At 37.4% G+C, this 60,948-nt stretch overlaps 1 protein-coding gene across 1 annotated transcript; it reads left to right on the top strand.

Moving 5' to 3' along the window:
• The first annotated feature begins 1,347 nt into the window (after window positions 1–1,347).
• ICA1 (islet cell autoantigen 1) lies at window positions 1,348–55,433 on the top strand. Its single transcript, XM_062495218.1, has 12 exons — window positions 1,348–1,364; window positions 3,442–3,613; window positions 5,518–5,590; window positions 7,296–7,419; window positions 9,614–9,812; window positions 32,404–32,529; window positions 32,712–32,810; window positions 38,925–39,019; window positions 41,100–41,149; window positions 44,802–44,843; window positions 48,626–48,901; window positions 55,312–55,433. The coding sequence occupies exons 1-12, from the start codon at window positions 1,348–1,350 to the stop codon at window positions 55,431–55,433; spliced, it is 1,395 nt and encodes a 464-aa protein (XP_062351202.1).
• The last annotated feature ends 5,515 nt before the right edge of the window (window positions 55,434–60,948 follow it).

The following is a 60,948-nucleotide window of genomic DNA, read 5'->3' as shown; positions in this document are numbered from 1 at the left end:
CATGGTGTCTCCTGCAGTGCTTAAGAATATTTCACAAAAATTCCAATTCAGGCAAAATTCCTGCTCTGAGATCATGTTGCAGTATCTCCTGGAACTTCACCAGGAAGTTTCACAGGTACTGACAGTAGAGAGGTTAGGCTCAGAAATCTGAGATTTGGCTCCATTCAGCTCCAAATGGAAGTGCATGTGCTTCACACTTGCAGGAAGCATTCAGGTTGTTTGCATTCCCTTGTTTGGGTTCCTGCAATCTGTTCCCTTTGCCTCTCCAGTACTAACCACACTGTCTGTATGCAGCACCATGCTAGATACGTTTCCAACATCATGACTCCCCTCTCTAGCCCCTTTTCTTTCTTACTTGGATTAGTGCCAAAGTTCAGTTTCAGCTCGTTACTTCCCTAGCTGCTTTTTCCATTACTGTTTTCTCAGTCAGTCAGCTTCATACCTTGGTGAAGCCTGTTGATGGGTTTATTCTGTGCCTCTACCTGCTGAAGTCCATTCCCCAGCAGCACCATCCATCTCACCAGCTTCATTGTGGTCTCATCCAGATCCTGCTGCAGTGCCTCCATTCCCATGTTAACCATGAGCTAAAGAACAGTCCTCTCTGAAAGCAGCAGAGGGGAAACTGGGTGCTTGTTGTTTCTGGGTATCTGTCTTGGCTGTTAAAATGGGTGTGGAAGGAGTATGCTCAGGTACTGGTGGGAAGTGATGTGATACCATCTGGCCAGCTCAAAGTATAGTGGGAAACTTGAGTATCCAAGCTGGAGATAGTAACTTGTAAAATCTAAAGTTCTCATGCATACAGATCATATTCTATCCTCAGGAACTGTGGCGTCCCTCATAGAAAAACCATCTGGTCATTAAATTTCACATCTCTGGCTCAAGATGTGATGTAACTAGTGTTTTAAAATAATAGATCAACAGGATATAGGGGGAAAGAAAGGTAAACAGTAATTGAATTCTGTTGTGGCTAAAACTTGGAGGAAAAAACTTGACTGATGGTGATGCCTAGCATGGACAATTTTGGAGTGCCTCATCAGAAGTCACTGATTTTATACCTGATAAATTTGCTTTTGCTTGAAAAACTTGCTAACATAGAAGGATTGGCATCACTGATGGCAGCACTTAAATCCATTTGTAGTGGTTTCTCACGGGAATTGTGTGTAACACAAGGAAGGCATTTGGCTCACATATTGAAAAATTTTCTTTTGTAATATGGTGAACAAGATGCTCCAGCATAGGAATTTTCAGAGGGAAAAGAAACAGGATTGGTAGTGTTTAACTTAAAAATTACAGGTACTTGTATTAACTGGTAATTTCTTATTTAGGTGTCTGAAGAAAACAAGAATCATGGAAGGTCATAAATAGTAAGTATCTGGATTTTGGTATTTTTATTCTGAAGAGCTAATAGTGTTTGGTATGTTGATTTGTTCAGTTGGTTTATCAGTCTCATAAATTAGGAATCTGTATTAATCCCAGCATTTTTTTCTAATCTTTTTGTGACCTTATATTAGTAGCTGATTTTTAGTCCTGGCACCTTTCCTCCCAGAGTAACTGATAACTTCAGATGGGGTGGCTCTCAAGTCTGGTTAACATGGGAGGAATTGCAGTGTTTTCTTCACTTGACTACTGAAATGAGATCTCAGTTATTTTCACAGCTGTAGCAGGAGTCAAAGCACACAACTAGCCAGGCAGCTAAGGTCTTTATAATACTTTGTGAGAAGTTTGATGTGTGTTTTCAATTATTATTAAAGTAATACTATTTTTATTAAACTCTCATATTATGTTTTCTTATAATGCAGGAGGATTATTTTATTCATTAAAGGTTGTAAATTTTATACTTTAAAGGTGCAGGATGTATCAGAATATGATCTTCACCCAACTTGATAGGCTGTCTGTTGTCTGTGTGTGTAATGTAAAATGTGGTATGTTTCGTACATGCTTTTTATTTCCTGCTGTAGCACCAGAATATCTTTAATTTTAATTGATAAATTAAACTCTTGGAACTAATATTTGTGTAGAATTTAATGGGCAGACATCTTTGCTTTTCAAGTTTGGTGAAGAAGCCATGAAGTGCTCTGTATAAGTGTTTTTTAAAATTATGTCCCTGCTCACTTCCAGTTTAATTTCTTACCATCTCTTTGGTGATTAAGGCACTGTCACCTAACTCACTGAATAAAAGTAACTAAAGCAAGCAATATAACCCTGTGAAAAAAATTTTCAGGTTGAACTGTGTCACTAGTAACTGTAGGGTGGGTGTGCTACCCTTCTGGGGAACACGTGTACCAACGGCTTGTTTTTTCAGAAAGGCTGCATTACTTCACAGCAAATATGTAGATATAGATACATGTAATCAGAGGATCATAGGATGGTTGGAAGGGATCTTACAGATGATCTGGTTCTAAGGGACACATGTCTCAGTACATGACTTGATGTGTATGTTGGGTCTGAAGACCTCTTGGTGTAACATCTCTGAGCAGTCTGTGTGTTGTGAACAGAACTAGGGTCAATATCTCACTAATGAACCACAGTCACATCACCGGTGGAAGGTACCTTATCAAAATAAACTCAACCTATTTAAGTTTCATGGAGTATTCAATGTAGCAATTTTAGCAACCACAGGGTTCTAGAAAGCTGAAAGAGTACCACAGCTTTTTATATATGCACGTAGGGGAAAATGCATGTACTTTTGCACAAATTAATAATGGAATGACACTTCCTGAAAGACACCAAGATTTCATTGTAAGGTTATATTTTCTATTAAGCTGTCTGAGTATGGCGTAAATGTTGTGGAATATATATATTGCACTTTTTATTGTCTGCTACAGGAATGCAGAATTATTTGTCAGTGAAAACTAATTCTCGAAAGAGAAGGTTACTGTTATGCACCCACAGTTGTCATGTAGTCAGTTAAATAAAGAGAAATGTGAGAGATCAGTCTTTCACATAGCATGCTCAAAAGAGTGTTTTTCTAATTCTTTTCTTATTCAATTACAAAAAAGGACGGCAAGAAGCAGTCTAATTCCATTCATAAAATGAGCTATGTCAAATCCCAACAGTGCTGAAATAGCATGAAAATTGCTACCTGCTTAAACAACTCTGCTAGTTCACTTGAAAATCTCCTATTAATTATACAAAACAAAAAGTTAATTCCATGGGCTATAAATCATTTCATAATGCATTGGGAAGAATTCTTTGAAGCTGTTTATTAGGCAGTCCTGCATGGTTAAGATATTCAAGTTGAAATCAGTGTATTATTTTTCAGAGTAGGATGGGAAATACAGTAATTTAGTTGCTTTGTTATTAATGCAAAATGAGGAACTGCATGTTAGAATATATGTGTCAGGATGCAAATGCAATGTTCTTAATTGAGATGTATTAATTGTTTTAGACTTATTTTTAAAGCATCCAATTGAAATTTTAAATTGTTTGTTAATATTCTAGCAACTATCCAAGAGAATTTTATGATCAATATGCTCAAAGCCAAGAAAAATCTGTGGTCAATAAAATGCAGCAGAAATATTGGAAAACAAAACAAACCCTTATAAAAGTTACAGGAAAAAAGGAAGATGAACATGTTGTGGCTTCAGATGCAGATCTGGATGCAAAACTAGAGGTTTGTAATGTTTACATAATGTGTGTTCTCTGTTTGTTAATTTTTAAAGTGTTATAATTTCCACCAAGCCTTTAGTATGTCTTCACACAGGATATAACAACATACATACATTTTTATAATTTTTGTGTAATATCTCTTCCAAATTCTGATGAAAGCATCTATGTAAATTCAGGGAATATAGGGGAATTTTGTAACACAAAGCCCCATGTCCCTCTAACTTTATTTGGAACTTAATATATCTCAGATTTATTTTCATGTTTTAGGAACAGATTTTCTCCTTTTATTAGGGGGAGTCAGGCGGTCATCCTTATCCTTTGCCTATGTCAGTGTAAGGTGATTTGTTTTGGGTTTTTTTCCTGGTAGTATTTGAGTGTACAAATTACATTTTTTATACAAGCATAAAATACCACGTATACCAGAAATACATGCAATATGCCCAGGAGCAAGGTGCATATTGCAGTCTACTCTGTGGGTTTCAAGCAGATTAATGGGTTCTGACATGGCAAAAGAAGCTTCTGAAAGTCTATAAAATAAAACCAAGAGAAGGAATCCTGCTGTGTGACAAAGAGAGTCCTACTGATAGTATCCTCAACCCCACTGAGGGGAAAGAAAAAGTTAAAGTTCTACAAAATGAAGATGTAGAATGTCTTTGAGACTAAGCAAAACACTGAGGATATACTAGTGTAATAATGCAGTTAATGTCCATGTAAGTTTTGTTTGTGTTGTTTTCTTATGTGAGGGTAAATGTTTTGCTTTACTGGCTTTCCTGCAGTTTCTTAAAAAAATACTTACTTAGGATTCTCAGTTTATTTAGATTTTAGCTGAAATACAGGAGGTAGTAGTACAACAAACACAAGAACAGCAATAACTTATCACCTGGTGGTTCTGCCTATGGAGTCTTCACAATGGGTTGTAAATCAAGAGTATTGATGTAAAACAAGCTGGAAGTATGCAAGAATATTTTATGAATACATATCTGAGTTTTTACCATGTCTGCTATGTTGGAGACTTATCAGGAAGGATGCTTTGTTAGTTCAGGTGGGATTGGAAATAGGGAAACTTGTGTTCCCACAAGTGAAATAAGCATGTTTTGGACAAGTTCTCACCTGCAAGTCATACTCCCAGTTGAAAAGACAAGACCTGTGTAAATTTGTAGTGAAGCAGCATTGAAAGAAGGCACTAAGTGTGCCAGTTTTGTGCCATTTTACTTCTAGCTGTGTAATGCGTCATATGGTAGAGTTTAGGTTTAAGTTGCAGGCTGAAGGTTTTAGATGGACAGACAGAGTAGTAATTCCTAGAAACAATCTCCAAATACATTAATGACTGACATTTTTTCTACCTCTACTTCCTTTGGGAGCTGCTGCTTTAGAAATTTTCTTATGCATTTTATGAAATAAAAACTTAAAGTTAAAATCAGCAACTTTCTGTGGTGCCCATACCTATGCAAGTTTGTTCCACTAGGCTTCACAGTATCCGTGACAAATTCAGTATGCATTTTCCCACATGTGAGAAAGATTGATTGATTGATAGATATTTTGATAAGTGTGCTCAACCACAAGGTTTTTAGAGACAGATTTGTAACTCTTCATACCTATACAAAAATAGCACCTTAAAAAATAAAAACAACACAAATAGTTTAATTTTTAACTGTTTATTATGTTGTTAGAGTTATTTTTTCTTTATTTTCCTTCTGTAAAGTTATGATTGGTCAGTCTTTAGTTTCAGTGGATAACTTAATTGAAGGAAGAGCACAATAGATGAGAGAAATAGCAGAAATGTTGCTCATTGTTCAAGAAGAAAAGAATGTTCTCTAATAATTTCTGCAAAGACTTTTCTTGTATTTTATTCCTGAGTGTTTCTTGCATGCACTTGACAAATTTTTGTGTGTTTTGTTTCAATATCAGCTGTTCCATTCTATTCAGAGAACATGTATGGAGTTGCTGAAAGCAATTGAGCTGTATCAAAAAAGGATTTGTTGTAAGTATGATCAAACACAGTAGTTAAAATAAGAAGGTCTGCATTACGGATTCATTGAACAAGTGAAAAGGTAAAAGTGAAAGTGGGGAACTACTAGTTTCATCCTATTCAACAGTAAAGAAAATGTTCCTTGCAGACAGCTGAATGCAGATTTGCTTATTTGTTTGAAGATTTCCCATCTCTGAAGTTTTATATATTGATACAGTGCAGTGATAGCAATAATGACTTGAGAAAGTTTTTTTAAATTTTTTTCTTGTGACTTGGTTGGCTTATTTGAATTCAGAAGCATCTTGTCTAGGAATCATAACTCCATTCTAAACTGTTTTAATGCTTCAGGGTTTTTGTAAAATCAGGATTTCTGATGAAGAACTTTTGGCTTATTACAATTTTATAACTAAGTAATCTATGCTAGTATGATGAATTTGATAAAGCTGACTTGATTATAAAAACAGTACTAATAATTACTAATAGTAATTGGTGACAATCATTAGTGAGAGATGGCCACCTAATTTGGGAAGTTTCAAACAGCAAGTTGTATTAAATGTCCTCTAAAGGTTCTCTGCAGTCCCTGTTGTTTAATTTCTGGCCTGAAAGAGAGACTCCAGCTATGAAATCATCTTCCAATTTACTGCCTTTTGTTAAATGTTACCCATGTTTTCTCAAGCCTTTCATTTTGATTTATCCCAAGAAAGTCAGATAATGTTTCAGAATCAGGAGGTAAAATTGAAATGCAGAATAGTAGTGTATCAAGTTAAAGAAGTGGCAGGTGAAATCTGATGGAAAGATTTGCATGAGATGCAGATGTGCATCTTCTACCAAAGAGTGCTGAGTCTGCGTTGGAGTTGACTGTTGCCATTTTGGAAAATGGCAAGAGGACTTCAAGAGATCTTTCATTGTTTTAGAACATTCTCCCTCTTGACAGTTGATTGACATTGGTGCTCTAGGACATCACCACTTTAACAGGCAAAGAGATGAGGGGATAATGAAATGTTTTTGTAAGGTTCTTGGAGGTCTGTGGTCCCAGTTTAGAAGCAGTCAACAAATACAGTGTAAAACCACTTCATCTAAAAAATGGTCTACCTCTACTTTGAGGTAGATGTGTTTCAGATAGTTGAAATACAATGTTTGAATTACAGAATGTTAAAGTTGTCAAGTAATCTTGCCAAGTAATTTGAAAGTAAATGTTCTTTAAAATGAAGTATTGGATTTTTCACGTGAAATTTTGTCGTTGAGCATGAAACATGGTGAGCAAGAGAAAAGCCAAGTGAATGAATTTTGGTTAGTAGAACTTGGACTTAGTTTCCATAAAAGTATGCTCTCAGCTGAGACAGTCCAAGTGGTAAAAAAGGACTGAAAACCAACCTATTAAACCAGACAGAACCCAAAAAAACCCAACATTGAAAGTTACTGCAATCAAGATGGCCCATTTTGTAATATAACTAAGCTTTTTCTTTTTAAGAAAGAAATAGCACATTTTTCCTGTTGTCTTTGGGTGCTGATGGAATTTTGTGATTCTTGTTAAGTATATCAGCAAGTGTCTCAAATGAATCAGGTCTTCTGTTTAGTAAATGCAGGAATTATGTGAAATTATTTATTTTTCTTTGCTGCTTGGACCTAAAGTGACTTAAACTGATATTAGGCCAGTTTTAAAGCTGTTAGGAGCCAATTAAATAACATATTTGACAACTCATTTATTTTTTGTTAGTTCTGTCTCAGGAAGAAAATGAATTGGGAAAATTTCTTCGATCACAGGGTTCTCAGGATAAAACAAGAGCAGGAAAAATGATGCAAGCTACAGGAAAGGCCCTCTGCTTTTCTTCTCAGCAAAGGTATGAGTCAACATTGCTGTGTGGTGAATCAGCTACCATTATCACAAGTACAATGTAAATCAATGTCATAATTCATTTGGCCGTTTGAAATGTTTGAGGAACCAATTGATAGGAAAATTATTGACAAAATCTGCTGTAGTATTGGCAGTATTAGTGGCTTCTTGAATTTTGCCTGATGCTGCCTTTTGTCTTATGGACCTGCTATCTCTGTATCTTCGGATCCCCTTCCTGTGCCTGTTCAGCTCAGTAGTTCTAAAGCTGTACTGAAGCATCTCCATGGCCTTTCCAGCAGTAGGGTTGTAAAGGAGCTGGTGTCAAGTCCCTCTCCTATTTGGTGGCAGTTCTCACTCTGCAGAGAAATGCTACAGAAGGCTCACTATGGAGGTGTCTAGATCCTGTGAGGGAGGAAATGAGTAAGGGAATATTTTTTTCTGGGCCATTGAGTCTCATACCTCGACTAGACAGAGGAGAAAGGAGGAGTCTGAATGCCAGCTTCTGCTTGAACTTCCCTGAGAGAAGATCCTAGATCCCTACAAAGCTCGCATAGGTTGTGTGGACAAGTGTGTAGGGGCAAGTAAAAGGTAAGGAATCCAGATGGACGCACAAGCACACTAACCCCTGCTGTTAACCAGAGTCCTTGATGTCTCACTGACCCAGTGTTTGCTCTAGAAATTTCAAAGTAACATTGCCTGGTGGCATTATAAGTATTGTGATGCTCTTTTTCATACCATTAGAACTATGAAAGTATGAAATTCACCATCGCTCACAAAGGAAAACTCCATACCATTATGTTTTACAGGATCTTGGGAGGGCTTTTAACTACTGTAATACTTTCTGTCTCTATCTTAACAGTGCAGTTGTTTGGCTCAAAATAAAGCATAGCATACAGAGCACTGAGAATTTAATATGTTTACCTTGGGCTGGAGTTTGGTTGTTAGCACCTCCAGTAACAGTCATGATTGGGATCTTTAAGACACATGAAAGGCATCTTTGAGAAAAAAGTGCTGATGGCTTGGTTCTTTATGAAGCTTAACTGTTAATAGAAATCTCAGTGCATATCTACATAAACTAAACTTGTGGATAGCCGGGTAAGGATTTGTGGAATGAGAAAACGTAGTAGAAAGAAAACAAGTCACAATAAATTCACATATTCTTATAGTTCTTGCTCAGTACATTTTTAAGGTATCCTTTAAAATAAATTCACATAAAAACAAAACTATTTGTCTGTCTTCTTTTGAGCTATCCTCGAACTCTTCTTGAAGTTGGGACAGTTTTTTATTTATGTTTCATGCTCACAGCTAACTCAGTAGCTGGGGATCAAGATGACATTTCTTGGGCTACTGAAGCCAAAATTGGAAATTCTCATATGCCAAGGGACTTCCTAGCATATAAAACTATCTCTCTGCTGGTGGGCAACTGATTGAAGCCATTCCAGTGAGGTGCTGCTGGAAGCCAAGAGGAAAGCAGAAGCTGCAGGAGGAAGCAAAGCAAGAGGAGTAATCCTGTCTAGTGTTGAGATCCCATTAGGGGCTGAATGGTGGCATAGGGAGTGTCCCCTACTGCCTTTTCAAAGTGTGTTTGCCCAAAGAAACATTTAGACAAATGTCTAAATCTTCCAGAAGGCAAATGTCCTTCAAAAGAATTGTTCCAATTACTTAAAACAAACAAAAAACCAAACAAAAAAACCACCAAAGAAAAAACTCAGATAATTCTCTACCTGGCAGATGACTTATTTATTTCCATTTACATTTGAAGACTGAAAGGCTAAGGGAAGTGCTTTTTGTGATGTTTAGCATGACATTCCTGATACATCTGTGATACTTTTCCAGTAATAAGTTAACCTTGGGTGTACTTTTATAGTTGTTAAATGAAACTTGTGAGGAGGAATGGTAATTAATAACATACAAATGGCTTGTCAAACTAAAGTACATAGGCACAGTGGAAGAAATTTCTTTTTTGCTCATGTGTAATTGCAAAGTTGCTATTTGAACAAAAGGGTTGCAAACACAATACTAATTCGAAATTATTCTGTTTCGTGTGTACCTCCAGCCAGGTGGAACATATACAAGCACTTGAGTGAACTGTGTGGGCTGAATATGTTTATTTTGAGTGCTAGTAAACTGTCAGGAGTTGTGTTAATCCTTTGTAGAACAACATATTTAACATGTTCCTTTCTTTCCTTCATGCCTTCTAGATTAGCACTCCGTACTCCTCTTAGTAGATTGTATCAAGAAGTGGAGACTTTCAGATACAGGGCCATCTCAGACACGTGGCTGACAGTGAACAGAATGGAGCAGTATCGGACTGAATACAGAGGCGCTCTACTCTGGATGAAAGATGTGTCTCAGGAGCTGGATCCAGATCTTTATAAGCAGATGGAAAAGTTCAGGAAGGTATAAAGTTTCCTCTAGCTTCCTAGAATGTTGGATTATCTGTGGTTATTAATAGTATATATACACTATATATACAGCAATCACGGGATGGGGCTGCAGGTACGATGGTCTTAGAGCTTTTATTTCATCGGCGTCATCATCTTCAGCATTCTTGCATTCTTCCATTCTGAGATTTGCTTTCAAACAGCTTTTGAGAGTTTTCTACCTTTTCTATTTCCCACACTAGAAGGGATTGCCTAATGAATGACAATGAAGCATGGTTTTGGTTCTTCTGAGGAGGGCATAATTGAGAAGCAGTAAGGATGCCATTTATCCTAGCTAATCTCTTTGTGGTCTGTAAGGGAAGGCATTTTTTAGTAGTTTATTCAACTTCAGCATACGTCTTTATAATTTAAATAATATATATTTTTGAAAAAGGTTATCTGATTTTGAATACTTAGCAGTGATGCTTGAATGAGTAATAGAAGAAGATAACGTCTGCTGTCAGTGGGGGAAGGGAATATTGATTTTTGCTACTAAAAATAACAGAAGAGTGCTCCACTGTCTGCTGCTAGATTTTGAGGGCAGTTAAAGACCGACATTTTCAACATTTGCTATTGTTGGGTTTTGGGGAGGAGTTGCAAATCTGGAACTTATTTTTAGGTTCTTTATGCAGTTGAGCTTGATTCTTTGGCAACTGCTGAACACTAAAACTGCTAAGGAGGCACTCCATAAATAGTCTTCATTCAGTGTCACTCAAGTTTGCTGAACTCCTCCCCTCCCAAAAGACTTGCAAAATCACAAGTCCTAGGTGGTAGGCTGCAATTTTATTAGCAGGTGAGAGTATAGAATTTATTTAGGCTGATCTTGTCACAGTTCAGGAATGCACATGAGACCTTCACATCTTCTAGTGCCCTAGAGCTGAGTTTGTTAAAAGTCTATAATGTTCACAGTTGGCTGTTTACAGATGCTGGCTATCAGAAAGACTTAGGATCTTAGGTATAACCAAGCGACTCATGCTTTGAATAAAGGCAGTAAAAAAATTCAAGGAAATTGTGTCATAATTGAAAGCAGAGGTCTAATAACAGAAATTGTATTAAAGTGTACATGTATATATGTATATGGCTTAGAGATAGGTAATGTATAAAAAAGAAAACCCTGTTAACTGATGGCCTAAGCAGTCTGTAACTGAAAATGAAGATGAAAGGTATATAATTGGAGATTCTAAAAGCTTGAATAAACCATCCTAACAGGAAAGGACTAGCATGCATCTAACTATGCCATTTTTTGTAAACCAAAGTGGTGACAATAGCAATTAAGAAAGGGATGGGACAATTAGTACCCCAGTTAGTCATCTAATCTTTATTTAATGCTTCAGTACAGGGTATTCCTGTAAGCCTTGTGGTACCAGACATGTATTTTATTATGCCCCATGGGAAATGTTTGTAATGGAAAGTTCTTGCAGGTAAAATAATTGGTATGGTCTTGGCCTCAGCTGATTGCTTAGTGTAATGTTTGATTTATTAGGAAAACACTTGGAAATAGAATGTTAGAATGAATAAAGCAATACTGGTAATGGTCACAGAAAACTGATTTAGAACTTTCTTGCAAAACAAATGCTGTGGAAAGCATAAATTATATGAATGGCAAAGTAATTAATATATATGGTATGTGCAGTGAGCTGCTGTAGATAAAAACTTAGATGTGAAATTTCAGACTTTGGTTGTTGTGCTTCAAGGTCAGCAAAAAAATATTTTTAAAGTTCTTACAAAACTTAGTAGCAAAAATGTGGAAATACTAAGTATTTTTAAGTATTTCTAGGTCTGAAATAAATTACATTCTGACATAAAATAAAAGTAGATTCTCAGATTCTGTAGCATGATCTCAAATAGTTAAAAAAAGACCAAAGTTGAAAATCTTTTGAACATTTCTCTGACTGGCTGTCAACTGAAAACCTTTCTGTTCACATTGTAATGCAGAGAACAAAAAAGCTCTACATTTTGTAACCAACAAAGTAAAGAAATGCCCCTGGTATCTGCTTCCCCACATATCCCATCTGTGCAACAGGCATATCAAACTAGTCTTTGAAGATTTAATACTTGCAGAAAGTTAACTTTTTTTAATTGGGGAAAAAAATGCTGAAATAAAATCCTCAAGCATAATGTTCCTAGGTAGCTGTTGCTGAGCAAGGTCTAAGTTTGTTTTTAGGGGTTTACAGAAGATAATGGTGGATACAGTAGTCCTAAATAATTAAAGTAGAGGAGTTTTTGTTCTTTTTTTTCTATTTTTGCTTGCAGATCTTAATTGTGCCATAGTGTGGCAGTGTAATGCTGAAGTTCTAGGGGTTATTTTGGATCTGTAACAATTTAAGAAGTCATGCTAGTTTTGTGTTGCAAAAGATGTTATAATTACTTGTGTAATGTTTTTGGTTCTTAAATATACCATTGCCAGATATAAGCACTTTGAGCTGGAGTTGCATATTGAGTGATATACCACCAAGTAGTTCACAAAGCTGATCCTGTCTGAGCTCTTGAGAGTTTTCTTCAGACTTCTGGTTGTAAAAATCCCAAGTATTCAGTAAACTTTTTTAATTTCCAGTAAACAGTGCTGGTTTAATGATCTTTAATGCACCTAATGCATCAGCAGTATTTATATCATGTAGTTAAAGGACTGTTTTTCAAGTATGTAGCCTTTTACAGTGTAATCCTTAATGTATCATTATGTATACAGATATGGTACTTGTTTTCAGAGACCAAAGCTAAATCAATCCAGATGGGTTTTTCATACCTTCCTTCAGAATAGCTCAGGCTAAAAGATCAATAGTTGAGTCAGTATTTTCAGAGCTGATAAAATCTGAGTTAAAACACTGACATTTTTGTAGCTCTCTTTCAAAACAATGAGGTACTTGAAAGAATTTTCTAATGCTGTTCTTAAGGCGTCAGTCTAAGTATGCAAGACCCAGCAACACTACCCCCTTTGAGTGTCTCAAAACACTGCAGAGCAGCCTTTTTACATTGTTGTTTGAAGATATCTATGTAATTGTAGCTACTTGAGTCAAACTAAGGAAATAGGTATTTACTTTTCCCTGCAGAGTTCTATAAATGCTGTGCAACTTTTTTTTTCTATCAGCAGCTTTTATGAACAGTCCAGTGCTGTTCTGGTTATAGAGGTTTGCCATCCCAAGTTCAGAGTTTGAAGTCTTCCTTGAGAGTATTTAAAAACTGTTGTGATATATATAAGAATTTAAATGAGCTAATATCCTTTTACCAAATTCTCCACACTGACCAGGTTTTTAAAGTTTTTTAATCTGGTCTCTTTTTATCTGTCTGGATACTGTACACTATAACATGAACTGTGCTGTGATGTAAAAATACACACCAAATGGCCCAAGTGCTGGTGTCCTTCTTCCAGTTCTGAAAAGGTTAAGTTTTTCCATGCATTTTCTGAGCAGGAATGGGACAGTGTGTAGTGGTAAATTATGACACCAGGCAACAGCCTTCCATGTGCAGCCTACAGGAACACAGGAGGATGTGCTGTTCAGTTTTACTTGGCTGTGCAATTGGCTTGGCCGTTTTACTTGGCTCAGATGCATGTACAATTATTGAATTGTACATAGACTGTCTCATCAAACCTGTACATTTCAGTGTCTTCCCTAAGAAGTAAAAAGTGAGAGATGTAAAAAATTCTCATGCTGACTTTAGGCTATGAGAAAATTGCATCTGTGGCATGATAGGTTGTTTATCATGCTGCATTGATAAAGCAGATTAATCCTTTCTGTATTTGTTTTTTGCTTCCATCATTCTTGTACTCTTCTGTCTTCCCTTCATTCTGAGGGTTGAATCAAAGCTGGAGTATCTTTGTAAATACCCAGTGGCCATGCTGGGCTCCCTGAGACAAGCTGCACTGCACCTTAGTGCCCAGCTCTTGGTTTGCATGCAGATGTTGAGAACTTGCAAGCTTGCAGCTGAGTTGTTTGGATACAGTTTATCTCCAGTTCTTGTTGTAGCCCTTTATATGCTTGAAAGGAATGCCTTAAAATGTCATTTTAAAGATAAATCTGTCAGGTGGAAAGTGATAAGAAGGAAAGTTCAACAAGAGGTCCTTATAACAATAGCTTAAACTGCTGTTGTTATAAATGTACCAATACAGGGAGTGGCTGATCTCTGCAAGCTTCCCTTGAATATCTTTTATTTCTTAAAAGTTAAAGCTTCTGTGGGTAGATGGGGAAATAATGAAGATATAAATAAATCTATTGATTAGAAAGTCAGAAGGGAAACACTGATTGTATGTATTCATTGTAAAGGTCTCAGCAAGTATGGCTAAGCTACATCTGCTGCAGCCTGTCAGGAAAGCTCAGGACCTACAACACTGTTCCCCTGCTGTCCCCTTGCCTGTTATCACTGCTAGGCACGAGGGTATTCTGGCTTTGTATGATGGTAAAGGTGCTGTACCATGTCACAGCATCATCTGCTCTTCCCCTATACATTAACATCAGCTGCAAACAGCTCAGCAAACCTAAAGGCACTGTGGACATGTGCTGGGGTATTGTTTTAATTTTTTTTTTTAATTCTCTGCTACTTTTGAAAACCCTCCAAGAGCTGAGAAAATGCAAAAAGCCTAAAAAAGGAGAAAAAACAAATATGAAGCTGATCTTTGAAGTAAGAACAGACTTGGCAGTTGCCATCCTTGGAAACTAAATTTCAGTTTCTGGTAAAAATAAAGTGAGAAGGAAATCTGTAGGCATTTAGAAGCTAGCAAACTGAAGAGCGAGTAAAAACACAGGTTTATAAATAAGATTATGTGTTGGATTTTCTTATATTTTTGCATTTTTTGTCAAATTGTTCTTTTATTGGAAAACAAATTGCAAATCTGTATTGTTGCAGTTCCTTATGAGTGATTGCTGGAAAAGTGCATTTAACTTTCCTAGAAAAATAAGAGCTCTCAGGAGCTGAGAGTTGAAAATATTGGCCGAGGAACGCTAAATGAAGTTTCAGAGAATCATAGAATTTAAAGATGGAAAACAGCTTAAAGATCTACGAAATTCTATTTCTGCCAGGACAAAACCTGTACATCTGTAATATATTTTCCAAGTGTTTTTCTATATCTAATAAAACAACTCATTTGAGGGCGACCCTCTTAGAAGCTTTGTGGTGCTGTTTGTTGGTCTTGTTCTACTTCAATTATTAAAAGCCAACCAAAGAAAATATGTTAATGCTGTTTGCATCTGCAGATGATATTAAGCTGGAAACTCGTTTGCTTTTCCAACAGCAAAGTACACCAGCATCTTAAAGAAAAATGTCTTTGGCCATGGCAGTCACAATGGTGTAAAAAAAAGACTAAGTTGTCATATTAACAAATAGCAGTGTAATGATGGATATTTAGAACCAGCTAGGGTAGTTACTGTTGACCAACCTTGACTTTTAAAAATTAACAAAAACAATTAAAAATATTTAGACAGTAGTTGTCTCTGTTTGATATTAGGTGATACTTTCCCATTAAATTTCGACTTCATTTTAAAGCATGTTTATCTTGAGGTGACAATAATATATGCTTTTGCACATTCAGAGGCCTATGTTGGTGTTTGTGCTCTGGAGGTGTCAGAAAGATCTGAGTTGCTTTACACTGGATATGAGAAGTGTGACACTATAGTATAAAAAAAGAATCATTGCTTTCATAATAACTGCTAGGAATTTGGGACAGTAAAGTCTATCACATTGGTAGATATGATTTTTATCAGTCTTGATTCAGAATTTTCCTTTAAAAAAAGCCCCCACCTATTCTCTTTGGTGATTTGGATTGCTGCTGCTTGCTGGAAGAATAGGTGAAGTTCCAGGAGATTCAGTAATACTCTCTGCAAGGTAGCAGTGTCTCCTCTAAAATTAGTAAGGTGGTGTCAAACTGCACTCTGAGATCCACGTCTCAGTGTAGCAATGTGGTAGCAGAGATAGAGATAACAGCCCGCTCTTACAATGTGGTGATAAGCAACACCTACACACATCACTTCTTGTGACATGCCTCTGCCATCAGGAGTAGGTTTGGTTTCATTCTGGTAGGGAATAGCAGTTAGAGCGTGGGTTTTGAAGTCAGTTTTTTTAATATGAAAGTATATGGCATTGGGAATGCTAAATTTAGGGATTTACCTAAAAATTAGGGTAGTGACAAACAAAGCACATTAAAAAGTGCTTTTCAATCAAAATTGTAGTTGTTGCTTTGTGATTATTGCCTCTCCCTGCTAAAGCAAATGGAGTTCCAGTGCTGACCATGTTTTCTTTGAGGAGTTTCTGCTATAATGTTCTTTCCAGCTTCTCCAATATCATATTTAGTAACATTAAGTGGAGAAACCAAAACATTACTAGCTCTCACATACAAAATGCTCAGGCATTTTAAGGCGCTAAGGAATGATGTATGTCTTTTGAAAACATAACCTTTAGGAGAAATGTTCTTCACAGTAAAAGCATTTTATAGTCTTATAACTTTAATTTACCGTTTCAAGTACCATTTGTAAGACTCAGAGTACATAATGATACAAAATCAATTATTTTCTGAAGCCATTTGGTGTATATTAAATATCATTGATGATTGTTACTGAGTTAAAAGCAAAGCAATAATATGTGATGGAGATGCCCTTTTAAAAACATAATAAGAGTATGCCACTTAAAAATAGAAACAGACTTCTTGGAACAGATTACATCATCTTTAGAGGTATCGCTTGTAGAATGTGGTTGCTTCCAGAGATTAATGCTTGCCCTTGAGAAGTGGTTCATCATCTGTTCAGTTATTTTTAAGAAAGAACAGTTTGAGGTGAGACTCTGAAAAATGGCTTTAAAGTAGAATAAAATTAAGTGCTAGACTACAGCTACAATATAGTTTTTTAACAACTTTGTTTCATGTAACCTTGCTGAAATCAAAAAGGATAGATTTGGGTTACTTCTACATTTTCAGAGTTGTATTTATTTTGAGAAAAGGTAGGCAGATGCAGCAGACACATCATAAAAATTTTTGTTCACCTAAATAGCAGAATATAAAATGTTTCAGAGTACAGCAAATATTCTAAAAAAAAAAAAAAAAAAATCAGTGATTTAAATCAATGATCTTAGCTTTTATGTAACAATTGGTTTTGGTCCCAGTATTAAAAAGACTCTCTCAAGCATGTTGTAATAAAAATTAGGCTCCAGCAATTTTCTGATGTCTAGTAATTATAGAAATGTGTAAATATTAAATTTAATATTAGATTAAAAATATATAGGAATAACTGAACACTATTCTCTGAAATATTATTCTGAAAATGGGAAAGAAAAGATGATTGCTTAGACTGTTTCTGTTGCTCACATGAAAGCTCAAACCCTGCAAGCTGGTCTATGTGGGCAAAGCCTGTTACCCATGTGGATCATTTTGTGAATTCAGAACCTAAATGAAGTGTAAAAAATATGACCAGAGTAGGCTGTGAAAAGAGAAAGAGATTTGGAAAATTCCCTCAGCCTTAATAATCTGAAAAGGCTAGAAGGATAGCTAAAGAAATATTTTCAAAAAATAAATGAAATACAGATGTGACTGAACTGAGAGAATTCTGCAGAAGTGAAGAATAAACAGGAAGGGGAATACAGCTGTTGGGGAAAACACTGTTTACACAAGAGAACCAAGTTTTTCTATGGTCACCCCTGCCCAGGAATTCTTATACTTTCCTAAAATGCTTGGGTACATGCATAATGTAGTCCATCTGCTTTTACTTCATAAGGCCTTTGCTGTTCAGTTGTATGTTGCATAGGCTCTGAATGATTAAATAGATCCAATGTTTGATTTTTCTCCTTTACAAAATGAAACCAAATTAGATAGGATTGAAAACACCCCAACAAATAAAAGGTACTGTTCTAACCAAAAAATGGTAAATATACCACCATCTTTGATTCAGGGTTCTGCCTGAACCCTACTTGGACTTCAAATGTTGTTTTGTCTGTAATAGCACACTGGGAAGTCTGAAGAGCACCACAGATTTAGGTCTTTTTTATCAATTTGTACTCCTTCGTTTGAGTTTGTATCTTGACAAAATGTAATTAAATTGTTTTGATGGAAACAAGCCATGCTTATTGATATATTAATTGCCAACCAAGAATAGCAGTAACAATGAATGGGGTTATTTACTACAGACTTTGTATTACAAATGAATCATGATTACTAGTGGGTACCATTTTACATTTTGTGCTGGAAGGTTAAATAGGAAATGAAACACAAAACCTCGACTTACAGGACTTATACTCCTGCATTAGTACTGTAAACAGAGTGGCTTTGCACTCAGGACAGTGAGAGCATCTGGGGACTGAATAGTAAAGGCCATTGGTAATCATGTTGATTTTGTTAAAGGTATTTTTTTTAATGTTGGTGTCACATCTAGCTAGGATTTGCAACGTGTCAGTGCCATTCCCTGGCAGTTTGTACATCTGTTCCTGCTGCTGCCCTTTGCAATGGCTAAGGGGATCATACAGGCCAGCTCACTGTTTTACAGTGAGCTTTCAATGGGGATATTGTTACTGCACCTGAATTTGAGCTTTTCAAGTCCCTTTGCCTAATTCCAGCTTACTCACTCCTCCCATCTGCCTTCTCAGAGGAAACCCACATTCACGTAACAATCTTGCTCAGGCCTTGAATACTTTAATTTGGATGCAAAGAAAAAAAAATAATATTTTTCCCTTTGAGGACACAAACTAAAGGAGTCAAGAGGACATCCAAATTATCTGCACTATTTCAGATAAAATGAACTGTATAATTACTATAAGAATACAGTCATGGGCATAGTAGACATGTTAGTTTTATGCTATATTCTTTATATTGCCACTGGTCTTCAGTGTTCAAAAGCAGTAATTACCTGTCTCAGTTTTCTGCAGGGGCTGACTGTTTAATTGCTCTCCATGTGCCAGCATTCCCCACTGTACCATGTGTGGCAACCATCCTTTGCTCTCAGGTTGTTTAATATGATAAACACAATTAAGTTATGATAAACTCAGTAATTCTCAGCACTTCCAACACTTAGTCCAGGTTATGCATGCTTTAGAGCTGTATGTGATCTTCAAACCTGAAAGATCACATTATTCATTTTTTCCATTTGTCTTGATTGGCCTGCTTCTTGCTACAAATCTTTGCAATAATATTTAGCAACTCATAGACTTGGATTATACTAATAAAACATGACTCTTTATTTTCAGACTGTATATAGTTATTTGCACCTATGCAAAGAACTATTTGGTTTATATCAACTCCCTTATAGTTATTTCAGGAGAGAAGAGTTCAGTAGTTCTACGTTTCTAGGACCATATTTTTCCCCAAAGAGGTTGAGTGTCCGTGCATGAAAATATGCACCTGTTTGCAGATTGGTTGAGTGCATCCAAGCACCCTGTGGTGGTAATGACTTCTGTCTGCAGACTGACAGATGTATGTTCCCTACTGGAACTACATTTGGGCCTCGTAATGCAAAAGTCTATCCCCAAACTCTGAAATAATGCTGTTTAGATGAATATCATACTGTATGCAATTTAAGAATCTGCTGATCATGAATATTTTCTTTGTATGCCCTTCTTCAAGGTCCCTGTTAGTATCAACAAGTGTTTTTTGGTCTTTCTTGCTTTCAGCCTAGTAAAGCACACATTCTGGGCTGGAGCAGGACTGAAACTTGTCACCAGCACAAAGCTGAAGCACATATTTAAAAGGCTTCTTAAAGTAGAAAAAACCCAGATGTTTTAACAGGGCTAGAAGTTATGTATTTATTCCCTTCCTTTCATTTAAATTGTCATTTCATGTTTGTTCCCTTTTCAAAATAATTGGCATATTGTTCCAAGCTGTAAAAATGAACAGAGTGGCTGTGAGGAAGCCATCCATACTAATAGTTTCAGGAGCATGAGGTGTTGTCTGCTCTCTGATGTGCTGAGAGGAGCTAGGAGGTATAAGCTCTGAGAGGTGGAGCTGCTTTCATACACAGTTTATGCCTGTAATGACCCTGTGTGAATGAGCTGGGAGGAGAGGCCATGTGCACTCCAGCTCTCAGTTGTCACATATCTCATGACATTAAAACCCTCTCCTTTGATGCAGTTTGAAGTTAAACATACTGACCATAAGTAATTTGTCTTTATACTGGATAAAATAGGAGAGGCCTCATGCAGCCAGTAGTAGTGTCAGCTGGGATGCTGCTGCTGGCTGTATCCCTTCATATCCCATGAGCCCTTCTTGGGAACACAAGCTACAGCTTTTTGGATCAAAGCTGCTGAGGCCAGCTTCTATGCTGCATGAAGTGTGGATACATTTATTTGGAGTTGATTTATTCCTGCACAGGCAGGAGATAGAGAAGTTGCTTGGCAACATGTAAGGAGTATGGGGATATGTTTTTGAAGAGTAGGGGAAGATTTTTGGAAAGATGAAGACAGGAGTACGTATGACCTGTTTTCTGGGGAAGGTGTATGGCTATGCAGAGATGCTGCTTTTCTGAAAGGTGATGCCTAGATGATGCTGAACTGGTGCAGAACTCTGTGTAAACACTCACTGTGTTTTGAGCTTAGCATCTCTCTATTTAGCTTAAAAATGTATTTTCCCAAACTTAAATTCAAGTAAATCACTCCTAATTTGAAATGAGTCTTGTGTGAACATGCTTAGCATCTGTTTAATTATTTATTTTTTTTTGTTAAAACAGCTTAGCTAACCTGCAGAAAAGTAACATATCTCCATTTCTTGGGCTGTGAGGTCAAAAGCTCTTGAATCTTTTAAAATGGGGTGACTCAGGAATTTTTTTTTTTTGCTTTGCCTGAATTTTTATGTTGTGATGTGATCATAATTTCTATAATGACTCTGAGTGCAGTTCTGAAAAACTGAAGACTGTTGTTACTTTCATCTTCTTAAAGTTAACAGACTTTCCTTCATTTTATGGTAAATAGTGGTTGGAATTACAGAAGCAGTCCATATTATGTGTTTGAGAATCAGTTGCATGCTGTATTTGATAGAATTTTTTTAAGCTGTTGTATTTCCTGTGAATATTTCTTTGAGTATTTTGTTGTAATTCTTTTATTTTAAGCTATTGGATTCACATTCTGGGTCTGCACTGCGTGTTCTGTTTGTGAAAAGCTGTTGTGAGTGTTTAAGCTAAAAACTTTGAGTTTTGGCTGGAGGAACTTTCTGGACTGTGGATGTAATTTTGATCAGGGCTGTGTCCAGCTGCTGGATAAGTGGAAAGGATTCTGTAGAGGCGTTGCTCTCCCCAAATGACACACTGTGTCTGCCTCCACTGGGCCACGCTAGAGGGGTAAAAATCAGGAAGGAGGAAAATACCACCTTAATTCTCGGTAATTCCTTAGGAAAAAACTTAAGAGGTTTTCTGTTGCTATTGGGCTGTACCTTTCAACTTGTGGTGTTTGGGGTTTTTTTTTGCCCTATGAAGGGAGACTAAACTACTTTTTAATAGTAAAGAAAGAAGTATGTTTCTGTTGCTTCAAGGCAGCTGTTCAGAATGTTGTTATTTAGTACAGAGCTCTGTATTGCTTGCCACAAATAGTTTTCATGTCTCAGAGAAATTTAATTTGAATGTAACAAAACTTTGCTGTTGCTAAGAGGTGTTTGGACCCATGTCTTTGTGCTGCTATAGTGCTGACAGTAGGGAAGAAAATATGTCAAATGTGCATCAAAAAACATTGAAACAGGCAAGGAAAAAAACATTCTCTTGAGACATCTAAAACTGGAACATCTTGTTGATTGAATAGCAGAATAACTTCTCATGTGAATTTAGAGTACATGTAGTTGATGGGCCTGTTCTGATGAAATGCCTAATCCAGAAGCAGGGCTGTTTCAACAATATTTATTTTTAGCAAACTACCCTCTAAAAAATAGAGGGGAAAATTAGTTAGATATACATTTTCCCACATGTTTCATGTAGACAATAGCACTGGTTAGTATCCAGCCCCCACCTAAATACCATGAGTAAATATTTCACTTGGCAGACAACCCTCTAGGACTTGAAAAAAGAGAGATTTGTGGTGGGTAATGAAAGATAAGCTAGGCCTGTCCAGGTAAATCCTGTAGATTTTGGCAATTGATTTCCAAAATTCAAACTCAAGTCTTAATGTATATGTAAACTTTTTACAAGGGGATGCAAATTTTTTTGAAAGGACTGAGATCTGATCTTCTTTCCATACTACAGTTGTAATTGTAGAAATGTTGGAGCACCTCAAAATTGCCTCCATCCCTTCTCCAAGTGAATCTGTGTGAATGTAAAGCTTACATACTGTCATACAGTTATAATACATGAAGCATTTCCATGCGATTTCTGTTACTTAAGCATGTTTGGGCATAGGCAGTGCTTGAATGCACTCTGGCACCTCTAACCAGTTATAAAATTATATAAGTCATTATTTTGAATTCTTGTAGTGGAAAATCTGCAGTTACATAGGTGTTACATTGGAAAAGCTCATTTGAAGTATCTGTGCTACCTTAGACCACAGAACAGAGAGTTCTTCTGGCAGAAGAAGATGCTGCTCTGGTCTGAATCCAGCAGAGCAAACTCTCAAACTCCTCTTACCTGAAGGTTGCTTTATTCTTCAGACAAAAATCTCCTGTCTGTGCATCATCTTTATTCATTTGTGTCCAATGGTAGCAACTAGGGAGTTGCCTAGAGCAAATACGCAGAGGTGTTTTCTTTTAGTACTGTGATCAGTGGAGACATCACAGGACATGGGGGTTTTTTTCCCTGTAGAATTTTCCAGTTGTTTTTTGTACCAGTATCAGTTCTGGCCATCCCCAGTGCATGGCTGTGTTAAAAGGCCTGCCCTGCAGACACAGATGTTGTGTGAAGGTCCTCTCATCTCTTGTTGTATTCAAATGGCTTGGTCAGTATAATGCCCTCTGGTTCCTGTGTTGGCTGAAGTCTCATCTTTTAAAAGTTTTCTATCATACCACAGATAGCCTTCCATCATACTCCTCCTCATTATTTCTTTTTTCCCTAGCCTGGCAAACGCTCATCTATCATTCTTTTTACAGAAACTAATTTACGTATTTGATCAGATATTTTGTTATTGCCTGCCCTTTTTCCCCCATTGCTAAGCCCGAACTGATCTGTGTTTTCAGATCCAATTTGGCTTTCGGTTGAAGAAAAATACAGAGTGAAAAGTCATGTCCCTGTATAATATTTATGGAATCACACCCATAAAGTGTGAGGAGGTTCTCATTTTGCCCCATCCTTAAGGAGACTCAAGAGAGTTGAATAAGGTACATTTTAAAACAGCAGGAATAAACACAAGGCTGGGAAGGAAGTGAGGCAGTAGGGAAAAAAAAGAGAGAAAGGAGCAAGATAAATGTCTGTGTGTTTGCATAAAAGAGAGAGGGAGAGCTATTCAATTTCTGTGATAGCCATCATTGAATATATCAGAAGATGGTACAACCAACCTTTGTTTTTTGGAGGGGGAAAAAAAGAAGAATATTCCAGCCAACCATAACCTTATATCCTCCCAGGGTTCAGAGAATTGCTCACATATGCTGACTGTCAGTGGTTGTGAAGTAAGCAGTTCTGGCTGTGGTTTACTCATTACTGCCAGGCTGGAGTTGTATGGTGTGTGAGCCAACAGGCTGAAGGCAGTAAAATTTTTACAGGCCAAATACTGAAAAACTGAAGAGGGAAATGTGGCGTAAATGTGGCACAAAGACCAAATTTTATGTACTACTGAAAAAGGAAATCTGCAGAGAAGTCCTAGTGTATATCCATGGGCTAGTGCTTTGGTAGGTATTTGTATATTTTTTTAGGAAAAAATTATTTGTTGGGATTTTAAAATAAAAGTAATTAATTCAGTGTAATACCTAACAACATATTTTCTGACAGTAGGTTTTCTATTTTCTATATTTTGCAGTTAAAGTAAAAATTGCACCCAAGCTCATTAAACACATTACTTTTTAACATGGCATTCTCCTTGACCCGGACTATAGATGTGAATTTCAAACAGGAAGAAAAACACATGCCTCTGACCCAAACTAATGAGAGGATAATAACAGAGCTAGAAATTAGGGCAAAGTTACAAAGGCAGGAGAAAATAAAAGCATGAGGCTCTATGGTCAAGGAAGGGAACAGAAATTGGTAATTGTAACTCATCTGTAATATGTTTGTATCCTGAGCACAATGGCCTCATCTTCAGTGACTGGAGGTACAAACAACAAAACAGTGTATGTTTGAAGTTCTAGATTAAAGAGTTCTTTTGTGTATTTAATCACAATTTCATCTCTTTTATAAATTTAATTCTTTTCTCCCGGCAGCAAACTGCTAATTGCAGCTCTACAACTACAGTTGAAAGCTTTTAACAAGAGTTTTTATGAAGATCCTATGTAAAGGTGTAGCTTAGCTGTAAACCAGTGGTGTCTCTTGGTGCAGTTTGAGCAAGCACAGATCACAGTCCACATCTCTGGATTGAAAACCCGGAGAGGAGAGTATCAAAAAGTGTAATACAGGGGCTAGGGGAAGCTACTTAAGATGAGGTATTTCTAAGTCAATCTATCTCATTTAACAATAACAAGATGAAAAGTTGGTTAGACCACAGTACATAAGGTGCTGTCCTCAGTCTTTTCATCAGGAATTTTTCAAGAATCATGGCTTGGAAGCTTATACTGGGTGAATTAAAAGGGTAAATAAGGCACACATTCAAATACTTATGGTTATTATTAGCAATAAAGGAAATAATTTTCTGAATGTCATTTAGGTTAGGATTTATCAAATGTAACTTCAGACATGTGTTCTGTAGATGTCTACACCTGAACTGATCAATGAGAGTTCCCTTTATAGTCCAGTGGAGAGAAACAGGGTAATACGAAGTCAAGTCTGGTGTCAGTTGTTTGTATTTGCTAGATGTACATCCACTAACACAGGCCACAAGGTAACAAGGTGGATGTCAAAGCCTGAGCTAGGCACACCTAGCTGTGGGTGGAAGGTGTGCCTGAGGGTTAGTACTACTCCTGCAGGAGTAGTATTTTGTGATGTTCATTGCTGATTTGTACTGCCTTTAACCTCTCTGATCAAATACATAGCAGCTCTCCAGCAAGGCTTTTCTCAATAACCTGTGGAGCTTCCCAAAGCTGACTTAGGTATGAATCACCAAGGGGATAGGTGTGTGCACAGGGACAAATTCTGGTAAAAACTGAGCCAAAATAGTGATGACAATTTTGAAGAGTCATAATGGCTCTCCTCAAGAGCTGCCATAGACCATGTCCTAATAGGACATTTGAAAATCACAAAATTGGAGAAAATATGATACACTTTTTGGTGCTTCTTGGAGTTTATCCACAGATATCAAATTTTTCTAATAGAATGTTTTTAACATACTGAAAATAAGTAAATTAAGTAAATTCTAGCAGGTTTTAATGACAAAGTTTGCATGAAGGCTGCTGGGTTTGTGGGAAAAACATTTTGGTTATTGTGACTTTTTTATTATTTTTTTTCTCTAGGCATCTTCACTGTAGCATAAAGAGAGCAGAATACATGTTTAAGTCATGGAGATTTCATGGTTCTGACTATAATCAAAAATGTCAGTATTAAATAAAAAAACTTTTGGTTAATCAACTTATACTGACTTTATGGTCATTCTGTTTGTAGACAGTTGATGTTTCATATTGAGTTTTTGGGCAGAGAATCATGATCTCATCCCAGTAAATATAGGGAAATGCAGCTACTGTTATACTAATCCACGTTAATATGCATTTGTCTATATTCTGTTATGCAGCAGTATAGCATTGCTTCTGCCTTTTTTTCTTTTTTTGGTCTTAATTTTCTTTTGTGTACTTTAGCAGTCTTCTTGTATTGCTTACACTGAGTTCCAAGACTGTCATGAGCAATTAAATTTAAAATCTTTGGGTAATTACGGTAATATTACGGTAAATATAGGTAATATTCTAGTGGGTATTTGCAGTTATTTCAGTTGGCATTGATTTCATTAGATTATGTTGGATATCACTGCATTTTAGTGGAGTATTTTATTTGTTTCTCACTATGAATATTTCAGCCATTAGAAAAATGGTCTTTGGTGGCTTAGAAGTTTTTGCGTTGTCTTTTATCTTGTGATAGAATTGCCTTGTTCAAGTCTGTATATAATGGGAGATTTCTACCACTTCAGGACATCAGGAAGTTATATCATCTTCCCTCCCAGAGTCTTTCTCTCTTGCAGAGCAACTTACTTAATACATCTTTAATTCAGCTTTCACCTACTTGCTGTCTCTCCACATGAATTTGCCAATATATTTAAGGTACCTCAAAACACAAACGTAAGTGCTTTCTCAAAGCTGACATGCTATTTCTTCTTTTGTGGCAGAATGGTAGGCAGTACTTTTTGTAAAATCATAGAATGGTTTGGTTGGGAGGGACCTTAAAGATCATCTAGTTCCAACCCCTCTGATGTGGGCAGGGACACCTTCCACAGAAGGTGTTTAGTTGGTTTCCAGAGGGAGACTGGTAGACATGCAATGGTAATTAAGTCCTTTATATGAATTGCAACATGACTGCATATTAGCTTAACCAGGCTTAACAGAATGAAGTGCATAGGACTTGTGCAGAAGTGCAATCATCATTAAGTCCAAAATGGCAAATTTAAGAAATGGATTTTTGGAATTTGTGCTGCACTAAAATTATCTTAATTCAAATTTCAAGAATAGTTTAATTTCTTGAACAAATGTGGGCATCACATCTGCTCAGCTTCAGACTTAAAGATATCATTTGGATCTATTTATACTGTCCAAGTAGTTTCCCCTTTTAACTAGACATGGCTGATTTAAAACATTTCATCTCACAAAATTAGTTTCTACTAGTGTTTCTCATGAGATCATAAATGAACATTTTAAGAACCAGGGTTGAAGCAGATGAACAGAGATATGCCCACTCTTCTTTAACAATTTTTAATGTGTTATTCTTAAAAAATGATGGAGCAGAGATTAATGAATGCAATAAATACTATTTCAACCCAAGGGAACAGTTGAGTGAAAGTATAGTCTGCAAAATACAGAATATACCAAAATACACAGAAATCAGGTTTCATACTGCGCAAGGTGTTGGAAGTCCATACCTTGCATGTGGAAAAGTTTAGTTACAGGCTTTATTTTGTATTAAACATTACCTTTTCTGCTCTCTGACTGTCTATCATCAATCTTTAATTAAAAAGAAAGGGAAAAATAAACCAGTGAGTACTTAGTTATGCTCATGTGAAAGTGTAATGGGTGCTCCTTATCAAAATACCACTCAAACTATGAAATTACTACAGTTTGTTGGAACTGAGAATCTAGTTCCTTATGTTTTCTGTGCCATATGCAGAAATGCTGTAAGCTGTGCTCTATGGTAAATACTTGGTCCTCAAACTAAAGTTTGATTTCATTTTCGTGTAGTCTTTACAATGATCAGGTCTGCCAGAAGGTGCTATACTTATTTAATGCAAAGATTTGCGCTGATTCCATCTGCTGGTAGAGTTTACCCAGAGCCCCAAACTGGAAGGTTTGCTATATTCCAGGCGTTTTTCCCACTTGATTTACTTATTCCCCTCCTTCCAGCCTATGCACACACTGTACATGCTTTTCAGATCAAGTAAGTGAGAGGTTGGGTGACAAATCAGACTAAAAGCATCTGTTTCTCTTTCTATGCTGGAAATGCTGAGACAAAAATATACTGCATGTAAAGTGAGTTAGTACATTTATCCTACATAATTTTGGAAATGATGCTTCACTAGCTGAATTGTCTCTGAACTTAGGCTACTACTGAAAATACATTTTGCATTTTATAGGGAACTGAAAGAAAGTAGTAACACAGATGTACTGTAGACGACATAAAGACTCCTTGAAAGTACAAGGCAAATCTGTATTATAGTAACTGAACATATTGAATAGAGTTTTTTATCTGGATCTGAGGATTTTTTTTTTATGCTAGCATGCTTGAAGATCAGAATTTTTCTGTTCAGATGAAGATTTCCAATATACCTGCTGGAAAGCAGATCTGTGGAGAAGGACCTGGGGGTACTAGTGGATAACAAGGTGTCCATGAGCCAGCAATGTCCTTGTGACCAAGAAGGTCAATGGTACCCTGGTGTTCACTAGGAAAAGCATTGCCAGCAGGTCAAGGGAGATGATCCTGCCCTTCTTCTCTGCCCTAGTGAGGCCAGACCTGGAGTGTTGTGTCCAGTTCTGGGCTCCTCAGTGAAAAAGAGACATAGAGTTCCTGGACTGGGTCCAGTGGAGGGTGACAAAGATGGTTTAGGGACTGGAGCATCTCTCTTAGAAGGAAAGGCTGAGGGAGCAGGGCGTGTTCAGATTCTGGAAGAGGTGACTGAGAAAGGACCTTGTGAAAGTCTGTCCATATCTGAAGGGAGGGCACCAAAAGGATGGACCAGGCTCTTCAGTGGTGCCAAGCAACAGGACAAAGGCACTGGGCAGAAACTGATGCACAGAAAGATCCACCTGTATATGAGGAAGAACTTCTTTACTGTGCAGGTGACCGCACACTGGAATAGAAAATCTGTGGAGTCTCTGTCACTGGATATATTCAAGAACTGTCTGGACACAATCTTGTGCTATGTGCTTTGGGATGGCCTTGTTTGAGCAGGGAGGTTGAACCAGAGGATCCACTGCGGTCCCTTCCAACCCTGATCCATTTTGTGACAGTGTTTAGGAACCTGTGTCAGCAAATATTTGCTCTTAAAATCAAGCATTCTAGAATCTTACTTTTGAGCCTCCCCGGATTTAGGATTGTAGCATTTCAGTCCATTGAAATTATTTCAGGTTTGTCTGGCTTCTTATAGTTTATCAAGTTGTTGATTAAATAAGATAATGCTTTCCGAATTTATGTTTTCTTCTGTGCTCTTTATGAATATTGAACTTGGGTGTTTGCATTGGGAAATTAAAAGCAGGTTGCTCCAGGTTGCTACTTAGAAAAAAAAGAGTAATAATCTTTTTTTATGTCAAGAGTAGCATAAGATTTTCTTGTATAATGTAAACCTCACATCTCAAACCTATCATTTCAGATGCTTAGAAGCTTGTTCATCATAAAATGTTCAGGTTGTGTTTGGATCAAGGTGGTTCTGCTAGGGTCAGTAAAATCCTGACAGTTTTCAGATCAGGATTTTCAAGGAATTCTGTATGTTCAGCTTTAGTAAACTTAAATATATGAATAAAAATTTGCAGTACTGAGACCACAGTGAGGTCCTGTTTCTCATGTCTTAGAAAGTCATTGCAGAGAAAGGAGAAGATTAATATGTATTATATCAGCTTTCCCTTGAGTAGGGAACCTAAGGTTCATTCTGATAACTTGTGTGGTATTAAGTAGATTATGCTTTGTAAGCAGTAAGGTTTTATACCTAATTCCTGAAGCCAACAAGTAATCTTAAAAGATGTCTAATAATAATTTCAATTGAAAATGCATTTATTGGTGCAGATAAAGATGAAAAGGTCACGCTGCTGTAGTGTATGGTGTTCTTTCTTGGTTGTCCTGCACTGCTGCTGAAAGAAAGGAGAATGCTTCTGTTCAATAAACTTTCAATATATCAAAAAACCTAAAAACATCCTTAATTTAATAGTTTTTATAATATCACATCTTTCCTCATTGGCAAGAGAAATGTGTAGCATTTGGTAATGCAGCATTAAGTATCTTGAATCATCTGTATAAGTGTGATAATCATAAGAGTTTGTATTGCACATTGTGTTGTGGATCACCTCTTTCTCTTTATGAATGCTTTAGTTTTTAAAAGAGATACTAATTACGTGTTCAGTTAAGATAAATGCTAACCGTGTTTTTTGCTAAATGTCTCTGAAGAATGTATTCAGGAAGACTTCAACTCAAACTATACAGGTGCTTTTGTTTTATGGATTTTTTTTTTCTTCTTTCTTAAGGAGTTGGGAAGGAATTCATAATTACATTTAGTAGTGCTTGTTTCTTTTTAAGTTGTGGCTCACCATCTCTGGCAGAGTATTTATAGTCCCCAGAACTAGCATTCTTTGCTTACTTGGACTTTCAGTCTACAAAGCCACAGCTCTTCTTACTGTGCTTTCACCAGTGCTGTGATATACTGAGTAGGAAAGGGATTCTATTCTCAGCCACACCATTGTAAAGTATAACTGTATATGTGGCACACTTCCATCAGTTGAATTTCTCTGAATTTTCATGGCCGTAACTGAGATTAGTTTTTTCAAAACCCTACATCTCGTACTTAAATCCCTACCCATTGCAGGACAATTCTTTATGGCAAAAGAAATGCATAATCCCATATTTGGATTTCAGTTAGAGGCTCTTTTTTGCACAGACCCATGATTTTCTCCACAACTCTCCTTTTCACACTGAAGTTGTAACTGTACTCTCAGGCACTTGAAGCTAAAGCAAATAAAGGATTTGAGGACCTAACACAGGACAGTGTCGTTATCCAGGATAAAGCTTCTACACTTCTCCTGCCACTGCTCCTATCTTCCTCCATTGCTGCTCAGTTTTGGAGGTCCATAAGCTCTTTACCCATATGCTGTTTTGACTAGAGAGCTGAGCCTGGGGTGGCACTCCTGGCATGGTGCCTTGCTTGGGCTTCCATCAGGCACAAGCTAGAAGTGTGGCAATCCTTGGAGATCCCAAACTAAGAGGCAGCCTCAGCTCATGCCAGTGTAACTCTGACTGGGTAAGGCTTTTCATGAAATTCCTTATCTTACAGTAGATAACTTGGCAGTAGCTGCTCCTTGCTTTTTATATCATAGCTTAGCATTTGTCATAGTTGCCTAAGAAGTGGAAGCTATTGGAGCCATTTCCTCCTTCCTGAGGAAATTCAAATCTGTCTACCTCACTAAAACATCTCCTAGCTACCTAAGAAGTCCTCTACCATCTTCTGGAGACACCTTTATTTTTTTTTAACTCTTCAACCTGTGAAGACAACAAGTCATCAGTAAGATGTTTTACTCATGTGGTGAGAGAGCTGGATCCAGTCAGTTGTCGTTGTGATAACTGGAACTCAAGATTTGTTCACTGATTGTTTAATGGAGTTATCCTGGAAGACTTCCTCTTCTGGATGAATGCAGTAACCACAGAGCTATTTTGTAAATGTAGTAGCACTACTCTTTACTAAAAAATGGTGTATTTGTTTCTCTTCTTTTAGCATCGTCCTTTTCTAAATCTCAGTAAAAGATTTTTCATTTATGACAAATTTTCAGTTGTGATAGTTTCTTCCTTGTGATCAGGTTAAGCTGATATGCAGTACAGCTTAAGCTTGATCAGTGAAACAAAATTGCCACATATCCAGCAATCCAGGAGTACCACAATTTGTATGAGTAGGTCGTCTGATGCATTTGTGATGCAGATCTTTGGCTGGTTTTCTCCCTTGTTGGACATCTTGTATACTCTGAGTTTGGGAAAATAAGAGCTGAAGTACAGTAATCATAACATTTCAGATTGTATTATGTGATGTATGTATTTGTTCTTACTGCACAAGGTACTTGCTGCAAAATTCCAGATTCGCTTCTGAAGATCAGGAGCATACAAATTTGACAAATCTTTGACTGAGTTTGCGTATTCTGGACAAAATAGGTTTACTCTCCAAGTTAGGCCAGAAAAGGAAATAAATGTATAATTTACTAATGTAATTTTATTTATTTCATTGTCAAAATTTTATTTTTAGGTAAATATTTTATTTTGACTTTGAAAGAGTTATAGGAAATTTATTATGCTTTGTGGTTTCATTGTTTCCTATTCCATTGGAAGAAAACTATTAACAAAATTAGTTTACAGAATTTAAAGAAATATCTTTCATTAATATAATATTTGGGTAGTGTGCAAAGCTGCCACAAAAATGGAAAATCCTGGATACTAAATGCCTACATCAGTCTTCTACCCTGGTACCAAATCACATCATTGTTGTTGTCAAGCATGTGCAATTTGTGGAAGAGGGTGTTGTTAATGTACTTAATGTACATGTGTATGTATTTAATAGGTGATAGAAAAATAATTTGAAAAACTAAAACCACTTGAAACTGAAATTAGTTAGTGAAATTGTTAGGTAAAGGGGACTTGATATTTTTCTGATAGCAGTAAGCAGAAAAACTCCCATTTTAGAACAATAACTTTTATGAGTGAAATTTTTTGTAGCAATCCAAAGATACTGAAGTGCCTGTATAATTGCAAATGGACTTTAAACTTTGTCAGTGCCATTTGTCTCTTACTATAGGTACATGGAAATGCCTCTGACTGTGTACCTGTATATTATGTAGTAAACTTTCAGATCCAAATTTGTTGGTTGGGCTGAGAATTTGTCTTTCTTGAAACAGAAACCAATATGAGTATCTTTTCCAGTTGTTCTCAGTGTGTTTTATACTATGTTATGTATACACATACAGGGTATGTTTTACTGTACTATGTATCCATCATACAAAACAGGGGTTAGAAAAGAAAAATTCTTCACTGTTTATATTACAAAAAGCAGTAACAGAGAAGATAGTAAGAGTAGCATTTATCAGCCAGTTTATCTTAATTTCAGTGGGATTGATGAAAATAAAACTGTAATTGAGTCTGTTCAGTTGTCTGATTTCCATTAGAGGTTGTATTAGTTTGCTCTTTCCTTAAAAATTGAGAAAAAAATCACTACATAAACAATTGTCCCTTTGTGTGAAGGTTCAAGCACAAGTGCGACATGCAAAACTCAACTTTGACAAACTGAAGACTGATGTCTGTCAAAAAGTGGATCTTCTGGGAGCAAGCAGATGCAACCTCCTTTCTCATGTGTTAACAACATATCAGGTATCCAAGGAAAATGTTGACCTCTGAAAGAGTGTTTTCTTGCTAGTGTGGCTTTTTAAGAGGTTACCATGGCAATATTAAACTGTGAGAATATGTAGCTAGTGTTGGAGGGAAGATGTGAAATTTGCACTGAAAACAGATTTGTGTTAATATTGGCACTGAAATTTTGCCCTGCCTTACAGACCACGCTGCTTCATTTTTGGGAAAAAACTTCACACACGATGGCAGCCATCCATGAAAGTTTCAAAGGTTATCAGCCATATGAATTCACTATGTTAAAGGTAAGGAATATGTAGATATATATGTTTTTCCAGTGATAATCAGTAAGAGATACAAGGATGCAGAAAGCACATGTTGGTATTTTTTCCATATATTTTCTCACAGTTTTATATCCCTGTACTGTCTTTTCATTTAAATAAAGGTTTTCTGCTTAACGTCCTTCTGACCAGCTGTGCTGGTGGGCTCTTTTCTTACCTCCCTGATGTTTAAAGGTTTCTGAGGATGTTTTTATCTTAGCTTTGGTCCAAAACAATTTCAGTGTAATTTGTGTAGGTAGCCTATATTGTTGCTGGGTATTTATTTTCCTTTTGTATCTAAAAATTTGATTATTTGAACAAAACATAGGATGTTTCAAGATGTATAACATTTGGACACCTTGGAGAGGAACTTGGAAAGAAAATGCACCTGTTTTGGTTTACCCTTTAATGGAGGATGAGAGACATTTGGGGATGCTTTGTATCTTTTGTACTTCCTCCTGTGAAACGTTTCACCATGATTTAAATTTGAAATTAGATTGGGAATCTATAATAAAGAAATGCCATCTGTACTGAATCCACACATATAACAAGTACCTCCCTTGAAGCAAAAAGTAGCTATAAAAATGGCTGGGTATACTGTAATGTGTTTAGGATGCAGCCTGTGTTACAAAAATCTTAACCAATCATATTGCTCACCTGCTGCACTGAAAATACGTGATTTCCTGTTTTTGCACTGATAAGTATGCTGATAAATTATGCTAATCAGGAGATAATTTAAAACTATAGGATTTTATGTAATTCTGTGCTTTCAGAAAACAGCTGCTTGGGAGTAAGACTGTGTTACTGGCTTGTAGTATCAGGGCTTTTTTTCTTTCGGTCTCCAGAGTGTGGGGTTATTTTCTGTCCCAAAGCCTTCTCCATGATCTCATGTCCCCAGCTATTTGTTTCTGATTGTTTACATTAAATGATTTGCTAAGATGATTAAATCAGAATCTGGTGATTGCATCAGGTGAGATTGTGTTGCCTGAGAGAATAGGTGTGGGCTGCAGCTTCAGTTGCATTACTAGGTTAAGTGAGCTCTGCATGTCACTTCTGAAGGGTGTGGTGAGTCCCATCTCACCTCTGCTGCACCTGGGTATGGAATAACAACAGGTGATTATGGTTAGGGACCTGATCCCTACCACTCATATCATATGTTCATGCCAGAGTAACCATATATTAAAAAGGAGCTGCAAACTAATTTTACATTGAGATTCAGAGTTATTATTTTTTAATGAAGTATGGTAGATAGCTATGGTTGATCTAAGGTAGTATAGTTTCTGGTGGAGAAACTTTTGGTCTAAAAATGTACCCAACAGAGATGCCATGTCTGTTGTTGACTTCTTGGATTAAAATATAAAATCAGAATATGTACTGGATTAAAATACATATAAAATATTTTAATGTGCCCATTTCTACATTTGATTGCAAGTTACTTCTTTTAGATGATTTTTCCCTACCTGATGCCATAAAAGGGGGTCTTTCTGAAATAAAAATTTTGAATTTGATTCTTGCAAATAATTTTTGTCTTTTATGATTCTGTAAAAGACAAAATCTTGCTCATACAAATGAAACTGAATTAAACTAAGCATGTATGAATGTAGGATTAGTGTTTTACTTTCAAACAAGAAATTAATGCAAGTTTGTATTTGACTTAGATGTAGATTGTTTTGCTGAAAAATTAAGAGGTGCTATGTACTAGAAAATGATATTTGTATGTTATAGTATAAATATATATTTGTGTACCAGGTTTACTTCAGGAAAGAGACTCTGAAATAACTCTTGGGATTGTTTCTGGAAAGAAAACATTGTCTTTAGAGATGTTTGCCAAACTCCCTTAATGAAAAGCAGCTCATTTGTTTTCTTTGCTTCAGGCTATGTGCAGAGAGCAGTATAATTGTGCTATTGCAGCTGTATTTCCTAACTCTTGAGTTTTATGCTTGATGAAAGATGATTATTAATGTGCTAACAACTCTGTGTATAGTGATGTAAAAGTATCTGTCACTGTATCCAGTGCTTTAATATTACGGATGCTGGGCTGCTGTTTTGGTAAAGCTGTTAGGGTTTCATTGTCTTGAAATTAACATCTATCAAATGAATTCAAGTTTATTTCAGAGGCTGCTTTTCATGAATAATATATTTTTCTAGTTTCTGTTACCATTTATTTGCCTTAGTTACTTAAATAATATTTAGTTGCATTTTTAAAATTTAAATACTACAATACCAAACTTCCTGAAGAGTTTGTATTAACTTAGAAATAATACTAGCCCTGGTAAGGGAGTCAAAAGGCATAAATCTCAGTGCATCAATTTATTTCTGTATGAAGTGGAAGACTGCTGCCTGAGCTCCTTACATGGAGTAATTCTTTGGAGTACTCTGTCCAAACAGGTACAACAACACTGTTGCCTTCTGCTGACCTCTGCTGTAGTTGGGTATCCTCTCTTGTTTCTGTTTGTGACACCATGACTTTACTCATAGACAAGAATGGCTATGATTTTGCATCTCTAAGGGTTTTGGGGAGGTGTGGTATTTCTTTTCCTTGATGAATGTCCAGAAGGAAATTCTGAGACAACTTGCTTTTCCTCTTCTGCTTTCCCCCCCAAATTAAATATATTCAAGTTTTTGTCTCCTCAGTGCTGTTGTACTTTTTCATATATGTTGTGACATCTTGGAATGTATGCCTGGCTCCTGAAACTGTCCTTAGTTGTGTTGCTTTGATTCTGTCTCTGTCAAGAAGTGCGTTAGTTGTCCAAGGCACTTAGGAGGAGCTGTGGCTGAGCTGAGTGCAATGTCAGCACTGGTGATATAACTGCAGAGGGCAGATTTTATGTGCAATCCAGATGATCTTGGCTTCACTTGAAAGCAGCCCAGATGCAGGTGAAGGAATTTAGTGAGTGAGTAGCAGTCAGAAATGAAGCCTGAGCAGGAACCAGAGTTAACTCTACAGTGGAGGAATCCCTTGTTGGCTTGGATGCTTAGTCTGAGTACTGGCAGCAGGTGAAATATCACTGGGTGACTTGTGGTGTTAGAGACGGACACACCAGGCAGAATGAATGACTCTGAACTTGCTCTGCTAGTGTGTAAGGTCTTACTCTGATTTTTGTAGTAAAAGAGAGATTTAAGAAACTTGGAAGATAGGTTTCTAAATATGCAAGGATCCTACTTTAAGCCACATATGCGGTGTACCTCCCAACAAAATCCATTCTAGTCCACATGAGCAGCCAGAAGAGTGCTGTGGAGTTACACATCTGTGTACTCTGAGCAGCCAGGTCAAAGGTATGTCCTGCTGAAATGTGCTCGCTTTGGCCTGAACTCAGTCTGTGTTGTCATAACTCTGTTTAATCACTACACTTTCTAGATGGTGAGGCTTCTTCCCTTTCTTCTAATGTAACCTGTAACAAGAGAATTCCATGGTTTCATTTCTATGCCTTGTCACAATAGTGATCACATTACTGTGGGTTCATGTTTAGAAGATGGTTGACTGTGGCTTTTTTAACATTCAGTTTCATTTCATACTCATTCTCTAGCTTTTTAAAATCTTTTTTAAAAGATACCTCAGTTTGTAGTGAACCTCAGAATGCAGAGTAGAGGGAGGCAGGGGTGAAGAAAATAATTAATTATTTGGTATCTGATTTTGAGTCTCAATAAAGTTGTTACATGGAATTGTTGCATCAAAATACAGCTTCTGATTTTTAACAATTTTTATCATAATTGCCATTGAAACTAAAGCTCTGTTTCAGAGCTGTGTTTATTTTTCTAATTCAGGAAATAGTAGCTGCCATTATTATCATGCTGTTTCCTTCCCAAGGTACTTGTGAACTCCATTTCTATATGCTGTTTCCGTGGTTTGATCACAGTCCTTTAAATATGGATTTCCTGAAACACAGATGAAGGAAGCTTCTTAAAGTATAGGTCCTTAAAGAAGGATGCTTATTTCCCTGGGGATTTTTGTTTGTTTATTTGTTTGCTTTTGGGGGTTTTTTGGGGTTTTTTTGTGTGTGTGTGTGATTATGTGGACTTTATTTCTAATAATTTTCTTTAACGTGTATAGCTAGGCAGTGGTTAAAGTAGTTCTGTTTGCTTTTGGGTTTTTTGGGTTTTTTTTTCCAAAACCTTTACAACCCCTTTGGAGCCAGCTCTGAGGTGCTGTACTTGGTTGCAGGAAGAGCACCAGAACAGTTTCACCATCACCTCCTGATTCAGTGGCCAGTGTGTCCTGGGGAGAGGATATCCAGACTGGTTCAAGTGCTTAGAGCACCACAGTCCCTATAATTCAGAGCTGCTTTCTTTCTCTACACTGTACTTTTGTGCAAGCGTAGTTGATATTTGCATGTTCTTGAACTCTAGTCCAGGACTTCTTGGAGTCAATGGAATAATTCCCATCAATTTTAATAGCACAAGAAGTGCAGTCTAATCAATGCCCAGTACAAGTGCAGGTAAAGGGTGACATTCATACATAGGTGATCTAGCTGTGGTGTCTAGTGTCCTTATTCATCATCCAAGAAGAAGTACACTTGTTGGTTAACAGCAGTGCCAAATAAGTGGCAACCACAGAATAAGGTTGATTTCTTTAAGGCTTTTTTTTTAATTATTGCTGTTTTTGTGACCTTCATCTTTTGACCATGTCTACAATGCTGAGACTGCTTGTGAAAAATTAATCATCAGATTTATGTAGAATTAACTTACTGAGAGGAGGGAAAAAAGCAACTGCAGCACATGACAAATATAGAAGTTTAGTTTCTAAAATACTGAAGATGCCTCATACAGGCAAATGCTGAACCAAGCAGAAACTGGAATGCTCCTTCTGGGGACTCCTCTGTCCTGATTAACAGGGCAGTGTGAACAAGACCTGCACCATGTCTGGGAATGTTTCTGTTGTGATTGGTGGGCTGGGCACCCTAATTTTTATTCAATTGTTTAAGCCGTGGTTTTTTGATTAACTTGTCTCATGAAACACATTCATGTTTTGTTCAAATTCCAGATGCAAAACCACTACATTTTTGTGGGTTTTCAGTTTTGTATGGAAGGTGACTTGTGTGCTTTACCCTTAGCTTTTTGGGGTTGGGGGGGCCACGAGGAGAAGTTGGGGTGAGATGCACTATGACTATAAGGGCAACATGAATAAATTTAATTACAAATGGTCAAGACTGTTCACATGTAACATGGTTTAATTTTTCAGAAACTGAGTTGGACTTTAGAAAGAGGATTTCATTTTCACATCAAAACCATTTGATAGAGATAGAAATATTTACATTGCTAACATCTGCTTTACCTAATTGCTGTGTTCCTTTATTTACTTTTTAGATAGACTTTCTAATTGATGCATAAGAGTGACAACCAGTAGTATATTTAGCACTTCAGAATCAGTCTATAATGCTTGTGTTGGCTTGTTCTCATCTCCAGATTTTGGTTATAAAAATGCTGACCATGAAACTGCACATCATTATCTTGTAGCACAGCCTTTCAGACTGCAAAGGGACGGTAGGGTTTCCTAATACCACACCTGGCCTTCATCTACCTATCATCCAAGATTTTAATCCTTGTTTTCAGATTCAGGATACAAGCAGTATCTTCCCATTACCACTGCAGTTGCCAAGTGTGTGTGGGAATAATTGTGGAAGGAAAAAAGAGAGTAAGTAAGAAAGGAAGCAATATATATGAGGAACAAATAGATGTAAAGAATTCATTTTTCTCATCCTAAGAAAAGGAAAAGAAGGAGGGAAAAAATAAGCAAATGCCCAAAATATCAAAGAAACATGCCATCTGCTTTGCACATGATATAGATAGATGTACTGAGAAATATTGGAAATATTTACCTGGAAATAATAATTTATAAATATTAGAAACAGAACATGAGTTTAGAAGTTGCCACGTCACCTTCTTCTATAAAGTGTGTTCACAGACTCAATTTAAATGAGTATCTTCTAACACTTTTAATTCTGCTCATTTGAGTCAGATGTAGTTTTGATGTAGTGTAAAACCATTCTTGCTTGATTTCTTTTTGGTTCTAGAGTCAGGTTTGGTCTCAAATGATACACTTTAGCTTCACTGATTCTAACTGGTTTTCTTCTTCACATTTATATTATGATTACGATCTAGAGCTTGCAAGATCCTGTGAATAAACTAACAGAAAGAGCAGAAAAGGAAGACCAGCAGATTGAGAGCACCAGTTCAGTGGAAGATCAGCAGAGTCAGTAAGTCACACATCCTGTATATCAAAATTATAAGTATTTTTGCATATAATCTGCTTCCTGGTTGCTAAAGTCACCAAACATAGGTAGAGATACAGACACAGCTAGTCTAATTCTACTGATTATCTCAATACAAAAATTCCTGAGATATTGTAGTGTGTACATGTAAACTAATAAACTTCATGGTGAAATTAAGAGCTTTAAAAAGGTCCATAAAAACCCTTATGTGTTTTTCATTTTTCCTAGTCTTCTTTTTATTTTTTTTCCCATTTTTGCTCCATTATTTCTTTAGTAAAAGAAATGGTAAACAATTATACATGGGAGCAGATAGATGAGCATCGTATTTCTCCTTTCAGCAGCATCTCCTTTCACCTGGAAATAGGATATAGATTACTGATTGCTCCGAGTAGCGATTAGTTTTTGTAATGTATACAGCATCAGTTAGTAATCCAATGAAGCAATAGGTACTTAGTATAAAGTACATCTAAGTGAGCTGATGCTGTCAAGTTTTGAGTTACCTATAGCTCTGAGCTGAGAGAGACTTATGAATGGACTGCTGTGGGGAGAGGAGAACAGGAGAAAGAGATGTGATCCCTCCCCTACCTGACTGTCAGGATTTGGTTGCCAGGAGATGCAATGTTGATATAATCCTGCTGCCACCTGTTGTTTTGACTATCCCTGCTTAAATGAAGCACTCAGCAAAGGATCAGTTGTCAAAAAGCAGAGAACAGCTTGACTGATTAGTGGATTTTGCTTGGCTATTTATAATAATGGATTTTTAAGTTCAGGTTTTCAGTAATTTTTCTGGTTCAGATTCAGAACCACTGACCAATACCACTTTATAAATTGGTCAGATTTGGTGTTGATATTAGAAAGGACTTGACCAAATACCATTTGGCAGGTGGTTGTCTCCACAGCACTTACTTCCATCTGTTGCATCTCATGTGACAGTAATAGAGTTTAATAAATAGTTCTCTCCTCAGTGTTGACTATAACGTTCTAGAATGAATATGTGATTTATGCAAGATGTGTGCATTGGCACCTACCAGGAAATGCATCAGATGGCATGTCATGGTTGTACTTGTCTTTATTTGTGGATTATCTTTGTCCTTGTCTGGCATAAAAGCGAGGGGAAAATATGTCACCCTTTTCCTGTCTAAAACCATAAACAAACATCTAAGATTCAAAAAGAATTACAGAAGACAAAGCTTTTTAAATCCTCAGGAATTTTCAATTCACAGTAAACATTCATTATACTAGAATTTGGCCTGAATCTAATTCTCCCCTACCACAGGGGGAGGTATCTTTTTCCAGCTTGTGGGGTCAAAAAAAAATTATTTCCCATGTCTTTTCACAATTTTGGGGTCTCTTTCCCCAAGAGCAGGGGAGGTGTCTTCTTCTGTCCCATCACTAGAGGATAGGAGCAATGTGTCCACACACCTTTTCACCACAACAGCCTTGTGGCTGCTTCAGTCCCTACTCCTGGAATGGCTTTACACAAAGTAATAGCAGTTTGAAAGTATGTGTTCTTCATTGAAGAGATACCTTTTGTATAAGAATTGCATGTAAACTACACCATTTTTTTTTTCCCTGTTGAGAACTTTTTTCCTCAACACTGCTGATCTGTTATTATAGAAATCTGCTGACATGGGGCAAAACTGTCCTGACTGTTGGGTTTTAATTAGTTGCTGTTAAAAAGAGAAACACAAAGTGGTTGATTGCCATTTTGGGGGAGAAGGAAGGGGAGGGGGCTGGGGAACAGTTGCAGCTCCTTGGTGATGGCTATGAAAGACCAAATGTGGAAACACAGAATGCAAAGTAGTATTCAGCAGAGATTGAGTCAGACTAAAAATGGAAGATAATAGGATTTACTAGTTCATTCTAATTTTCATTTTCAACAGACCCACCAATGAAATAATAAAAAGTAACAACAGACCAGCAAATGTGAGAGTCCATCTGTTATTATTGTTCATTTGTTAATTATATGAATCTGTAATGATTTGAGGGAAAAGAGGAAAATGTATTGTTATTTTAGACCCTTAGAATTATTTTCCCAATTTTTTTCTTATTCTTTCAAATTAAGGTTGATTTCATTAGATGAGGAGAGCCATACCAAGGAATCGAACTATTCAGGTATTACATTTTGTGTTATCATAACTCCATAAGTGCTGTAACACTTGGGTTTTTTGGTTTGGTTTGGTTTATTTCCTGTATTGGCTTCACCCAGCAAATCCCTACAAATGCATAAAACCAAATGCCAGGAGAATCTGTTAATCTCTTACTTGTTACATCCCACTGTGTTTCATTCAGTCATTCTCAGGCAGGTCAAATAGCTTGTGTTCTGAAGCCTAATTCTTACATGGGGCATGTACCCTTCAAGAAAGGGACCTGAAGGTTAGCAGGTGAGACAAGGGAAGTGTGCCACTTAGCTCACTGGCTTGTTCCAGTTATTAAACTATAGTCTGTGAAAAACTTCATAAATTCAGTGGCACTTCTGCCCACAAGGCAGGCAAGATCATGCTCAGCTGCTGCCAATGACCTTATGTGTTGTTATTACCCAGTGACACAGCCGGGCTTCAATTGGAAGTCCACTGAGGAAGAAAGGAGAGAATAGATACAACTGACAGAAAGGGAAGTTCTGAGTATGTACTAAGAAGCAAGTGCTTGCAGCGTGGGTGGTGAAGTGCTGTAAAAAGTGGAATCTTCATCCATGGAATTCTTCAAGATGATCTGACTTTTTCTCCTAAATTAATGGAGAATAATTTTAATATGTTGTATTTTATCCTTCATTAAGATACTTAAAAAGTATTACATGAAAGTCAAGACTACTCTCAAATCTTTATTTCAGTGAGTTAATCATATTGATGTCTTGAACTCATCATCTCATCCTTATTTTGAAGTTTTTGTTTCTATTCCACTTTACAACATCCCTTTTCAAATATGAACTATATAGCTGGACAAGAGATTTCTGATGTTGTTCTCACCTGTCATGTTTCTAGAAGGTAAAGCCACATTCCTGTTTCTGTATCCAAGAAGAGCATCCCATTTTGCTGCAACATCAAGTTTGAAGCTCATATCTCAATGAATAATTTACCAAGACTCAGTTCCTTTTCGTCATAGCTTTCCAGGATTCATTTGGCCTTTTTACAACATAGCTTGTATTCCTTAGTCCTGGAGATGTAACTTACAACTTGGTGGTATTAAATTCTCCCAGCTCTGACTACAGAAACCAAATGAGTGGACTGACCACCTCTAATAGTCTGTTAGTTGTTTGCACATTTTTTTCAAGAGTGATTTTGTGTTTGCTTCCAGATGACTGCTAAAACCATTGACTAGCAATGGATAAAACAGTAAGCCTTACAGATCTGAACTAAAAACACTTTGCAATTATTTCTCCTAACAATGGGCTTTTGACATCTGTTAGTTGTCACATTCCTAATCCATTCAATATGTTTGTTATAGATGTTACACAGTGCTAACTTTTTAGCTGGAAGGCTGTGCAGTGCAAATTCAAGTTGTTTCTAAACAAATATCTTTACTGAAGAAAAGCTCATCGTTTTATTGAAGAATTAAATTAGCTGGTTTTTTTTCAACTGGGTCTGCTTTCCATAAAATCAACAGTAAATTATTAGAGGAGCATTTATTATGCTCACATTGTTTTGCTGGGTGCTGTACTGAATGGCATTCCATTAATCTTTTAACTGGGAGTAATGGTGATCTACCAGGCTGAAGTAACTTGCAGTTACTTGAGTCACTCTGTTTAATTATGGTTGTTTGGGTGTTTTTTTTGTAATAAAGACACAATATTAAGACTTTTCCAGTGTTTTGAAGTTCCACCTATTTTGCAGTTAATTAGATCAGATATATCTTTGACAAGATATTTTAATGTATTTGGGTACAAAATCTGACTTGTATTTTCTTAGCAGATGTTTTCTAGAATCTGTTACTTACAGATTGTAAAATATTTCACCATAAAATACATACCTTGTTCCGTCTCTTTCTTCAACACCCCTAAAAGGAACTGAAGTGTTTTGAAATACTTCTAACTGGTCTTCTAAATTTTTCCATCTTCATACACCAGGTCTATGCCATTGCTAAGATTTTTTTTTCTTAAGTTACCCTATGTAGTCTAAAGTCATACAGATACAGTGCTTCTTGTGAGGGAGTTATGTTGCCTCTTAGTTTTACTCACCAATTACTTGTACTTCATAATTTCCATTTTTTTTATCGTTTGCTCTGTGTTTTCCCTAGCTACGCTACAGATAACCTTTCAGATTGGCTCCACCATGTTTACCACTCAACTAAGGCAGGCTTTGGGCAACAGTTGTACCTTTTTCATTACAGAATTGTCACCATCCATACCCCACCTGTCATGAACCTTGCTTTCTGATTTTCTTTTTCCTTCTGCCAGACAGTTGAGGGTTGGGACTTTCCCCTTTGGCTTTGCGCATTATGATCTTATGAAAGCATCATGTATATTTAATGTGTGTTTATTCCTCTCCTGTCTGTATCTATATAGAGTGTAACCAGATGTGCTCATGGGTTCTTAGATGACCAGCTGATTCTTGTGCCAGGAGCACAGTTCTGCCCTAGCAAAGCCTAATGAAGAGAATGATACAAATAGTAAACTGTTCTGTTTCCTTTAGTTCTGAACACACCTTGAAGTTTCTCTTGGAAGAGATCAGCAATTCTCTTGAAATAGTTTGCGATTCCGTTTTTGTTCCACAGTATAGAATTCTATTTCACATTTCCTTGTGTGAGAGCCTTGTGTGAGGCTTCCAGCAGATGGGCCTTCCAGTTCTGGCAATACTGTGGCCAAACCCTTGCCTTTAGAGCTATAGGCTTAGTTGTCTAGGAGCTAGATTTCCTCACCAGTTAATAAAGGAGAAAAAGGCATATTCAGCAGTAACTCGTCCCTCATGTTTTGCTACATGACTTAAATGGGGTTAATCATCTGAGGGAGGTATCTTTCTCTTCACTGATAAACAGAATCTAGATGATTGTTTTGACTCCATGTCTCATCTAAGAACTTGCTGAGAATTTAAGCTGTGTTTTGTCACTTCTAATAGCCTATGACTCTCAGGTCTACATTTTACTCCCTATTGGTCTTAGTCCACTTATTTCCCTGCAGAGGAGATGTTGTTACTTATATCCTGACTTGGGATACCTTGGGTGAAGACTTCTTCTTCCTGTTCTCAGGGTTTGTGTTGTGAGGAAGAACACATTTTGAGGAAGGCAGTTTAGAGAGTGACAAGATCCCGGCACTTCTTTGCACTCTCCTGTCTTAAGTACAAACTTCTAAAAGAAATTTCTCTGCTTCTGGAGGACTGATTGTTGCAGTTGCCTTAGTTGGATCCACTCAGCCTGGAGAGGGTAGTGTAGCAGGCAGGGGCTCAAAGATCTCCCTCAGCTTGTTATTCAGAAATTTGCCTCACTTTGAAATGCTTGTACCTTGGGTCTTTCTCTCATTGTGACCAGGCTCATTTTAAATGTGACTCATTTAACATGTGAATCCCAACAACCATTGCATGTTGATCTTATAGTGGTGTTGTTTATAAGCATGGTCTCCTGCCAAGTGCAATATGACATGTTTATGGATCTCAATTACAGCTGATGATGGCAAGGATGTCATCTCCACATTACAAGGACATTGTAACCACAAGCAGAACTCAGGTGAAGAGAATTAAGAAAACTATCTTTACATGTTTACATACTGATTGTCAGTGTACTGCAGATCTTCCTTTATGGCTTTTAATTTTTCTTTATTTGTTCTTTTTTTTTTTAGGTGCTATAGATGAGTTATTAGACCTGCAACCTGAAGAAAATGGTATTACATGACTGTGCATGTCTGTTTCATCTGTTTCATTTGCTTTCCAGTCATATTAGCCAAGTGTACTTTTAATTTTAGATCTTAATTTCTTTCAGTCTGAAAGGTGGAATGAAATTATTCAGCTGCAATATTTAAATAGTATTAAAGGAAACTCAGCAGAGGCACTATTCCTGACAATTACAATATGAAGTAAACCTTATTGGGGATAAAATGTTTATACCAGGTAATTCAAGATTAGGTAGGCAGAACTATATCCTATTTGCCCAACTGAAGTAGGTTCCGTTGTAAACCTTACCCCTCCTATAACATTTCACAAGTTTTTCATTTTGGTTTTTAAGTTGTTGTGCTACAACTTTTGGCAATACACTAGTAACCAGAAGATTTTGTGTTAAAAATGCTCATATCGGGAACAAATAATGTAGTCTTCTTAAAACCTTCTAAGAACTGGTGACTTCTTTCAGACAGAGAGTTAATTAAATCCACTGTACTGTCCTTATACTTCTGTGAAATCCCTGGCAGCTCAATGGAATGTGCTGTTTTGCCAGGTAACATATGAAATATCTGGGTTAAAGTTTTATAATTTTTCATAAGAAGTCATAGTGTTGTCTATAATTTTTCAATTGTTTTTCACTCATATATCTCAGAAGAATGAGTAAAAAAACTTCAACCACCAGAACAAGCAAATGAGGCAAAGAAAAAAAATCCCTTTGTGTGGTTTAGTCAGTCAGACTGAGAGTGTTTGGGGTATTTAAAACACTGCCTTTGTGGTAGGTGAGGACATTTGCAAACACCTTGACTTTGGATTTAGCACGGGCAGTGTCTTGCACTGGTGGGGAAATTATCCATGTGGGGAATCACCCATGAAGGCAGGCACCAGCAAAGTTCCTCAGCTGTCTGCAGAAGCAGCCCTAATCTGTGAACAGATAAGTTAGCAGTGACTTCTTTTCTGTGGTTATTAAAAAAGATCAGTGCATGACTGATAGTGGCTTTTTTTTTCTTCTGGTTTTCTTCTTACTCAGTTCCATTCCTTGTTGGGCCTTCCTAGAAAAGATACCAATTAATACATACAATTATTTCTCATACAAACTTAGCTGTGCCACTTAAGACTTTTTCCTTTACTTAAATAGTTAAATGAATACAAAAACTGCTGTGAGATGTCTGCATTGGGTAAGGATCACTTTGGCACTGTTAAAATATCAGCCATTTGCCCTAATTTTGAACATTAGCTAGCTTTAGGCTAATGAATATTGTACTATTTTAAGTGAAGGAGTATAGGTAGAGTTACACTTTCATGCGTGTTTCAGAAGGAAGTCTTTATCATGTGTTGCCAATCATGTACTGTTGTAAATATTTTTAGTTTCACTTCCCTTTTTTTTTAATAGCAGCAAAATGAGGTATGTTTACAAAGGAATTGTGAGCATTGCTAGAGGCTTGTTCAAACAACTACAGAAAAGAATATAATCACGTTGTTCTTTCAGTGTTTTATTGGAAGGTTTGGATTTTTTTCATGGTTATTTATAAGGTTGGGGCAGCATGTGCAGACAGAAAAAAGGATTCCGACTGAAAATGGGCAGTGAAAGCAGAAACAGGAAAAGAAATAATAGATGATTTATGGGTAAGGTGAGAAAGTCCCTATCATTCTAGTAATCTGGTAGAGATACCACGTGAGTAATATCTTGGTAAGCAAGACTGGTTTCTGAGATAACGTTTATTGCATATAAGAGTAAAACTTGCTTCTGCTGCTGCTTACTCAGGGCAGCCTGAACCTGAACACACCCTATCCTGCCCTGCCACAGGTGCACAGTCCCCACAGGAAAACCAGAAAGATTGCTGAGCCACCGAATGTGTCGCTCCTCAGATTTCTGGTAGTTGTACACCTTGCAGCAAGACCTGACTGCTCTTCACATGTAAAGCTTTATGTTGTACTTGCTCCTGAAGTCACAATGGGGCTCCTGCAATGGTTCCCCAGATGAAGCAGAGCTTGGCTCTGAGCTGTGCTGCTGCATTTTGTTCCGTTCAGGGCACTTGTGGTTACGTGTGGTGCTGGTGTTGTGTCGTAGCAAATCTGCTATAAATGCTGCTCCCTTTGCATCTCTCCCTGCAAGTTCATGAAGGGGCTTCCTGAGAGCAGCTTTGAGGTAGTGATGCCCCATAGAGCTCAGAGTTCTTAAGGGCCTTTGAAATAGAAGGTGAGTTTCCCCTTATGGGAGGATTTATCCCTCTGTCTTACCTCCTGAATAACCTGGGGGAATTGGAGGTACTTGGACAATGTTAATATTCTTTGATCTTTATCTGAAGATGGGAAAACAGCCTGAAAATTCATAAGGACAAATTGTTTTCTGTGGTGTTTTAGTTATAGTCTAGAGGGAATGTCAGGAGAATTGACGTGTTTCTAATGTTTCTATTTCTAATTTTTAGGCCCTGTCAGGAAGTACAGAGGTATATCAAAATGTGAGTTAGAAAGGAGTTGAATCTCACAGCCAAGCTCAGTAATGAATAAAATCATTTTATTGTGTGTTGGTTTATTTGTTTCTTAGTACGTAGGTGTGTGCGCTGACGCATGAGCTTATTTTTAAACACAGTTTTTTGCTTTTTTTCTCCTCTGACTCAACTTCAACCATTTCATTATAAATTATTACAGCTGTTACCAGGAAACTTTTCTGAGAAGGCTGTTGAGTTTCAGTAAAATGGCCTGTTGCAAACACTTGCTACTGTCAATCTTTTATCCCAACCCAAAAGGGTTAAAAGCATTATGTAAGTTGAATGCAAATTGTAGAGTTCAGCTGATCTACACAAACTGTGGAAAACTGAACTTGTTTCTGTGCCTTACCACAAGTTTGAAACAAGCATAATTAAGATAAACTGATCTGGATTTCAGGAGCATAACATTATTAGCCTGGTTAACCACTGTTTTTGTGTTCTGCAGACTTCTACAGGGGAGCTCTAAATGCTTCCAAGTAAAATAACTCTTGGGGGTCCTTGATAGTTCTTTAACTCTCAAAATATTTTGTAAAAGGATGATGATCCTGGTTAGCAGTTTCATGTATTTTATATAATTTTTTAGCATTTCTACAATAGGAAAAAATTGTTTTTAAGGAGCAGTGGATCAAGTGATCTGAGCGCTTCTTCTGCTGCAATTCTGGTGCTGGAAAAACTAGCACGGGGAATCAGAAGGAAAGTGAGCCCAAATTATTTCTCAGCAGCTTAGGAGAAGAAAAAAAAAAATGCTACAGCATTGATCATTGTAGAAATCCAACTCTGTGTGATAGACTAACCTTTCTTTAAGGGAAAATACTCCAATAATTTAAGCATTGATCAGAAAATCTTAAGGGAGATCTTAAATTCCCAAGCTCTATATTTTTTTTCAGCTTATACCAATCTGGGGTTTTTTGGTTTTTTTTTTTTTTTGAAACTTTCATATAATAATCTTAAATGTTGTTTCAAGAAGCAACAAAGAAGTAGTATTTCTCAACGATTTAAATATTAGACTGTGTAATGATTTTGGTGTATTTAATACAATTTTAAGCATACTTGTAGTATTATTTTTAACGAGAAGCAAATCTTAACAGCAGTGATGTTATCTAGGGAAATGAAGGAATTATTTGTTGCATAAGGTATAAACCCAGATGCCCAAGAGTCTAAAAAAGAAAAAAAATATTCTTGCAAAAATACTACATCTCACTCAACATACCTAGCCTAGATTTGCTATATTTTTTGAAGTTCCTTCTTTACTTTGTCTAAAAAAACTTATTTCTCTTGACTTTCTTGTCCTGAGACAGCTTCAAAGGAAAAGTTTGTGAGATCCTTGGAGCCAGAACCTGGTGATAAGGATGACATGGTGTTACTAAATGAGATCCTCAACGCCTCCTCCCTAGATGAGGGGGAATTCAGCAAAGAGTGGACAGCTGTTTTTGGACAGGCTGCTGATCTCACCATGAACTCTTCAGCTAGAGATGGGGAGAACACTTCATCGTCTGCAGTACCAGCACCATCAGGCTACTTGCCCTCACAGCTGCTAGACCAAAACATGAATGACTTGCAGTCATCCTTACATGGTGAGAGCTGGTTGTCTTCTGTCAGTATGTTGGGGTTAGGGTTTAGAGTATAGTTTTCTGGTGTGTAGAAGTGTGGTGAAAGTTTACATTGTGCCATGGCTGCAGAAATTGTGTCTGAAATTAAAGCAGAGTATGGCCTGAAGAAGAAACACATGAGTAACTACTTGTTTTTATAGCTCTTCTCATGCAGTGTTTGAGCAAAGTACCCAAAACCTAAAGTCAAGATTACTGTCTTGAATGTTTTCGTGGAATTTCTTGAAATGTTCTGTAGAACTTTGAGATAATTTTTTTATTTTTCCTGAAGCAGAAAAATATGTTTCAATGGGTTTTACCAATGCAACTCTTTCTCTCCTCTTTCTTCTGTGCAGTTAATTCTCTTGGCTTTTCCAAGCTTACTTCTGGGGAAGAGAAAAGAGGGGAACTAGGGCAGAGCTTTCCTGCTGCTGCTTTGGCCTTGAGGAAGAGAGGGAGGAAGGCAAGCTGGTGATGAACAGCCAGCAGCACCTACCTTTGTGCTCCTTGCAGTCTGGCTGGATCTACTGTAGGGCTTTGCAGGTTGGAGGGGACCTTGCCTTTTTGGGCTCTGTCCCAAGTTATTTCAATCTCACTTGGGCAAGAGCAATATAGGAAAGAGTAGCAGGCTGGTCCTATCCTGGGGACTATTTCTTGGAACCTATGCAACTGGAAGAGTCATACCTGATGTAAAATGGCCTGTGACATTTTGGCAGGAATAAGAAAGTCAGATTTACTTTATAAGTCATGAAGTTACTACCAGCACCTCTACTAGAGCAAGATATCTCGGTTCATTGGCTTCAGCACTTAGATGAAAAATGGGGAATACATTTGTAATGATGCACAGGTTTAGATGTATTTTTATAAGGTACATGATTTTCAAGCAAATTACTAAAAATAGCAACAGAAATATTATGAGATTGATTTTTTCATATTTTTTCAACATATATCCCAAATATTTTACGTATTTTTAAATATATTTTACATTTCAGTGTAATTTCCATTTTTAATGTAAATGTATTTTTAAAGGAAAAGTATTTTTTAGGTATAAGCAGCAAGTGGAGTTCTGCATCCTTTCTGATGTGTCTATTAGCTTTCATTTGCACTGGCATTGGGTGCAGTGTTAGAGACTTCAGAATCAGAATTCAGTAATGTTGCATTCAAAGAATACTAGGAATGGGAAATCCCTTCCAGTCAACACCTTTTTGAATTAAAAAAAAAGTAATAAAGGGCAAAATAAATGGATGTTTTCAAATGGGTTTCCAAGGTTTTGGCAGAAGATTGTGGTAATTGATGTACTGGCATTTGAAAAGACAGGGCTAAGCAGCTAAGTGATTGTAGCTGAAAATAATCTTTCTAAATGTTTTGTTTCTTGTTTTATCTTTCTAAATATTTCCAAGTTTTTTGTTTTCCTATTTTTTAACAGAAGATGACATTTGGTCCATTTTATATCTTGCAAAATGCCAGCTTCAGTCTTAAACTACATTTTACTTCACAACTTTTCTTTCAGAATTTGACCTTATTATTAAATATGAAGAGACTTTTTTTAAAAAAATATTACCTGGAGTATAATCATGTCCAGACATACAAGTTGGAAATATATGATTTATATTTTTACCGAGGACTTGTGATACATCTGCATTTTTTTTCCCTAACTAGTAGGATTGCTTAATAATTATTCAGTGTGAGGTGCCACACTGCAGCCTCAATGTTGCATACTTCCTGTGTGAATTTGGCCTTAAGACCATAAAGATTCTTAAAACTCACATGCTTAACTTTAAGCACATTAACTTTTCTATTAACTTCAGTGGGATTACTTACTTATTTTACGTTAAGCATGCTCATAAATCTTTGGGGCTTTGTTTTCTCTCTGCCTCAGATCTTAATCTGTAAAACAGGCACAATGCTATGCAGGTTATAAACTGTTACGGTCAGGAATTCCCAGCTCAGAGTTTTCTCTGGCTGTATTTATAGGCAGGATCCAGCACAATGGGACTCTGAATTGCTATGGGGCTACCAGATGCTGGTTTGAAATACATATAAATGTGTGTGTGTGTGTATATATATATGTATGTGTATATATATATATATAACAGAAACAAAGCATGCTCCTAACATATATTCTAGATTCTCCTCCAGATACAGCTCTGTAGTTAAGTTGCCTTTCTACTTTTTCAGAGGGAGCATTGGCTTTCTCTTTTCATGATGTTTATGGCCCCATTTGCTTACTCATTCGTACCATTAAGGGCTCCTCTTTATCTTTCCTACATGTGCATATATTCTAGTTGGTAAGAAAATGCACAGCTCACCATTTCCTTTTCTAAATTTAATCACGGCAATGTTGGTGAAGATGCTTGCTGAACAGCAAGCTGTTTGGTTTCCTTGCTGTCTTGGCAATAACCTTTTTGTCTGGTCACGTAACAAAGCCATGCTGTGAACAGGCAAACCAAAACAGGCTTAGGGCCAACAGCTGCTTTCAAACTGATAGGCTGCGGTTTGGTTTTGAAAGGCAAAGTTGTTCCCTGTAGCTGACTAAAAATATAATTCATGAAAGTATTTAATAAAAATTCTGTGTCAGTCTTTCCCAGTACCTACATAGATCAGGAATTTCATTCTGAAAACATCACATATTTTCTGTAGCGTGTTTGGTTGGATTTTTTGTTGCTATCCTTTAGGTTCTTCTTGTTTTCTGAGTGGCTCTTGAGCTACCTGCGTTTCATGAAATGACAACCAGGCCACAGCATCTGTCATGGATGTGCTGCCTACCAGGCCTTAGTCCAGGGATTCAGAAAGAGGCAGGGCTCCAGAGGAGTTCACTGGTCTCAAGTGTTTCACTCCCTGACCTCCCCAGCACACCAGTGTAAAGCAACATCAGTGATGTCACAGGGAGCCAGTTCCTCAAGTCACCGAGACTTGCACAGAAAGTTTCTGGCAAAACTCCTGTTCATTTCTGTCAGATTAGGATTTGGCCCTCTTTGTTTAAGCAGCTGAATTTACCTGTTGTCATTCATTGCCATATCAAACACTTCCTCACAATGCATCTCCAAGCTCACAAAAGCATTGCAGTCTACTGTAGTTGTGTATAATGTCCTCTGCCATTCTTGTTTGTACCACAAAGAAAATGCCTGGAAAAGTATGTCATTCTGAAAGGCAATGCCATGCTTTCCATTATTTATCTTTCAGATTTGCTTATTTGAAAGATTAAAGTGTAAAAACTTATTTTTCAAGGGGCACAGGCTGGCTTACAAGCCTTTATCATCTTCATCTAGGGCAAATACATGTGAGCACTCTGCATCCAGATTTTGAAGAAGTTTTTGGTTAGTTTCCTTAGAGATACAGAGGATGTTTGTGGCTTTAAATTTCCTTCCTAATTCATGTGATTTTACAGAAAAATACTTTTTTTTATAACATAGCTTGGGCTTTAGGCCTTTTACAGCAAGGTAAGATCAGAGAGTGATGAGAATAATCTACTGAGAGAGGAAGGGTTGATCTGACTGATGTGGTTGTTGCATTACCTGTCAGGATGCTGGAAGCCAATATCTGACAGGACTCCCAAAAGACCAGAAAGTAAGGGGAGGAAGAACAAAAAGAGTAAAAGAGGATGTGAAAGCACAAACTTGCAGAAAAAAAACCAAAACCAAAGATTGAATAAGGAAATAGTAACTGGGTACATAGATGAGCATCCTGTTTGTGATACTGCCAAATTAGATGGATAATCAATCAGGCCAAACTTAAAGGATATATTAATTAAATTAGAAATACTGTCTCTAGTCCTCTAAATGTAACAAAGGACATGAATTTATGTATCATAAGCAAGGGACAAAAAATGGATTTTTTTATTCCTAATATGTTTCTGCAGTATACTACCCCTAGTTCATTTTGCCAACCTGTCCATCTGGCCTCATTAACTGTATTTATCATTACTCTTTTGTGGATATAGAATATGCATGTAAGAACAGAAAATTATTTCACTTTTTTCCTGCATAATTTCTCTCTTCTTGCTGAGAGTCTTCTTTCAAATAAAGAGAAAAAAAATACACCATTAAAATGTAGTTTGAAATTAACTTGAAGTAAAAAATCTTGAATTTAATTCTTCAGTGTTTTGCAATGAACTATCTGTTCTTCCAGAATTACTTCAAAATTAACTAAAAAATCTAGGGTCTCTAAATAAAGTTTTATCTGGAACAGTGGATGAAATGGAAGTCTTTGGACATGGAAAAAGTGCTTATTATGTGTGGTATTTCCACCCAAATATAAGTGACCCTTTTCCTTACAGCTGTGTTTGACTTGATTACTGAACTGGCTTTTCTTTGAATAAGTATTAACTGTGATTCCGTAAGAGAAACAAAAATCTTTTCTAGCCAAGTGAAAGGTTTGAAAAGAGTATAGTTGATTGGAGCAGGAGATGATGAAAGTGATCTACAGATGCTCCTCTAAAGGGTTTTGCTGCTATGCAGGTCTGACTGCTGACTTTGTGTGTACAAAGACATATACGTAATGTAATGTAATGTAATGTAATACTCTGCTCCTCTGTCTGGTGCTGCCAGATGCTGGAGTGTTGGAGTTAACAAAGCAACTCCTCATGCTAATGCTGCTGTATTACTGATTTTTAGGATGGGCAGCCAGCAGTGTGATCCCACCATCTATACCACAGCCAGCACAGAAACCACACAGCCTGAATGTGAATGATGACAAGATGCCTGGGAAAGGTGATAGTCATGTATTTTTTTCATTTACTTGGCTTTTCCTTTTTAGCTCTTGTGTCTTGTATAGTGTCTCATATCTTCTCAGTTACTGTAGTATCAAAACTTATTTTTGTAGTAGCTCAGTCTTGTGCTCCCTGATTACTCTGCTTCACCTTGATAGGTGTATGATACGTGTGTATATGAGCATTTTTGGTAGGCTTAGTGTTAATAGCATGTCAGAAGAATAATTGACTATGTAACAAAGGAGTTGAAGCTACAGTTTCTTTTACCGACTTTAATTTTGAGTTACACAGAATAGCATCTGCATGCACTTTGAGCTAAACAATGTGTTTAAGGTCTAAGATTTAGCATTGTGGCTAAAATACAGGCTGCTGATAAGGCAGAAGAGCTGCACTTGCAATACTTTTTATAAACATACATGATATCAGTAATCACCTGTTTAAAACTTAATTTAGTTGTTGCAACTGAGCCAAGAGTGCATAGCCCTGCCATCTACTGAGACAAAGGCCTGCTGATTTTTGACTAGGATTTTCTGGATAAGTGAACCAGAATTATGTTGAATTCCATTGCCAGTTTGTAGCCAATTCTCTGCATTCACATTTCATGATACAGAAGAAAGGGGTGACATGTATTCCTTCCCCTGAGATTTTTCAGCTCAGAAAAAAAAAAAAAAGAGGGTTAAGGTGTTTCGGGAGCTATTTTGGAAATCAGTGCAATTACACAGGCACAGGACTGGCACCAGCAAAAGGAATGACCTTCAGCTATTTGGAAATCTGTGGTTCTGAAAATGGCAGGTACCACAAGAGGTGTCATGCCAGGCAGAGCCTATTTTGTCTGTAAATTCTTTTTGTCACAAAGAAAGCTTTCGTGTGCCATTATGTCTCTGAGAGAAGAACATACCTTATTTCACTGTCAGTATATTACATGTTGGGCATAGGGCCACAAAAACAAAGCAAGGGGAGATGTAGCTTCTTCATAGCAGCCAAAGTTGTTACTGCTTTAACCTGAACATCTGCCCAGTTGGAATAAAAGCAGGCAGGAGACCTCTGTGAAATACATACACCAGTGTGGACTTAGAGGTGCAATAGTCCAGCTGCTATTGGATATATTTCCTATTCACATTTTGTCTATATCCGTCAGAATTATACTAGAAACTGTACTGGGGACTGCCTGTCGAATATAACCCCTCTCTTTCTCTCTCCAGCCAATGCCTTCCCATTAAAACTTCATTCCAGATGAGTAATGACCTTGTTGGTTGCATACAGGGGAGATGGAACAGTCACATGAATTGGATTTAGACAAAGGAATTTAGTCTTGTAAGAGAGGTTGAAACTTTCCTTTTGCTTGTTTTCAGGCATGCAGGGGCACACTCAAATACCTTTCATGAAGCAAAGCTAGACAGAGTGAGATTGTTTCTATTTCTAGTTAAAGTGTTCTGTGCTTATCGTGGCAGAAGCCATATAAAATACATAGCAGACATGTAAAACACTTATTTTTACTGAAGTTCTATATTCTAACAAAAATCGTGTTTTAAAATGCAATCACTCATTCTGATTTTCTTGTCAGAAGTGCCCTTGGTAATAAATTAAACAATAGCATGGCATTTGTTTGACCTCAGTCAAACATTCAGTCAGTTTTGGTTTAAAATAACTGACAAGTCTGTGCATTTGTTTTTCCTTTTTTTCCCCCCAGAATCTACAAAGAATCCTAAAGACTTGACTGCTTGGTTCAGTCTCTTTGCTGACCTTGACCCACTATCCAATCCTGATGCTGTTGGGAAAACTGATAAAGAACATGAATTACTTAATGCATGAGTCAGCTGCCTCTGGTAACTCACATTCTTCCCTTCATCAACACTATTTTGGAGTTTAAAATAACTAAATGAAAATTAGTATGCTGTTGTGAAACTATAAAGTATGTGCCATGATAATAAAACTAAAGGGAATTAATCCCCTTTTCTATAGGTACAGTTATTTGCTCTTGTTTTGTATAAAGAGTTCGCATTTATTTTCTATGTGGACTTACAAAAATGAGGTTAAGAATTAGGGCAGATTTCTTGCCAAATTAGATTGTCTGCTGAAACACTGTCTTTGCCTGGGGTGATGTGGAGCTAACACCGAAGTGAAATACAAATTGCAAACCTATTTTTTTATAATGTTTCTTGAGTAAATCAAAAAAAATTCATGTAACTGAAGAGGCTGCATGAGTCAAACATCTATCATGTATATAATATATCTATTACTGCTGTGTTAAGATGTCAACTACATTTGTTTTGTTAGTAGTCACAGTTGAAAAAGCTGTGCTGAAGCTAATTACTGAAGAAGTAAATTTGGGTCTGTGCAGCCACTGAAATTGTGCCCTTTCCAATCTAACTTATTTGACAAACTGCACTACATAAAGAGACGTCATGCCCAGGAGGCTTCTTTTTCTGAGTTTTTTCTCCATTGCACCAACAGAATTTGCACCTGTTTGCAGAAGTTTCTTGGAACTGTTGCTTTGCCATGCCTTCAATCCATTTCTGTTTCTGTTCTGAGAATTTTTCATCCAGTTTATTTCTGAAGCATGTGTTATTTTAAGCTTGTTGTGACATTAACTCTTTAATAAAATAATTTTGACAAAAACCACAACTTTATTCCCACTGGAATGCTGTTGTGCTGTTGAATTGATACATAACAAGCATCTAAAGATAAAGATGACCTGTTTGTAGACAGTACTGAACCCTTTGTTTCTGAATAGTAATCCAGTAGGAAGGACAGTGAGAAAATCTGAACTCGATGTGGTGTCCCTTTGCTTCCCTGCAAGAGAGAAGGAAAAGGCTCATAGAATCATAAAGGTTGGAAATGGCTTCCAAGACTATTGAGTCCAACCTTGGAACAAACATTTTGTCTGCCAACTAAACCACAGCACTCAGCGCCATGTCTGGTTGTCATTTGAACACTTCCAGGCATGCTGACTCCACCACCTTCCTGGGGAGCCCATTCCAATGCCTGACCACCCCTTGAGTGGAGAAATTCTTCCAGCTGTCCAACCTGGACATGCCCTTGTGCACTCTGAGGATGTGGCAGTAGCCAGTTAAGATCACAAGCTCTGTGTACTGTATATGACCTGCTTTATTATTTATTGCATTTAGCCCCTTTTTAATTTGCCTGATTTCCTTTTACGTTGGTGAAGTGTTTCATCAGCAATTATCTGTACACTCAGTTAATCCCTCCCTCATGGTCTAATAGGTAACTAAGTACCTGAAAATAACTGTATAAATGTACAAGTTCACTGAATTGGCCAACTTATTTAGTGCAGCAGAACATTGTTGGATATGTGCACTGAGCAGCAGTAATGTGGATTTGGTGCAGCCTACCTAAAAAGCCACATGCTAGCAGTGGCTGTGAGGTTGGACTGACCAAAGTTCATCAGGCTCAACCCTCAGCAAGCTTTAAACACCCCTGTTCAAACTGTCATGTTCATTATCCCATCCCATAATCTGGAAGTGTCAAAATACTTCAGTTTGTGCCAGAGAAGTTCTTCAGATGCTTAGACTTTCATGTCTAATAGGAAAAGAGGGTCTGATTTCTTTACAGAGTCCCCAGCCCAGCTGGGGCCCTGAAGTGTGTAAGACCTGGAATCTGATATCAGTGAATTCTTTCTAAAGGTAAAACATAGTTCCTTCCACAGTATTTGCTCCTCTTCAGTACTGGCAAGTCCTTTCTCAGTGAGCTGCCTTTTCTGCACTCTCTAACTTTCTTGAGCATTAGGAGAGGGCTGAATTAACAACTTTGGGCTGCAGTTCTGGCAATAAATACGATATCATCTACAAAGGGGATTAACTGGGAAATGCCTAAGGGTTACACTGGGATGCAGTCACATTTAGGAGTGCTAGTTTGTACTCAGACTGTTTGCCCAAAACCTTCTTCATCCCAAGCTGTAATTATCTGCAATGCCAAAAATGTTAGTGTCAGGCACTCGAGGGAGAGCCAGGCTGCTCTTCAGCTCAGCTGGGTTACCACAAAATCATTAAACAGATTCTTGCGACTTCAAGCAAGTCTGTGGTTGTTAAATTTGCTGCGGATTACATTTGTCTGGATAGCTTCTAAAACATTTGTGGACAATCCACTCCACCATTTTTTACTAGCTGAAGCAGTTAGGTGAAAAGCAGAGAAGAGGGTGTATTGAGTTCAAAATAGCCAATTAACTGCTCTTAAAGGTTCAAAAAAAGGTTTGTTCTTTGGGTCACAGATTCTAGACTTCCAAGATTTAAAAAAAACAAAACCCAAAACAAGGCACAAAAAAACCTAACTCCTGTCTTGACTGGAACAATTAAGAGCATTGCAAAGGTTCAGCTAATGATATTCTAAATTCTTATCTTGTTTTAAAATAAGAAAGTATCAGAAAGATCATCCCTTTTACACAAAGGCAAGCCACAGATGCAAGGTTTTTTCTTTTCCCTCCTCACACAAACTGCACTACCAAGTAGTTCACATTAAGCAATGATTTCTTGTAATATGTAATCTTTGAAATCACTTAAGCTTTGAATCATTTGCAATGCAAATTTTTTAACACTTTCAAATGAAAACAAACAAGAAACGAGCCAAAGGCATTTTAAAAGTAATTGATTTTGCTTAAAGAAAATAAATTTAAATCCCTGTGTACAATGCATTATCATCATAAAGATTTAATGAAGTTGAAAACCAGAGCAGGAAAACTACCATCCTGCAAGTAGACATTGTTAATGCAAAGTACAGAGTTACAGCAATGCTTCTCTACTACTAAAGAAGTGTCTGGCACATGCTCATCAGCAGCCTGGGCTGTGGAGTCACTCCCAGGCCAGTGTCACTAAGAGGATTGTCTGTGCTGTGCTTTCAGGCTTGGGACAACAGGGCAGTTTATCATCCTGGTAAAATTATGGATTGATTTTTCTACACGCATAATGTTCGTGTTGGTTTAATATGCTTCATTCCAGTTGCATATTCTGGTTCAGTAGTGGATTGTTTCAAAATAAAAACAGCTGCAGAACCCCGATGGCAGATGAAAACAGTGGCAATTGATTAACTGTCTTTATTGTGAAGTTTATTAAATTTGTTGTAATTGATTCTGATGATTCAAAGTTTCTACAATTCTTAGAGCAGCTGCTTCAGAGGAATTGAGCTTTATGAGCTTTGGCAATTGAACAACTCATAGAGAAAACTACCAGGCAACTTTTTAAATGTGAAGTGACCATTATTTATTTCAACAGAGTAGAATAGGACTTACCTTGTCCCTTCTGATGTTTCCATATCCAATATTGCATGGGCAAGTCACTAATGTACTTTGAAGCAGGACCACTTGGCAACAAGCAACTGTCTTCCCCAGATGTCCTTTTAAATTCCCTTCAAACATTAGGGGAAACATGCTAGGAAAAAGGGGACCAACTGAGCAACAAGGTGACCAGCAAACAGCTTTGCTCCAAGTGGGAGTACAGGAAATGCCATGGCCTACAAGCCCTGACAGGATCTAAGCCTGGAAAGACTCAGCAGAGTAGGAGGTTGATGTGAGGACACAGCAACCAGGTGCTGGCATCATGCTGCCTTTTCCTGGGGTCTCTGTTGACTGCTATCTGCATCCTTCCATCACATTCCACTGTGAGTGCCAGGGGATACTGCATGAGCAGCACCAAGGAATGAATGGTGGGTGTACTGTCCAGTTTTGCTGTTGAGGGTATGTGGGGTCCAATAGCCCCAGAGCACAGGAAGGGCAGCTGGAAGATCCTGTCTTAGTGCAGTTCCCAAAGACTATCAGATGTCAGAGCAGCAGCAAGAATGAACAGAGTACAGGTGCAGCTGACAGTGTTGGGTCCACCCTCACTTCTTCAAGCTTTCTTCCGAGCACTTACTGCAAATCCTCCTCTGGTTAGCCTACTTTTACAACTTTTGCTCCTTGTAAATGTCCTATTTTTAAACAAGCCACCATATGGGGCAGGCAGGAAGCAGAGCAACCACCAGGCTTGCCAACAGCCAAGCAACAGAGGCTTTACCTCAGCCAAGCAGCAGAAATGCTGAGATGGGCTAGCACCCCACTGGCCAGCCAAGCACAACGGAGGTGCTGGGGCTGCCATCCTCCCTCTTCATGTGCTGAGCCCAGCACAGTGCACACACAGAGTGCACACACACAGAGCCTCTCCTGGGACAGTAAACAAGGGCACCATGGCCAAACAGGCCTTGCAGGTCCAGCAAGTCTGGCCTTGGGTAACCAGCCAGCCTGCAGCACCAAGGACTGGCCTTGCAGTCAGACCATTACTGGGCCATTCATTAACAGGACTCTCCCAAGCATAAAAGTGGCTTTTCCCCTCACTGACTAATTACAAACCCTAAGGGCTGAAGTATAGGCCTCCCTTCAAGTCAGACAAGGTACTTGCCAGCACAGGAGCTCTCCCTGCCGGAGTGGGTCCGGACGAGGGCCACAAAACCAGTCAGCAGGGCTGGAGCAGCTGTCCTATGAAAAAAAGGCTGAGAGAGCTGGCATTGTTCAGCCTGGGGTCAGAAGTCTCTGGGGGGAGACTTGACTGTGCAGCTTTCTTTTCAATATATACAGTTTGTGAGAGCGACTGAGATAGACTTTATCAGGGCCCAAGTACAAGAGGTAGGTTGTTAGCTGGAAGAGTGTAGGGTCTAGATTGCACATAAGAAAGAATATTTTTGTGGTGAGACACTGGAACTGTTTGGCTAAGGAAGTGACAGATGCCCCAGATGAAAACGTTCAAGGTCTACTTAAATGGGACTATGAAGAATCTTGTCTTGTTAAAAAATGTCCATGGCAGAGGGGTTGGACTAGAAGACCTTTAGAGGTCTCTGCCAATCCAAACCATTCTGCGAGTCCATGACCAAGTGAGGCTGCTGTTTGCCAGACAGCAGTGTTCAGCTCCCAGCAGCTGCAGCAACTTTTTACTCTGTTCTGCCCTAGCAAAAGCTTGATGGGCCCAGCCTTGTAATTAATCCATAGTGGGTTTGAAGTTTTGGCTGTTTGCAAAAAATTTAAATTGAGAGAAGCAGCCTGTAGCTTGGAGGTGGAAGCTTGGCTGACTCTATTTGCCAGCTATTTACACTGGTTGCTGTTGGAATCCTTTCTGGGCTAGGGAATACCCGAAAAAATGAGGAAAAAGAGTAAATAAGCAATTTTAGAAGAGAGAGCAGATCTACCAAAGCTGTTAAAGAAGTTAGAGCCAGTCATCTCTTTAAACTGAAGTCTTTCATCAATCCCAGAAATTTACTCTGCAGGGTGTTTCTTTTATTTTGGATTTCTACAGCTATAATGGCAGTATGAAAGGCCCAAGGATAGGTGTTGGAAGCCATATGCTTGCTT

This window comes from Cinclus cinclus, chromosome 1, assembly GCF_963662255.1.
Source record: "Cinclus cinclus chromosome 1, bCinCin1.1, whole genome shotgun sequence".
Classification (NCBI taxonomy): domain Eukaryota; kingdom Metazoa; phylum Chordata; class Aves; order Passeriformes; family Cinclidae; genus Cinclus; species Cinclus cinclus.
Note: the sequence above shows the minus strand (reverse complement) of the source record. Positions and strands in the feature narration are given on the sequence as shown.

Bases quoted from the DNA above. Each gene is read 5' to 3' on its own strand.
- ICA1 (XM_062495218.1), top strand. The intron at 9,813-32,403 runs GTATAAAGTTTC...CTTTGTGTGAAG, and splicing joins AGATGGAAAAGTTCAGGAAG to GTTCAAGCACAAGTGCGACA. The intron at 44,844-48,625 runs GTATTACATGAC...GTCCTGAGACAG, and splicing joins CCTGCAACCTGAAGAAAATG to CTTCAAAGGAAAAGTTTGTG.